Source organism: Hippocampus comes, unplaced genomic scaffold, assembly GCF_001891065.2.
Source record: "Hippocampus comes isolate QL1 unplaced genomic scaffold, H_comes_QL1_v1.1 scaffold155, whole genome shotgun sequence".
In the NCBI taxonomy this organism is placed as follows: Eukaryota; Metazoa; Chordata; class Actinopteri; order Syngnathiformes; family Syngnathidae; genus Hippocampus; species Hippocampus comes.
The window spans coordinates 279,486-347,682 of NW_017804967.1; the positions used below are offsets into that span (position 1 = coordinate 279,486).

The window sequence follows — 68,197 nt, forward strand, 5'->3', positions numbered from 1 at the left end:
ATCTAGTGGACAACATAGGTGACGCAGTAGATTTAATAGCGTTCCAGTGGGGGAAAAACTCAGCTGTAATTAGATATAAACGGATAAATTAATTATATAACCCACAATAAAAAAAAAAAAAACATAAAACATTAATATATATATTTTCTCTACACAAAATTATCGTTGAAAGGTGGGTAATTTAGAAATAATCGATTTATTTGTGTATTTGTAAACTAACTCGATCCAACTGCGTCTTACCACAGAGTATGACCCACAGAACCAAATACATACAAGGTAATTATAATTTACATTTGCACATAAAAGTTAGAGAAAATTTACACAGTAGTTCCGGTTTTATTTTTGGCTAAAAGACACTGGAGCCAAAGCGGAAGTGAGACCTAAGGGACCGTCTTGACCCCCTTCGTCGTTTTCTGCCCCTCCCATTGGCCAGGCCTCTTTTGTCGATAATGGCATAACCACTCGTTCGGAAAAAATATTTCTACAAAGTAATAGTAATTTACTTTCATAAATATATCACAAAATAAAGCACGCTGGACTTCCTTGTGATTCACGCACATCTGATCTTTTCGTCCAATGAGAGGGCTTGCTCACCCTTTATTTGCATAGTAAAGAGCCGCTTGTAGAAATACAGTATACACAGTGATAGCAGTATCTATAAAACATAGCTAGAGATGGATGGATGGATGGATAGATAGATAGATAGATAGATAGATAGATAGATAGATAGATAGATAGATAGATAGATTGATAGATTGATAGATAGATAGAGTACCGTACAGACAGTGCCGGTATTTTCATAGGGCAAGCTAACCACACGGGACTCGTGAGTTCCCGCCCACTCGCTCCTTTAGCCAATCACAGGGCTCAATCGTGCTACAACACAGCTGCTTTAGCGGGAAACCGGTAGTCTTCGGCCTCTCCAAGCTATTTCGTTTCGTTACATAGCCACCATGCTACTAAACTACAACCACATTCTAGCTAGCATACGTCGGCGTTTTTAAAAACGACCTACCGGCGTCGTCTTTCTCGAATCTCAAGACTATTTTGAGCCGGTGCTCTTTACTGTCAGGTCGAGGAGCCAAGAAAAAAAGTTGAGCCGCGCGTGCCGGCGAGCAAAAAATATATATATATCTGTAAGAACCGGAGTCGGACATAAGGCTTCCCGCAACCAGACATGAGATAGCCCGGCCAAGATGAGCCAATACAACCTGGAACGTTTCCGTTTTCAAAAGTCGCCAGCATGCAAAGTGACCCCCGAGTCCGAGAAGGAGAATAAGCCGGGTGAGTAAACTGATGTTCGGGGCTAACTCAAAACCTGAGCTCTTTACCAGATGTGCAAAGAATGATTCCATCAGCGTTAGCGTGATTAGTACTTGAAAGTAGCTAGTGTAGCGATTCACTTGTGACATAGGCGGTGGTACTGTATTTAAACCTTTTTGCTATGCCAATGGCTCACGTGTTGGAAGTTAACACAGTCTCCCTTTGATGTAAATGAGCAATGTTGGCTAAATACATAAGCGCATCCTTCTACGGTTATCAGCCTGTCAGTAAATCATGCACCTGTCAGGACGTCGGAGGTACAGACTTACCGATTGTTTGGGTCGGTGCATACTAGCTACGAGCCAATATTAGCTCCTGACTGTATAACTGAGCAAAAATACCACAGTGTTAAAATTTCAGCTGTAAAATCATTATAATAAAGCATTTCATCTTTCCATTCAACACAGTCAATTTCAGTTGTAAACAAAGTCTTGTGTATTTGTAACAGAAGGAATGTGTACCATTTTATTTTTTAAAACAATACATTATCAACATTCTTCTGTTTTAATTCTTCTCTTCTTAAGTCACAGTGTCCTATCACTGGTGAGCTATTTTTAGAGCAGTGCCATTGGCTGCTTATGTTGTCCTAGGGGCCAACTAGTACCTGATGGTAGCATGTTTTCCTTCTTTTTTTTTTTTGGACAATGAAAATCAAATCAACAGAACAAAAATGCATCCATGTTTGGATCGTGTCTCTTTCCTCTTGCTCCCTCTCTCCCATTTCTGTGTACCATTCTCACCCCACCCGTGTATGCTTGCAGATGAGAAAAAAAAATAATTGGAGGCAATTAACTTACAAGAGGCAACCTTACTAAACTGGTTAAATCGAAAATTAAAAAAACGGCATGTAGTGAGACAACCACAATTTTTATTTAGTTATTCTGTATTTCTTTTTGAATGAAAGAAAAGGATAGGACATGTAAATTGAAGCAGAAAATTGGAACAATAGTTTTGTTTTCGCAAACAGAATGAATTTCACACCGGTGTCGACATCTGTGCTTGGTGGGTGCGCCTTCTCGGCGGCACGCGTGTACCAGCACTGATTTTGATTGGGAGGAATGTCATGACATACAGCACATTAGACAATAAAGTTGTACTTGATACTTGACAAGCAGTCTTGTGACAAGCGCTTCAAAGACTTGTTTTCTCAACAAGATTTTAAAAAAAAAATGAATTTGTGATCATCACTGAAGAACTCTTGATTTGTTTTTGTGATTTCATCTAATCTTGTCCACTAGCTCAAATGAAATCCAATAATTCCCATTCGTCAAAGTCGCATGCCCGAGGAGTGGTTTTTGAAGACGTCTCTGACGATGACCACCCGCTGAGGAAAGTCTCCTTCTCAAGGAAATCAAGGTTGATGACATACACTTATTGATTTTTTTTTTTTTTTTTTTTGGGTTTTTTTAAGTTCCTGTAGCTAATTTACTTAGCCTATGTTGTCTTTGCCATTCCAGGGATCCTATTTTCAAACAGTCTTCAAATGATGAAAACGAAGAGGAAAAAAGTCAAAAAGAGTTAAGACTCTCCGAGATGTTCCCTCATTTGTCAAGGAAAAAGCTCTCAGAGGTGAGTGATGTCTTACTGGAAGTAGGTAGGAACGTGATTAAAAAATATATAAAATAAAAAAATTAAAAAATCAACATTTCAAAACCACAAACGTTCCATAATACGTAGGAGCATTTTTGTTAAGTCGTCAGTGCAAGCAATGTGATATGACCCTGACCTCCACCGTTTTTGATGCCAGCAGTCAATGAGCCCCACAACTTTTTCCCCTTGTCAAAAAAGTTTGCTGTTTTTGAATCATCGTATCTTGACACAGGGAGGATGCAAATTCATGCCCCCAAAACGCGATCACTGTCTAATTGAGAGCTTTTATCGCATTACCGTCATACCATGAACTCGCAATATTTTTACTTAAGGTTATCATACCTTCCAAGTACGAAAGCCGCCCATGCCTAAAGTTGTCTGAATCTGAGCATTATTAACTTTGCAAAGGCAGCATTTTATATATTCACCTCCTGTATCAAGTGAATGTAGGGTCCGTTGTGATGTGTTCACAGGTTGTTGGGAGTACGAGCACACTGGATGGCGCTATTGCCAAGTGTCTTCTTATTTCTGATGATGAAGGTATGAATAGTGTTGTACATCAATCCCGATTTTACTTACATCTATGTGTATTTTGTATATGTGTCGGCAAACACCTTTTTGCAGGAAAATATTTTAAAAAGTGGAGCATGAAACTTAGGGGTTCACTATTATACTGAGAGTTTTCTAAAGTTTAGAGTGAACAGATGCAATGTGTTATTTGCAATGACTATATTGTGGACCCCAACATACTTGCGATTCAGCACCTGCAAATTCACCTACTGTATTCGCGATTGTTTCTTAAATTATTAATATGTTTTGGCTTTTTCTTTTCTTTTTTTGGAGGGGTAACCGCAGTTTTTCGTGGTTTGCTGGTTTATCCTCCTGTTTATTTAAGAATTTACAAAATATATAGTGTTCTGAAAGTGTATTTGCCAAACTAACCTGTCCATACGAATATGGACAGGTTGGTTTGGATTTTTTTATTTATTTATTTATTTATTTATTTTGGTGCCTTTAACAATTAAATTGGCATTTAGAAATTGCATTTTGTATTTCATTGGGTTTTCATTCTGTGTCAATAAACAGCCTGGAGGACAACAAGCTGTTGCTCTCCTGAGCACTCAGAATTTTCAGCTTTAGTCAAGCTGCGTCATTGGTCAACACTGCATCATCTTTTTTTTTTTTTTTTTTTCTCCCCAAGACACCGACTGTGTCGGGATGAGAAAACTCGATGTATCCGACAGCTCACTGGAGAGCGGGGAGACTCAACCCTACCAAAGGAGGAAACAATCAGGGGTGAGTTGACAAATCCTACAGTTCAGATTAATGGCATGTTTGTTTGTTTTTTGTTTTAGTTTTAGTTTTTTGAAAGAACATTGTCAGTGACTAGTTTATCTTTTATAGTAGATCAATGTTATTGTGTGCCCCGATGAGGACAAAAAAAAAAAAAACCTTAAAAGGGCCTGTATAATAGGATACTGTATTGTGTTTGCAGGTAGTTGGAAGTACAAGCACTCAGCATGGAAGTGTTGATGATTGTCTGGTGATTTCTGATGATGACGACGGTATGAATAGAGTAGTAGTCAAGCCCAATTTAAACAACATACGAATGGTATTTTTAAAAGAAAATATGAAAGTAACAGTACTCATGCTTATCTCTTCAATGCCACTATTTCTGGGTAAAAATGACAATAGCAAGGCCACAAATTCACTAAACTTCATCTCCATGAATACACGTAAAGGAGACTTGTACAGACGGTATGTGTCAATATCAAAATATCTCAAGGATCAAGGGGTTTTGTTGTTTGATCTTTGTCCGAAAGTATGGTTTTTAAAAATCACGCCGAACAGTAACACACACACACACACACACACGCACAAAAACCTGACTTAGTAACCTATATTTGGTAAATACTGTATGTTGATTGTTCAGAGTAGGGAAAAAGTACTCTCCTGCAAGATCAGGAGGAGGAGACCCACCCATGTCCTCTAGGCTATTCCTCTCAAGCCTTCGCACGATTCTGACCTCACTGACTTTACAAGGAGTATTATCGCACACAATTCTTATGATACTCGGATACTTGGTTGTACACTATTCACAAAAGGTTTGGGGTATTTGGCTTTCAAGGTGACATTTATGGAAAATGTAAAAAGTTCACCGTCCAGTGATATCATGTCATGAAATTAGGACATTTCAGTTGAATGATGCACTAGTGATTTTCTCATCGCAAACGATTAATTGAAAGAAAAGTTAACAACAACGGTGGGTACACCACAACAAAAATGGCATCCCACTCTTCTTGGAGGGCAGCCCTCAGGTCATTGAGGTTCTGGGGTGCAGAGTTTTGAGACTACACGGCGACCCAGGTGATCCCACAGGTTTTCAATAGGAATCAGGTCTGGAGAAATTGCTGGCCATTCCATTTGAGGTGCACCAGTCTCCAACAGCCATTCCTTGATGATGCAACCTCGGTCAGCAAGTGCATTGTCATCCATAAAATGAAATTAGGCCCGTGTTGTTCATGTAGGGGCACAATCACTGGATTAGAAATGTTCTTCAGGTAGTATGGCCTTGTCATTGTACCATTCACAAAGTATAGATCAGTTCTGTACCGACTGGACACGCCCACGCTGTAACTCCGCCACCACCAAAACCTCGTCTGGTGACAACAGTGGCTAATCCATCACGCTCTCCTTGCCTTTTCCATCATCGTTGGCAGCCATTTCTACTCAACGCGAATCGGCAGAGAACAGCTCTGAGGCCCACTGGTGCCTCGTCCAGTGTAAATGCTCCTTGCCACGTGCAAGACGATGACGTCTTGGAACTTCCCGTTTGAAGCATCACAATGGGAAGGTACTTTTGATCCATTGTTCGGTGTCGTTGTGGTCTCATGATGTCAAAATGTGAACAGCCTGATGAGGATGACGGTTTCAACACCAGCTCTTAATCGAACCAGGACATACTTTGGTCGATTCAAGGATCAAACGCCTTTTTGTGGATTGTGCCGGTAAACCTGTTAAGAGAACAGCAACGTGTGCAAAAACTACTGAAATATTTAAGTTAGACATGTGCGTTCAAAAGCTTAGAGAAGATCACATTAAGTTCACCTGTAAAGGTTTGAAAGCACTTTCGGCTTGTCCTGAAATTTCACCTGAAAGCCAAATATCCATAACTTTTTGTCAGTGTAATTTCAAACTTGGTAGAGCAGTCACTGCATTTTATTTATTTATTTTTAATAGGTAGTTTAAATCATAATTTTCTGTAATATTCAATACTGGTTGAAACACAGCCAACCAATAAAGTCGTGTCATTGGTCAACGCTGCCTGTTTTTCCAGACACAGAATATGTTAGTAAGAGAAAGCAGGATGAATCTGACACGTCATTGGAGAGCGGTGAGACTCAACCCTACAAAAGGAGGAAGCGATCAGAGGTGAGTTATTACAAGTATCGCTTTTTTGAAAGAAATTACACGTTGGTAGGCTTGTGTATCTCTCCAATTAAAGGCGATTCAATGCATATCTCGATAGATTTTCAAGTGGAACAAATATATTGGATTGTATCAAATTGTCTTGTGGAGAGATGCACACTCCTCGTTAAACCCCTTCTAGTTTGTCCTCCGGCCTGACAATTGCCCCCTTTGCCTCACTGGCATTGAAACCAAAAGGTGTCTGAAGATGAAGCGGAATACACTGACGATGATGATCAGGATGGTGGAGACGAACCGAGTTGGGAGAAGCAGGAGGTGATGGTCAAAAGGCTACAGAACAAGTTCCCCAATCAGGACAAGGAGGTAAGAAATAAAAAAAAAGACAGGCCAAAATTGTCAAATACTTTGTTACACGACACATCCATCAGTCCAGAATACGAGTCAACCTCCAATTTGTTTGGTTTTTGAGCCAATTTTTTGTGGCACTAGAACGGTTGTAAAAACCAGTGTGTAACTTGGCCTTTGTTGTTTTGAACGTTGGCTGCAGCAAAAGCTTTTAAGAAATATGTCTTGTCTGTTCTATTTTTTTTTCTCACCAGAGTTATACGGCTTTCAGAATTTGTTGCTGTTGATGAAGAGAAGTTTCGAATGTCAACAAATAAATATGGAGGCATATTTTTTTTTCTTGATGGATGCTTGTTTTTCATGTAAACTTCCCTGATGTCTGTCGTACTGAAGGAGTTGCGGGTGGTGCTTCAGGAACACAATTGGGATTTCACCGAGGCTCTGCAGGCTCTACTAATGTTCTCCGGCTCAGGTCCCAACACAGCTCCTCTCACACGTCCTCATGCATCTGTCACCAGTGCCATATTGTATTAACCTGATGAAGCCTTTGCTTTTTTTTTTTTTTTTTGCTTGTCTCACAGATGACGTCAGCTTAAGCGGTGACGAATACCCACCAAATAAATCCCACCATTCCAAGTGCAAAGAGAAGTCAGTCAAGGAGCAAAGCAAAGTGCACCAGATTGGATCTTGTGACGACAAAATGAATGCCAAGGAATGCGAAACGTTTCATGCGAATGATACTCACGACAGCTCAGAGGATACAGTGGATAGCGACGACTATTCAGCTGAAGAGGAGATCAAACATTCCAATTCCACCCTCTCCACATGGATTTCAAAAGACTTGTCCTCCTCTGTCAAAAGAACTACTTCTTATCAGAAGCCATCCTGCTCCTCCCCGTCCTCTGCCGCACAGATGCTGTCCAAGTTTTCCAGCGGGACCAGTATGGCCAAGAAGCTAGCCGAAGAGCGAAAGCGGATAGCCCGCGCCAATGAAAAGCACTTCAGCTCTGATGACGACGCAGACGATGCGGACAGCAGCGACCGTGACAGTTGCGATGATGAGTTTACAAACATGGGAGGCTTGAAGGAAGAGATCCTCAAGTTCTTTGAGGAGGCCACCATCGACGAGCTGGCGCTCATTTCTGGGTGTTCTGTGAAAAAAGCCAAAAAGATCATCGAGCTTCGACCCTTTAAAAACTGGCTGAGCCTGGTGAGAAATCTTGCGGTTGCGGTGCTTAGCATGCAGCGTGCCTCATAATGCAGGTGCATCACAATAAATGAGAAGAACCTGGAAAACTTCATTTATTTCAGTACAGTAGTTGGAAAAAGTGAAACTTATTTCACAACACACCAAATGATTTCAGTCATTTTGAGGATCTTAGCTTTGAGTTCATGACAACCCCAGATTCAAGGAGTTTTAATGTTACACTCGAAGCAATCAAAATCATTTGTAATTTAATACCCCCCTCCTTTTTTTTTGGTCTGTCTTGAGTTTCACTTTTTGAAAAGAACTACTGAAATAAATGAACCTTTCCAGCAAGTCTATTTATTTCTAGCAATATACAAGTTTATCCTCAGTATAACGGGAAATGAAAACAATACGGTCAAACACAAGCTCTCCTGCGTCTTTCAAGATAAAGTAACCCATTGAGATAAATTATGTTTGGAATAATCGGTTACACACACACACACTTACGCACACAAAAACAATACAGTTAAACCCCGCTATTCGCTGGAGGCGGCGATGGCCCGCTAAGTGTGAGGTCCGCTGATAATTGACACCGCATTGAAATGCATCGGAGAGGGAAAAAAAAATCACTGCTGATTAGCCTTCAATATATGTTTTCCATGAAAGCTGATTTCTCCCAAAAATCTTGCTGATGTTTTGGTTTATATCAGTTGTTTGCTGTTATTGTTGAATTTAAAAAATATTTTACTCAATGTGTCTGCATCCATGAAAACCAAGTTCGGCGACGGGTCCAACTCGGTTTGTATTTCTTCTCTTAACACCATCCCTCCCTTCTTTCACTCTCAAGACCAGCCAAATGCAAAAGAGCAACGGGCTGTCAGAGGACCTAGTGCTGGGCTGCAAAACTGTTCTGAAAGGGCGCAACATTGTTCAGGGCCTCATGTCCAAATGTGAGACCATCTCCTCCAAGATGGTTCAGCAGGTCACAGAAGTGATGCAGGCTGGCACGGGGGAAATGCTACAGCCCAGGCTGCTCAATAGCCAGTGAGTGTCATGCACTTGAGATGTACAAAATCTTGTCACGTTGCTCTGTCATTCAGATCACATTTGTCCTCCAGGCTCCAGCTGAAACCCTATCAGATGATCGGTCTGAAATGGCTGCTGCTCTTGCACGAGCACAACTTGAGCGGTATCCTCGCCGATGAGATGGTGAGATGCAAGCTCTAAAAGAGGCAAATCGTAGAGTAAAAATAAATAAGATGTGCATATGCTGGTGTAAAGTGAATTAAATGACATTACCATGTCAATTCCATACGTTAGTATGAGGTGTTTTAGTCACTGAAATGAGTCAAATGATAAATGTCTTTATAGGTTTATTTAATATGATTAGGTGATTAGGCTGTCTTCACTGTGTTCTTTTATGTACATCAAGGACCATCTGAATCATCCGTTGTTTTTGTAAAACAATCACATGTACAACAAAGTCTGTTTGAAAGACGGTTTGTTGTTTCATCCCCCTTAGAAGTTGGTCAATGTTTTGACGGGTGATATGAAATGATGCCAATCTGCCTCTTTCTCCAATCAGGGTTTGGGGAAAACCATCCAAGCTATTGCCTTCTTGGCCCATTTATTGCAGAATGGAACAGAGGCTCCTCACCTCATCATTGTGCCTGCCTCTACACTTGGTAACATCAACACCCGAAATGTTCACATGTTGTTTTGTCTTAGCCAAATGTCTGACAATTAGAAACATCTAAAGTGATTTGATTCTGATTATATCCATTTTTCATCCAGGCATGTACTGTTATTTTTTTATGTCATCAAAATAAACAGCTGAGTTACATTCAGAATCCATGAAGTGAGCTCCACAACTCATCCTGGAGATTTCTTTTCAGAATTTGCACAAAATTCACAGATTGTCCATCGTGCATTTGTTTTTGTTTGTGTTACAGATAACTGGGTCAGAGAACTACAAATGTGGTGTCCCCGTCTTAAAGTTTTAGTGTATTATGGTAGGATGCTTGACATTTTGAACCTTTTCATATCCACAAACAGTTTGGCGGGTAGCTCACTGATTTGTGTTTGTGCTTAACGGTGAAGTCAGGTGAAAAAGTTTGATGCGGACCCACGAGTCAAAAGATGGAATTCTGATTGATATTGTGTGTGGAATATGAATTCAGCCGTAAAATCCACCTGTTTTTTTCCATCTTGGGGGGTGGCCGCGTTTTCGGGCTCCGCTTGCGGACGTCACATCGGGAAACCCAGAAAACAGATGAGCCGTGATTGGTCATTCGCGGATGCCGAAGCACTGCGATGGCTGCCAACTGAGATGGATAAAAACATGTGGATTTTGCGGCTTAATTCATATTCCAAAAACACAATATTAATCACAATGCCGTGTTTAGACTAGTGGGGTCGGACGATACAGTGCGTGACTATATGAAGAGTTGGGGAATAATTCGGATACAGCCTGAGAGACAAAATGTGCTTTTGGTTTGTGTACAGGTTCTGCGGAGGACCGCCAATACCTCAAGCGCGACATCCTCGATGACGCCATTGAATTCAACGTCCTTGTCACCACGTTAGTGTCTCAGTTTGCAAAAAAAAAAAAATCCCGTTTTATACACATGTCACTCATACACTCTGTTTCCTCCTCCACAGGTACAACTTTGCCATTGGGAACCCCAATGACCGCGGTCTGTTTCGCAAGCTTCATCTTGCGTATGCCATCTTTGACGAGGGTCACATGCTGAAGAACATGAACACGTTGCGCTACCGCCACCTCATGTCGATCAATGTGAGTTCACTGTGTTTGGTGACAGCGCTTCACACAAAATTATTTTCATTCGATTATGACATCTGATTTCACAAGTATCACATAAATGGTGTCAGAAAAGCTATATTTCAAATGCAAGCTACTGCTACAAGTTTCCCCTTCGGAGTTATCTACCTGTAGTGAAGCGCAATTTCCCGGCCTTCCCTTCCCTGCCACACTTTGATGCACTCGTAGGATTCTTCCTGGATCCTCACGGCCATCTTGATGTCACCCATGTTCTCCAAACAGATACCCTACGATGAACCCCATGAGCTCTGCAAAGTGAAAAAAAGAACATTCCACTGAGCCGGGTCGTGTAAGAAAGGAGGTTGCCACGGCACAGCGATGTGCATCTTGGCCGAGAACTGTTGGATGCTCAGGGGAACATGTGTAGTTTGGTTTAGAAATGTATTTTTTTCACACCCATCCTGAAGCATTTCTGACATAGCTCATAAATTTGACAGCCATACGTACACACAGCATCTTTAGTTTTATGGTCTTTACAGTTGACGCAAGGCTAAGCATGTTCAGCTTGGAAGTAAATACCAGTGTCAAAATTGTACATGTCATTAAATCACTGCCTTTGAAACTTGCCAATGACCAGCCTGTCTTTGGCAATTTTCACTGTGATTGACTCAGTGATTCCCTTCCACCGGTCATCATTCTTGTCATACGATATGCAAAAAAAGTGATTTTGCTCGTGCTGTCTGTTTCTTAGCATCAATTAAACGCGTCTGTTTTTGAAAATAAATCTTTTATTGATGTTGGGCTGATGAGGGCGCCCTGCCCGCCTTTTAGGCGCACCTGGACCTGAAGAGTTGAAGAACCGATTTTGCCTCGAAAGCTGCCACCATCGCCGCACATGAGTTCTTGACACGAGTCTCTTCTCCTTTCAGGCGGAGCATCGCTTGCTGCTCACTGGCACACCATTACAAAACAACCTCTTAGAACTGATGTCGCTCCTCAACTTCATCATGCCATCCATGTTTTCGAGCTCCACGACAGAGCTCTCCAAGATGTTTTCTATGGTATTTCTATGACTTTTTTTTTTTTATCCATCTCTATGATGAACATATGACACATGATTTAAACGAGTGATAAAAATATATATATCAACAACCAAGTTCCTTTTCGTCAGAGCTTTGGTGCTACCATGTGTCATCTTCAAGTGCTATTGAAAGAGCACAAAACCAGGAATAGGTGTGTTTTTCTGCAAATAGCGAAGGATATTTTCTTGAGCAGTGTTTTTCAAACTTTTTTGAGCCAAGGCAAACTTCTTTCATTGAAAAAATCTCGCGGCACATCACTAGCTGCAAGTGTGAAAAAAACGCTTATTTTAACAATTAACGTGTTATATTGTTCCTATAACCGTTTTTTACGTTGAAGAATGACGTTCTAACAGCTTGAATTGGAATCAAATGAACACAAAGAAAAAAGTATTTTATAATCTTTCATATTTATTGTTTCACCGTCATTCTGCATTCACGCGTCACAAATTCGCTTGTCTGTAGGCTAAACGCAAGGCAATTGGCTAGCTGTTGCTGCTCTCTAGCGGTATGAGAGGGTACTACATGATTACTTTCTGGGCGATCGTCCGCACAGGCAAACAAATTGAATATTTTCCCGCGGCACACTGGTGTTCCACGGCACAGGGTTTGAAAAACACTGTTCAAGAGAGTATAGCTGAATTTATGAATTGTGAATCACAAATCGGTGGGGCTTCACTGAAAATATTTTTGGGACATAAAGGTGGAACCTTAGTGTTGTAATAGTCTGTATCGTGTGTCTTGGCGAATACAGCATGGAATTCTGCAAATAATTGTATTCATAACATCATACTTTTAAATGACATCAGTGATGTCTATGTCTTCCACCCCTTTTGTTTTCTGTAGAAGTCCCAGGAGGATCGGAGTCAATTCGAGAGAGAGCGCATCTCTCAGGCCAAACGCATTATGAAACCTTTCATCCTTCGAAGAATTAAGAGTGATGTGAGTCGCTCCGTTCTGAATCTACATTGTTTAGCATATTTTCCGGTGGCATCCCATGAAAATGGATCATACTTCATCTGGTGGAAAATACTAACGTTTTTATTCAGTCAGCAGAGTCATAGAAGAAACAGCACAGGGGGTCCTCAGTTTAGGTTTATATTACTTCCGCGCCTTGGGAGCTTCCATGTTCTTGGGTTGGGTACACACCAAAAGACAATCGATTCATATTTTCCACTCATCTCATTTCTAGGTCCTCAAGCAACTACCTGAAAAGGAAGAAAAGGTTGAGTTCTGTTCCATGAGTGAAAAGCAGCAGGTTCTCTACCAGACCCTCTTGAAAAAACTCAAAGCTTCCAAACGCAGCGACAGTAAGCTGTCTTCACTGGGGATGTTCGATACCACTTTTTTTTTTCTGACCAATAATGAGAATAGTGCACCTCTATATATTAAAATGAAACAAATATTTAACATTTTACATTGGGGTCTGTAGTAGTACAGAATTATGAAAGCTCATATGTAGGAACTTTGGATCATTCATATCTGACTTTTTTTTTTTTTTTTTTTTTTGTCCGTGCAGAGCGCGAGTTGTCTAACGTCCTGATGCAGTTAAGAAAGATGGCCAACCACCCTCTGCTACATCGACAGTACTACACGACAGAGAAGCTGACGGCCATGAGCAAACTCATGCTCAAGGTAACTTTATTCAGTTAAAAAAAAAAAATCAAGAAAAGTTAGACATCTGATCTAATTTGTTCTACAGCACTGATTCACGTACATCAAGAATAAGATGCCGGGTTTTTTTTGTCAGGAGCCGACTCACCACGATGCAAATGCTGCGTTGATCCAAGAGGACATGGAGGCGATGTCTGACTTTGAGCTGCATCGTTTGTGTCAGCAATACTCATCCATCGGCTCCTATCAGCTGGACAACAGTCTGCTCCTCGATTCTGGGAAGTTCCACTGGCTGACGGAGAAGCTGGCGTCACTCAAAGACAAGGTTCCAATGCAAAATTCCGAAACATTGCGATTTAACTCTGCTCTGACTTTGAGACTTCCGCACTTCGTGCATTCATGGTCGTGTATCTCATTTGTGCGTGTGAGCCGATCACACATTTGGTGGTTTAAATGCATCCTCACTTTGTTTGTCAAAATGCACAGGGAGACAGAGTTGTTCTATTCAGTCAGTTCGTCATGGTGCTGGACATCGTCGAGGAACTGATGAAACACCTCAAGCATCGTTACATTCGAATGGACGGCTCCACGCCAATAGCAGACAGGTCAGCTCACACGCTTTTCGGAGCCGATTAGTTTGAAATCATGTTCCATCTGATGCGTTTCGTGATTTTGATGCCTTCTCGTCCTCCGCAGAATTGTGCTGATCGACGAGTTCAACGACGACGCCGACATATTTGTATTCCTGCTTTCGACCCGCGCGGGTGGCCTCGGCATCAACCTCACGTCAGCAAACGTCGTCATCCTGCACGACATTGATTGGAACCCCTACAATGATAAGCAGGCTGAGGACCGCTGCCATCGATTGGGTCAGACCAGGTACGGTGGATCACAACATTCAACACACAAGTAATTTTTTTTTTCTTCCTGACGTCACATCCACTCTTCTGTGGTTCATTCCATTGTCTGTTTGTTCAGGTTTGCCTTGTCTTGATGTGACTGACCAGACTCAATTGCTGGTACAGTGTTGAGTCTAAAATTCCAGGCTAACAAAATCCTCCAGCAAGCACTGCAATGCATATTTTTTCCCCTCCCCCATGCACATTTTAGAAAGCGTAACTCTGTTAACACCAATACATTGTCCACAATTATACAGTTTTAAAGTTGTGTGGAATATCTTTGTGAAAGAAATCTAGATCTCTACAACTGTTAAGTCCAATGTCTACCATTAATGATTTCAATACGGCAGCAGTCCACTTGACTCGACACTGTCATGCAGCCGGGACACACAAATCCACAAGTTCTTCATTGAAATGATGACTTTGAAGTCATTAGGACAAGGAATCGTTTTACAGAATTGAACACTTCTGCCATTCTGTTTATAACAATTTAAGGGGTGAAAAACACTCAATGCCACCTTCCTGATTTGTGTGTTAGGACTGTCCAGGTCATCAAGCTGATCAGTAAAGATAGCATTGAGGACGCTATACTGCAGCTGAGCCAGAAGAAACTCAAACTGGAGCAGGACATGACAGCTGCTGAACAGAGTAAGGAAAAGTGCATCCACACACACACACACACACACACACACACACACACACACACACACACACATTTTTGCTTGCATTTCTATGGTGTCACTACAATCAGAAGGATGTCTCAAAATACAAATTTTCCTCAAATAGTGGCCTCCAATAGACGTGAATAAACCTCTAGAGCAGTGTTTTTATTGTATTTTTTTAACCTTATTGGAGGGACTCAACCCCATGAGTTTCATTCACCGAACCCTTCGTTACTTAGGAAAGCAACACCTGTGACTCAGTGACCATGTCAGCTTGTATAGATTTGATCATAAAAATGCACTTGTATCAACAAAGACCTCGAGAAATGCCTTGCCTCTAACAGATGACACTATTTTAGGAAATGGTCTACTCATAACAAACGGTGAAATTGTGAATGAAGTGCTGTAATTGGATTCGTGTTTTGCTCTCGCCATTGAAAGTGGTGCTTTTCGAAACGTGCAGAATTTTGATTTCCACAAGCACCAGTCATCTCTGATTTTCATGGCATGTTGCTGTTCACACGTTATCATTCCAACATGAATTGAAGTGATGAAAACAATGTTGTTTTATTTTAGGTGATGAAGGGACCATACCTGAAGATATGGCATCTTTGCTCAAAGCGTCACTGGGACTGTGATATTCAGTCACATAAAACTTGAAACTTGAGGTGAAATTTTAAAAAAATTGTTACTTAGTTCACTGAGGGCAGGGCTGGGATTTGACTAAAGACGCAGTGAAACTCAAGACAAAAACTGCTGACCACCTTTAAAAAAAAAAAAAAAAGAGAGGATTTTGCTTTCCTCTGTGGACTGATAGCTGTGCCTGAAACACATTTTATGAGTGCTATCAACACATGCAGTGAAGGCTAAACAAGCATTGTGCCTCTGATGTCGTGTACCTCACCGGTGTCATGCAGTCAGACCAAACTGAGCGTCATGCGGCCTTTGTTGGAAGGCACCATCGAATCTTGATATTCTGGAGACCAAACCTTTTTATAACAGCTGTTGGTGACTTTGCAAATTTATGGGAGCTGAACTACATACACTATCATCAAGCAAGATATTCCCAGGACACAGGAGATATTTCTTGAGCAATTAACACAAATTTCAGCAAACCATAATGTTTCTTAGCCCATAAGATTTCCACTGCCGCGCATAGCGATGTTTCTTTGCACTGTCTATAGTCCATTTCTAAAAAGATAGTTTGGGCTGTTGTCAACAAAAATTTTACTCAGTTACATTACCACACTGTTTATAATGGTAGTTTCATTTTAAAGTCACTGAAATATTTGCAAAAAGAAAAACAGGCTTGTTCCTTTTTAGTGCCATTGCTGAATTGAAAAGTGTCAAAGTTGCCCCGATGGGTGATGCGTTGAGAATGAGAGTTCTGCTGAACATATTTCTGAAAATGTGGCCATGCATTGGAGGCTTTGGAAGAGTCTTGGAAGCAGCTGCTACATCCTCGTACTGTATGATTTCCTAATATGATCTAAGCGTTACCTTTACAGCATTTGAAAAGGTGTAGGTTGTGCACATGCATATTTGGATGTACTTTTTATGTGTACTTTGAATTTGTTACCTTTAATAAATGAAACAATGTTCGGGTAAATGACATGACTATTTGTGGAGCTGTACAAAGGAACTTAAACCACGGATTTTTTTTCCCCCCCATACTTGCTCTTTGAGGTAAGGTTGGTGAAATAGGTGATATAAGAGTGACGACATTTTACAAGAATGACCCCGACAAGCCAGTTCGTATGAAGGCTCCGATACCACTGTTCAGCAAGACTTTTCGCCAAAAGTTCTTTTGAACATGTTCAAAATTCCCTTGCGACAAGAAAAATACAGACGAATAATCTGGCAACCGTTTGAACATTTGCGACCTTGAACGAATCCTGACGCGAACGCAACAATCGCCGCCATTGGAAAACACTTCCCAATTGTTCACCCCTCAGTGAGAATTTAAACATTGTCGGCCATTTTTACCCCATTTATGTCACGTCTCGAAAGTAAAACACGCCACGACAAATGTTATTGCATCCACAACACGTTTATTTATTTATCGTCAAAATCATGGTCATCGAGAACATGATATCAAAGCGCTAGATAATAGGATTATAAAATCAAAGTAGGTGTAAAGTACAAGGTATGAAAGGGCATCAATATGGCCTTGGCCTTCACACAATGATCCTGGTAATGTCTGTTTTTCAAAACAAACTCGAATCTCCTTTGGCTGCAATAAGATTTTGCTGAAGTAAATTTTGCAGGGGCGCCTTGCTGACAAAAAAAAATCTGACTAATTCTAAAAGAAGACCTTACCATGAAGTAAACCAGAAGAATTGAATCAGGTCTGAACTATTCCGCAGTGGGAGAGTACCGTCCACACCTGAAGCCCGACAAGTGAGCATCGCACTTGATGCTATATGAAAAGTAAAGGACTCCTTTGCTCAGCTGGCAGCTCAAAGAACGAGTTCCTTGCTCGGGAAAGACGATACAAACGCCGGCCTGGTCGTTGTAAAGAACATCTCTGTCCCAGACTTCAAACCTCAACTCCTGCCCGACCTCCACCGAGCTGAAGTAATAAGTCACATTCCATACCGGGTTGTTGTCGTCCATCACCGTTCCCGTCTCCTCGTACATGCCGTTGTAGAAAATCTTCACGTAGGCGTCCGTTTTGGTGAAGGTGTCGGCCTTGAGGCCAGCGGCTCTGTGGATTTCCAGTTTGAGCGATCCACGGCCGGCCCGCAGGGGGCAGCAGTTGTGGTCCAAATTGGGTGTTGGGGAGCAGTTCTTGAAACCCAGCTGGTCCTCCTGAAGCTTGTTCTCTCGGATATACTCTGAGATGAGTTCCCTTAGGTTTGCGCTGAGCTGAGTGTCCTCGACCAGATGGTGCAGGGGGAAAATCCCGTAGGACACCACATCTGGGTTGTCTTGGAGGCTGTTCATCCAGCTGTGGTAGGCGTCGGAGGGGTCCTGCTGGTAGAGGATGTCCGGAAAGTATTTCTCCCCGCCAATGACCTCGATCTTATGAGTCATGAAGCCTTGATAGAAGCCCATGCTCATGTTGCCCTTCATGAGCCCGTCACACTTGTTGGAGAAGGAAGCGTTGGCAGGGAGGAATCCCAAGGCCATGCGCAGTTCGGCATTCAGGCACTTTTTGATCTCCGTCTCGGTAAAGCCCTTCAAGGTGGCCAGGCAGGTCCGAAAGGCTGTGATTCGCCTCACTTTTCCACCAAGTTGAACCTCGGAGATGGAATCGAACAAAGTTAAGTCGCCGCATGATTCCCGTGAGCAAAGCCACCGACTGTACGCGCTTATCTGCATCTGACCTGGTAAATGTAATGCGTTCCGTAGGTGTCGATGAGCCGTCTGTACAGGGCTCTGTTGTGGCTTGTCACGAGGTCCCGCGGGAGTCTGTTCAGATGCTTGGTGAACTCTGTGCTCAGTTGGGGGTGATCGGCCAGTCTGTAGCTGAAACAAAATGAGCAATAGGAGGTTAACATTCCCGAGAATGGCTGTTTTGGTCCCCGTGGGTAGTCGGGTTCTTTGGGGAATGCTTTCAATCTTGTTGGCTTGTCTTTTTTTTTCCTGTTGTATTAAAATATATATATATATATATATATATATATATATATATATATATATATATATATATATATATATATATATATATATATATATATATATATATATATATATATATATATATATATATATATATATATATATATATATATATATATATATATATATATATATATATATATATATATGCATATAGTGATCCCTCGCTACTTCGCAGTTCATTTATCGCAGTTTCAGTGCATCACGAATTTTTCAGATATTCATCGCAAAAAAAATTGCAAAAATGCCGCAAAAGGTCCACGAGCGGCAGCGAAAGCCAGCAAAACGACAGCGAGTCACATAAAGCAACATATACAGTACTACATGTTTATATTTACTGTATTTTGTTATTTATACACTAACCTCTAACCTAATTTATACATCTTATACATGTATGTATAAATATTAGTATATAACAGTAATGTTAATTACTACAAACATGTACTTATATGTGCATGTATACCATTAAATTTAGCCTTATAAATAATATATATACTGTACTTATACACATGGACATATACCTGTACGGGGGGGGTACCTACTTTGCGGATTTTCCTCTTTCGCGAGGGGTTCTGGTCCCCATTAACCACGAAAAGCGAGAGATCATTGTGTACATATAAGACATTTTTTTCTTGAATCTAGTCTACAGTGCTGTAGTTCAGTAAATTTTGGTCAACACCCAACTGTGTGCTGCTTGTAGTTACACGTCAAATGATAATGTCGCATTGGCTTTTGTCACTCTTGTGTGGAGAAATCCAGCAAAAACTTGCAGCTGAAGCATTGAATCATTTTCGCCCGAAGCTTTGCAGTTCAACGTAACTTCCACCCCGTGATGACGTGGTCGGTGTCCGTTCTTTTACCTGTAGTACGTGCAGCTGATTTCATGTATGGCGAAAGTGGCCTTGTCCACGCTGTGCTGCGAACGAGCGAACTTGGCCAAATCCGAGCGGCTCCCTCCCAGCACGACCTTGCCATATGTATCGAGGCTCAAACCCACGCTCCAGTTGTTGTTCACCAGTGAGTTGGAGCTACGCAACAGTGAATCCACAGAGTGGTGGAGGGCACTCGAAAGCTGCTTGCTGCAACGGCTGAAGGGGCGCCAGTCAAGCACAGCAGCCGGGAGCCTCTGAATCTGAGGATGGGGTGGGGGTGGTGGGGGGGGGGGACAGTTTGAAACAAACCACTTCATGTCGAGCGTAGAATCACCAGTCATCACCTGTCCTTTGTGGAAGCGGTTCGGACACAGTGTGCACGTGTGGTTCTCAGCCAGCTGACCCTTGACGTTAATGACATACGCCCCCGTCCGTCTCAACCGCACCACATCAAAACCCTCCCCAGCCAGGTTATAGCCGGGTACAAAGGGTGCTTTCTCGCACTGGGTCGGCGAGCCAAGGCGACACGCCCGGACCGTGCCCGTCTCCAGGATGACTGGCAATGCCAATAGCAATGAGACAAAGCTACTTCTCGGCAATCCCGGCATGGTGACCTCGTTGTCACAGGAATTGGTATTCAGTGAAGTGTCTGGAAACATGCAACACATTAGCTTTTAGGCATTCCAGATTGAACAGCTGGAGTTTTTAATCTGACCACAGATGTTGTTGAAAACATGTTTTTCAAGACATGGTACTTAAAGGGAAAGTCAGCACTTACCTAGGATTGGGTCTTCACCTTAATGTTGGTTTTTTTTCCCCCCTATGGTCGAAAGGATGCAGAAATTCCCCTTAAAAGGTTTTGCTTTGTCTTCAAAACCTCGATGGCTTCAACCACCAAAGGGACAGCGTCAGCGCTTGGTCCTGCTGCAGACTGGCAGCGAATCTGTTTAGCGGCTCACCTTTTGTCTGCGATTCAGTGTTTGAAAAACACCAAGGACTGAATTCATGGCTCAGGGCTTTTCTTGTCTGTCTGTTTTTTTGCTCTCTCGCTCTTGCTCTCTCGACCGCTTAAGGCTGTTCCAATTTCCTCAGCATGAGCCGGTTTGTTTTCATGTTCAAGATCGCCATCTATTCCCTCCCAACCCGGTGGGGGGATGGTGAGTCTTTTATTCTCACGGGAGCAAGATGCACAACCAGACATTTACTGGAAATGGATGTGTGTGTGCAAGGGGATTGTCTCATGGGTTTTTGTATGTGCTCTTTTGTGCATACAGCGTCTAAGCCTGCCTGTCTGTGTGCTGATAGCCTTACCATAACATTGAGGTTACTTCTGCCAATGTCTATTTTTGCATGAGGATAGAATGTCAGTGTTTTTTGGGTCACCAAACCCACAGGAAGTTAAAAAAATGGCTCTCCACTGCAAGGCGGCGTCGTCTCCGGCAAAATGGTACTTGCGGTGTTCAGCTTGTCATTTCCAGGGTGCAGTCTTCAAAATAGAGTGGCCATTTTTCATTCATGCATACTTGGACAGTGTGAATTACTCCCAAAATATATTATATATGCTTGATCAAACTTTAAACGTGCTGTAGCACGTAACATTTCTTGGATCCTGTCGTGCTGGTTCATTTTTGTCGATCTTTGTTTTTCGGTTGCCCTTCATGATTTTCTTTAGGGAAATTGGACATATGAAACATAAATGCAACCCCATCCCAAATGGCCTTTATTGCATTAAATTATCCTAAATGTATTTTACGAAATGTGTTTACATTTCAGTTGTCTATTTTTTTAAATTACATATTCACACATCGCGTACATTTTTACGTTACAAGTTCAGCTTGTTAGAGGTTTAAAAGTGTACATATTTGTTCCCACAGTAGTGTCAACTATCAGTGTCATATGGTTAACTCACAATTATCGGTCATTGTTTTCTGCCGATCTTGTCACCCTAAAATAATCATAATCTAACCATGGGTACAAATAAAGTGGGTGCTGAGAAGATGAGTGAGATGTGTGACATAGTTCTATGAATGTTCTATACCAGGGGTGTCAGTCATTTTTGTCGTGGTCCACAATTTAGTAACCGTTACCCTTGGAGGGCCGTTGTGACTGAAACCAAAAAAGAAAAAAAAACTCTAACTGTTTATTCAACTATTGTTTGTTACTGTAATGAGAGTTTTGGTTACAAGAAATGCTCACAATATGTCTCTTATGAGAATTTTAAATTTTCGTAGAGATTTCAGCAAGCATCATGGAAGGTGACATGTTTGAGTTGCATTCGCGGGCCACATAAAATCATGTGGCGGGCCAGATCTGGCCCCCGGGCCTTGAGTTTGTCACCTCTGTTCTATATGAAAACAAAAGGGTTCAATGAAGGCTGCCAGGGGCAATGCGGTTTAGAAATTGCGCACCTCTGTCCAAGAAAAAGAAAAGCCACTGAAGGTGAAGAAAGCATGCTTTAATTGGTTTCTCAACTCAACTCAACTGTATTTATAGAGCACTTTCAAACAGTTTGACATTAAGTTGAGTGAAAGTGAAGTACAAAAAAAAAGTTTGATGTCAGGAAAAAGTAAACAGTCATTTTTTATTATGACCGTATTTCTTTATGCGGTACAATACTGGACCATCCTAATTTTCTTCTTCTAAAAACATGTTACTTAAAATGCAAGTGTTTTTTGTTTTTTTTTTTGTTTGTTTTTTTTACTGCTCACAAACAAATAAAACTCGTAAATTAAGGTGCCACTGAACATTCAAATGCAATTTTTACTCTCTTGATTCCTCGTACATAACATTTCAAGCCTACATGCTCCATGATTAAACATTTGAATCATGCTATTACATTATTCGTCAACAAAAAATGAAAGCTGTCAGACCACATTCGTCACTTTTCTGGAGAATTCAATTGTTCTCTTGCAGAATCGCTCGCTCCTCTTCATCACCCGCTCGTCGTATTTCCGTGTAACCTCTCCTTAAGGTCATGCCAGACAGCTTTTGTCTTCTTTTAAGTAAGACCACGACTCCCACGACTACCAGGGCCATCATGGCTAACACGCCAAATGCTACCCCTGCCTTTTCTCCGTCGGACATCTGACTCTGGTTCGGGTTGAACTTTCTTAAAATCTCCTGAATGTCGTCGGGGTCCGCCAGTTTCCATGACTTTGTGTTTCCGACTCGTACCCAGTTGCTTTCACCCTCTGTCATCACCATCACCGTGTTGGTGGCTTTTACGGTAAGCACCGGCGCCCTCGTGAAAGGAGGGAGGTGGATCGGAAGCAGCTGCCCACCTGTGAATAATCCCGACTGGACGCAGTAAAGGATTTCACAGCCATCGCTGACAGCGGCGAGGTGTTGACTGAACTTAGCGGGGCAGCGACGTCGTTGCCCCGCCATGGGGTTGTTTGACTCACAGCTGAAGAGACCCGCGAACGGTACAGCGTATTTGGTGCCACTTTCAAAATCCTTACTTAAACAGATCACTTGACCGTCTGAGAGGAACTTTAGGGGCAAAAAGGTTTCTGGGCAGGTTTTAGAGTTGGTGATGGGGTTCATGAGGGAGGGGCTATACATCCCTCCGAAGAGATACCCGGAGTTTTCCGGCGCATTGCCACTGACGGAACACCAATAGGTGTTTATGCGAGCCGAGCGGACATACGAGTTGTCCCCACACACTTGACGATGGCAGTGGTACCAATGAAAGGCCCCGCATCGGTATGTCTCGTCGTGACATTCGCGCACGGAGTAAGCTTGCTGTCTCACCTCTGATCTCAGTAACGTCGGCGAGTAAGGCGGCCGACAGGAAAAAGCACCTGTGTCTGGGTTTTTCTGGGCCAGGGCTTCACACAGCGGGCCTGTATTTTGGGAGATGGGAATACACTCTTGGTAGACACCGCCGAAACTGAGGTTTGTCGCGGGGCCGTCACACGAAGCGTCGTCGACGTTGGCTTGGAAGTTGAAGTTCTGGGAGTTGACGTCGACGCAGCCGGGGCGAGTGTTGATCATGTAATAGCGCTCGATGGCTTTGGTCAGCAATTTGGCGACTTTGTTAACAGTAGGTTGCGGCAGATCGGGGATGGTGTTGACATTGATGAAGTAGGGCAGGGCTAATCCTGAACGATCAACCGCAACCAGGTTGTTTCTGGTACTTTCCTGCCACTTTTGCAGAGTGATGCCCGGGTAGAAAGGTATCCCGCCGTGACTTTGAATGAGAGAATATTGAATGTTTGCCTGATATGTCTGCAATGACGAGCTCTGCTGGGCGCTTTGGCTGCTTATGTCAAATTTGACTTTGTCAAAAAAGTTTAAGCCGGCCGAGGCTTTGATGGCAGAACCTTGCGATGCATTGTCCAACACGTAAGAGGAACGCAAGTAGTCGTCCTCCAGCAACGTTGCCCCAGCGTCAACACTGGTGATCACATGGGTACCGTAGTCCAACACCATCTTCTCTGAGAGGTAGTTTGCATTCCTTGTTTGGTTGTTTTCTATGGCATCAGCTATCTCCTTGGCTTGCTGAGCAAAACGTGAATCGAGATTGAAGTCCGGATAAGCCTTCACCGTGTAGAGGAGGTTACGAACCTGAGAATGACACATTTAAGTGTTAGCTGTTGAAGCCTTGCAGTTGCAGGGTCATGTTGAGCAATTGTTAGGTGTCCTATTCTCCTTTCAGAACACAAAACGAATGATGGGGAGGACTGATTGAACACCGGTTATAATCAAACATGGAAATGGATCATACACCTGTTGTGAATTGTGCTGTTCAGCTCATTGTTAGAGAATCGCAAATTGTGCAAAAAAAAAAAAAACACTGAAACAGTGAAACAGTTCGAATAGCAGCCCCAACTTTTTTTGGCTAGGGTATAGTCTATTACAGGGGTGTCAAACATACCCGAGGAGGTTCGATCAGGCCCGCGGGATAATTTAAAAATGAAAAAATGCATAAAAGACACGGAATTAATAGTTTTAATAAGGTGCAATTCGTGTATTATCCGCTAGGGGGCACACTGTTTTCTCTTTCGTTTGCAAAGTGTAGGCAGGGATTAAATTTAGATTTTATATGCACATGTGTAAATGGTTCAAAAAAATCCTTTCTTTATAAATCTCGTTTAATCTAAAATGACTATTTTTTTAATACCAATTACAATGCATATATGTGAATGATAAAAGTAAATTGCACATTTGTCTAAGGAAATCGAAGGTGTTTCATGAAATGTTAGGTAAAAGATATGTTCATTAAATTTTAACATTTTCCTCATGTTCTTGTACTTCACTATACCAAAACAAAGGAAAGACATGATATTTTAGTTATTTATAGCAGAGTATGGTATCATTTTAATGGTCCGGCCCACTTGACATCTACCGAGGCCGTATGCGGCCCACAATGTGAAATGAGTTTGACACCCCTGGTCTATTACTTAACAGTATATTCATCGCTCATTGTGTATATTAAATTACTCTTGAGAGTAGCAGTACACCTGATAGTTACGGTGTTGGATTGATGTTCATATTATAATGGAGCCCTTGGGCAACTTTCTCCCCAGTAGGGGGCCCTAGACCCCAAATGTTTGACCACCCCTGAACTAAAAGGCATTTCTCTGCACCATCACAAAATAAAAATCAATATGAGCTAGTCAACTGATTTTACCTTCAGATGTAGCATTTTAGGCAGATATTTGTGATTTTGTTTTTCTTCTCCCGCCTCTCTTTAATAATGTGGCTGTTTTCGCACAAGATTTTCAACTTTCAACATATCCAAAAAAAAAAAAAAACTCACCTGCACTCTGGTTGTGGTTGAAGAGTCTTGGACCTGATGTATTTTCATCCTTTGGTTCTCAGAGGAGAATTTACCATTCAGCACAGAAAAGAATGATGCCTCAACATTTATGCCGAAAGACGTCGAGCTTCGCTGCTCCTGCCAGGAGCTGATGATCTCAGAGTTGGTCTCCAGTCCCGTCTCCTTGTGGGGTATGACAAACACTTCATCTGGGATGAAGTAGAGCCCATCTTCGGTGGTCTGGCAATGCAAATAGCTGAGGTTCATGACCCGACCCATATCTATGTTCCGGAGGTTATCCCAGCCTCCGCCAGGTAGAACTTCTAAAGCTGTGACGGAGAAGTTAGTGGAAGCTCGACATTGTCGTAGCCAGTTGGTCGGACGTCTGACAGGAACTGACAAACAAACGTGAAGGAGAGAGAGAGCCAGGAGGGTCGCAGGTGCCCTCATCTTGAATGTGTCCAGAGTGTCGGTAAAGACTGCTGAATTAAAGGTTCAACAGTTCCTCCCTCTCTCATCATATGACCTTGATCAGGAACTTGTCGGTGGGGAAACGGTGTCTGTGATTTAAGTTTAGCTTTTGCTGAGCTCGTCTGTTACCTCCGAGTATTAACACTGTATCTGACTGATAAAACATATTTCATGAGTCTAGCTTTAAAAGTTGTATTCGACAAACGCTTAGAAACAAAAAAACTATGCCATAAGGTTAAGTATCTAAATCTGTGTTTGATGGTTAATCATTTCTGAAGGTGTGACTCAACATCGGGTAAAATGCAGAAGGACCTATCATATCAGTGCCGATAAATGGATTACTAGGTTGTTAATCCACAGTACATATTTCATGTTGGATAACGTTTATATTATTCACATGCAGGCTTCGTCTTATCAAAAGCCACAAAAAAAGAGAAGTGCTTTCACTTCTCTTTTTCACTTTCACTTCTTTAAAGCCTGAACAAGGGGAAGCACACCTGTCACATGAGCTTATGCTCCCGTACAATTTTCCCCAGTGAGTCACTGGACAAACTAGTCCAGGCCTGAATGTGAAAACCCAAGATACTTACCGGTACACAAGTTGGCCAAAGAAAGTCACCATTATTGTTCCACCCGAACTGATTCTGATGGTTCTTTTCCTGAAAGATGGATGACCAGTTACAATCTGTGTTGCCCTACAAACACAACACGGAAACAGACCTCCTTAAGTCATTCAGTACCAGCCAATTCTGGACCAAGTCTGAAAAGACCTTTAAAAACGTCTTTGGGAGTTACCAATTACCAATAGCCTTTGTCCTCGATCCTCTCTATCCCCATCTCACCTGACTTGAAATCACCTTTATCACCATCACCACCGACAACTGGAGAAAATGTCATCAGTTCATCGATCAAAAACTGCCCTCTTCCCAAGGGTGTCCCCCAAAGTTCCGTTCTCTGACCACTCTTCATCTTGTACTTGTCCTTTGGTCTCAAATTCAACTGCTGCTATCGTTCCTTCAGTCCTAACTGGCTGCGTCTTCTTTTAAAATCCCAACTGTGACAAAACTGCCACCCGGAGCTTCACCCTCCAGTGGACCAACCTCCACCCACATCAGAAACCTTGGTATCACTTCTTTGACCATGACGTGAAACACATGACAGCCTTCTTTCACTTCTAGAACATCTCTCCTCCTTCCTCTCATACTTGTTGCAACAGTCTACCAACAGAAATTATGTCCAATTCTTGACCATGTTATCTATGTTCTACACAATCTCTCCATTCTTCAGAGAAACAATTTCAGAATCTAATCTCCGTCTTGACCTAAAAATCTGGACATATCCTACTTGACTTTGAACTCACACCCACACACAACCTCCTCTCTGCACATGAAGTGTCCGCAATCAATACACAGAAGAAAGTCTGCAAGACCTGTGCAAACTCAAAACTGTAAATTTACTCCACGCAATCGTCTTCAACAGCCCTCAGGTTGGACACACACATGTACAGTATTAGATTCCAAATGAGAGGGTGAGCGAGGAGCTCCTCAGGTGACGTGCAGAGAACTGAAACCTAACGCTTCTCCTCGTTCCCAACCTCGAGAGATTTGGTACCAGAATCCAGTGTCTCCTCTCCTCATTGGGTCTTTATTATAAATGTCTCATTGATAACTCTGACAATCAATTTTCAGTCAGTCCAGTACTGTAGTCCTTTCTGACCCCCAGTAACTTGTTACCAAATGTATCCACTAGATGGCGGTGGCGGTTCAAAAACAACTGCAAAACGTCGGCTTCAATGTCAGTCTGAGGATCACAAGTGCGGGGAAACTGATTTCCACCGCGTTTCCGTGTACTTATTTTTTTCCCCCTAATGGGTTTGACCAGCCTACTTATCAACCACGAAAATGTTGTATGACTGAACCACAAGCCAGCCAAATGTACAGTATTCCAGATACTCCCCGTGCTTGCGTGTATTTTATCGAGGCACTGCAGCTCTCTAACACATTCCAAAAACATTCTGTAATTTAGACTCACTGAAGATTCTAAATTTTCTATTGGTGTGTGATATTGATTGTACGATACCATTTTATTTATTTATTTATTTTTGATCAAGTTACATTTTTGTATTTACGATTATATATAATGTACTGTGTTGGTGCTGGGGTTTGGGAGTAAGTCATTTTGTTCGGGCGGGTTAGGTGGAGGTGCTCAAGGAACGGTTTACCTCGGACGCAAATCTAGCCAGGACACCGATCATCCTAAATTCGGTCTACTTAAGGAAACGGCAGGTCTCAATATCTCGGCTTCATCCCTTTATTAAGAACCGATCACATGCCATTGCATTATTTTGTATTAAAAACAAGATGACAATTTTGACTGCTTTTTGGAGCCTTTAAAATGTCATTACGTCCTTAATTCTTAACATATTGAAAATTTTCACTTCCTTCATTCCAACTCTTTCCAGTGACATTGGTCTTGCTGCGAAAAAAATAGTTATTGTCCCGCAGGCCTATCTACCACAGTGGGGGAGGATTTAAATTACCTCGAAGGGAATATTTCAGAGTTAAATGAGTTTTATTTTTGTTCTCAACATGGACAGTAAGGAAAGAAGTGCTGAGACAGCAGGATTATTAGTTCCTATTACAGAAGGACAGATAGCATAGACACTATAGCTTTATAAATACATAGTCCATGTGGTTCTTCGGATGCCGTGGATCATTTCAACATCCTTCCGCTCATCCTAACCCTCCTCCCGCGGACTTTGGTGGGCTTGGAGCGTTTACGTCGGACCCTCCTGATTCTTTTGGGCGTCTTCCTTCTCGGGGCTCTTCTCCTCCTCCTGGTCGACCTTTTTCTCGCAGGGGTGGCCCTCCTGCGTCTTCTCCTGGAGCGACTCCTCCTGGCCCTTCCCCCTTGGGCCTTTCTCTTCTTCCCCCTTCCCCTCCTCCTCCTCTTCTTGCTCCTCCTCTGCCCCCTCGCGGCTCTCCTTCTGCGACCCCTGGGCGGTTTGGGGTTGAGCTTGAAGGAACCCGAAGCCCCTTTGCCCCGGGTGCGCACAATGACTTTTTTGGCGACCAACCTGCGCAGAGCGAGGCGGATCCTGGCTCGGTTCCGGGTCACGTCGTAGCCGCTCACCTTTAGCACCTTCTTGAGGGCCACCAGGGACACGCCGCGTGAGCCCCCGTAGGAGGAGATGGCGTTCAGGATGAGGATAGACACGGTGGGGGCGGTCCTCTTCCTCGCTCTCCGTGGAGATATGAGCGCAAGTGACACCGACATTGTGGGATGCGCCTGCGTTCTGATAAAGTACGTTCAGATACAAACACTAGCCTTGAGAGTGATGTCTCAATTAAAACTGCGTTTTTTTTGTTTGTTTTTTCGTTTCGTTTTGTTTTGTTTGAAGTCCTGATGAGAACCGTGTCGTGTGACCTCCAACCTGTGTGTCTTCTCCAGCTAAACTCTCCTGTGCTCATGCGCTCGTGGGCTGCTAACTGCATTTGCAAAAGCATTTCATAAGGTTTAGCGGGGTTCATTTGTCTCTGTACGTGAGAGTTTGAGAGAGATTTGACCCTTTAGTACAAAGCCTGATGCACAATTACGCAACTGACACGCGTCAGGTATGAATTGAGGAGTCGTAATGTTCAATATGTGTCATCACCATTATGACATCGTTACACATCTAATTAATCAGTTGTCATTACAGGCGATTCAATTGAATGTGGCGTTAATGTATGCACTGGCATTGTACGTTTGCACAGGAATGCGAAGCGTATTTTAAATAAAATGCTTTTGATCCACGCCTGCTGCGGTCTATATTCATTTGTCAAACGCCAACACTTTTTTAAAATTATCGTGTTTGCGCAAAACTCCTGGTTATTTTAGTTTGATCGAAGCCGAAAACCGTGCAAATTCAGTTTGTGTCAGCAGTGATGTCATCACACTTATCCTGCAGTATAGTTTAATAAATTCTGACGTGGTCAAAGAACTATACCTATTCATGTGGACCACACTGCACCCGTTCTTGAAAAAAAAACGCTCTACAATGAACAATTTGTGTTTCAGTCCATTTGACCTTCAGTTGCACATTATTAAAATGTGGTTAAACTGACGTATATTATTTACGACATGAGAATTATATCAGTTTACCACACTGTGCAACCAACGGAGGCTCAAGTAGAGCATAAGTTAGTAGTTCTTAAACTTTTACACCATGCATGTACCACCGAAAAACAAAATACTATCGTGACCAGCATTAAAATACACTCGCATGATTAAAATATGTTTTTCAATTAGTCTTATTTAAAACGTGATAGAGGTTTTGTGTGGTTGTGTGTATAAGTGTGTGTGTGTGTATATGTGTGTATATACAGGTATGTAGATATATATATTTAGATACAGTACATCTATATACCTGTATATATACACACACGCGCACACACACATTATACATACAACATTTTACACACTGTATTGCGCTTGAATGTAAGAAAATAAAACAGCTTGGATTCAATCAAAATGTAATGCACGGGAATGGAATAAAAAAATAAAAAAGGAGTTCTTCAATATTAAATGCACATGTGTTGAACTTAAGTTAAACTGACCTGAATTGAAATGCACTGATTAAAAAAAAAGGCATTATGCACAGTTCCTTTTATATACCACTAGAGGGAGCTTGCATACTTCTGTATACTACAAGTGGTACTAGTTTGCCTTGCGTGAAAGCAGATATGGAAAATTTTGGAATGACTTTGAAGAGACTTGAAGTGGAAGTCAACCCCAAAATTTTCTTTTCAATATTCTATGCGCCTTCACTCGGCATTCTGATCCGTATTGTGTTTGTGGAATTTGAGTTAAGCAGCAAAATCCACCCGTTTTTGTCCATCTGTAGGGGCGGCCATTTTGCCTCTTTCTGGCTGCTCAAAATGGCAGTTGCTCAGAGCTCAGCCAACGACCAGTCACGGCTCACCTGTTATATGAAACTGAGACATCATGAGTAGTTACCTGAGCATCTGTGATGTTATTTCCAGTTGACAGCAAGTGGAAAGAAGTGAAAGAAGAACACCGAAAGGTGCTTTGTGCATTTTTTGTTGGTAAACATATTTGTGCTTTTTTTACCTACTGGATTTAGTGAGAGTCTACCAGCCTGCTCTACTTCGACATTTTCATCAGTTGGCGTCATTGGTCAAAATAATATTTTAGTCAATGTGCTGCAACCAAACCCAGATCGAGAGTCCAGGCCTGAAGGCATTTTCGTATATACTGCTACCTACTGATAAAAGGAAAAATAAGTTTTAATGTTTTCCTCGAGCCAGTTAACCGGATTTAACTCAAAATTTGTCAGAACAGTGTTAACATTTAAAACATACTCAAACACAATCTTTATTGGTTTTCCCCAAACGCCCTTGTCTTGTCGATGCATTGTTCGCCAAGAAAACACTGCTGTTTTTGCGGGTCTAAAGTAAACATAGCTGAAAACTCATGAAAATTTGCACACAAATCAAAAAAAAAATCTATTTTCCAAAGGAATAAATGGCTCAGTAGCACCCCTACAAATTCTTAATGAAAGGAAACAGACCTGTTTGTACGTTTTATCTCGATGTACGGAAATTGTAAGGCATAAGAAACAGCACCAGAGTTACAAAACATCTTCGAGCAAGAACATAAACCTAACAGGAAGTTAGGTTTTGAATTTTCTTTCAAATGTGGCCAAATATTTAACCTTTGATAGAGGTTATATTTTAATAAACTCCTGCAGATTTCATCTGATTGTCTTCAAATGTTGGGTATTTCATCTAAGGATGTGAAACATGAAAAGCTTGACAAAAGCATTTCATTTTGTCAGACACTTACCGTGTTTGCCCCCCCCCCTAAAAATGACATGAATTTGATGGTCTAAATATATCTGATAACTGGTAAAACTATGCACATACATCAGATCAAGGGATGAAGTCAGTGTTCTAGAGGCTTATTTTACTTTCTTTTTTTTAATGGCTTCGGAGTGCCTCTGACAAATATTTAATGAAGTAGCCCCAATTATGTTTCACCTAGCTCTGTGAAAATTGGGAGACATTAACAGTTTAAGACCCACAAAAAAAGTCTTTGGGAGCCATTTCCTGAACCAGCAGAAAATCCACCTTTTTTTTTTTAATCATTTTTAATTTCCTTTCAAATGTTGCCTTATTTTACCACCTTTTGGAATTCCAAATTTGAGAGATATACTTCAAATGTTGGTTGGTTCATCTAAAGATATTGCAAATTAAATTACCTAAAGCTTTTCATTACATCACGCTTTGTAAAGAAAACAAAGTTGGTTTTGAAGGCCTAAAAATGCACCGAAACTCTTGAGAAGTGTGGTGTTTCATTGCTTGCAGTGGAGGCCAGGCCATTTTGTTTTCAAGCTATACTCATGCAGATCATTTATGTGGCATCAGATACTGTGCATAAGGGATTAATTTCAATTGGGTTTGCAAATGCAGGAGTGGTTAAGTTGATTGATTGATATAGCCCTAACTCACAAAACTGTTTCAAAGACCTTTCACATGCCCCATAATTAAAATCACCAAGCAGGCATGGAAAAACTCAAAATAGCAAATTTTGTGTAAAAAGACGAAACCTTGAGAAATGACCACAGATGAAGTTCTAACTCTAACCATATGTGAAAACTCATTAAGCGTTGCATATACAGTAAGACTTGTTAAAAAAAAAAAATCCACGTTCAATCCAGTATGCCATTGTGCCAGTACACCAACGTGGCCTTGGCGGCATTGTTCAGGGGAAAAAAAAAAAAAAGCAAAAATTGGGTTTTCTCCACATTTTATTGTTCACACGCTACACAATAGAATATAAATGGAAAGGAAATGGTAACAGGTTGCTATAAAATGACAGTCTCAGTAGATTTAAAGAATAAATATGACAAGAAGAGTAAACTGCAGGCACTGCAAGATATACAAAATGTCAGATTGTGAGTCCATCCGAGAGCTTTTTAGTACGCGCTCCTCCTTCTTCTCCTTCTCCTCCTGCGGGTCCTCCTGATGGACCTGGCCCTTCTCCTGCGTCTGTATCTCCTTCTCCTGATTCTCCTCGGCCTTCTCCTCCTTCTACTTCTCCTCCTCCTCCTCCTCCTCCTCCTCACGGAGTACCTCCTTCTCCTCCTCCTCCTCACGGAACTCCTCCTTCTCCTTCTCCTCCTCCTCCTCCTCACAGACAATCTCCTTCTCCTCCTTCTCCTCACAGACAGCAACCTCCTTCTTCTCCTTCTCCTCACAGACATCCTCCTCCTTCTCCTCCTCACGGAGGTCCTCCTCCTCCTCCTTCTCCTCCTCCTCCTCCTCCTCCTGGAGGGGCCCCTCCTTCGTCTCCTCCTGCTTCGGCCCCTCCTCCTCCTTCTCCTCCTTCTCCTTCTCCTCCTCCTTCTCCTCCTCCTCCCCCTGTATCGCCTTCTTCGTCTCCTCCGTCTCCTTCCCACTCTCCGCCTCCTCCTCCTCCTGCTTCTCCTGCGTCTCCTCACTCTGTAGCGATTGATGCGGAAGACTCCGCGTCCCCCGGCGCCCCTGCCGCGCACGACGTACTTTCTGGCCACCAGCCGGCGCAGCGCGAGGCGGATCCGTCCTTTGTTGCGCACCACGTCGTAGCCATTGGCTTTAAGGACCCTCTTGAGGCCGATTAGGGTCATGCCGCCCGGACCCCCGTAAGAGGAGATGGCGTTCAGGATGAGATTGGACACCAGCGGTCCGCCTCTCTTCCTGGATCTCCTCCTCGGGGATTTGCGTGCAAGAGACATGGTGCCCTGTTCGCTCTAGAGTTTTGAGTTGAGGCCGTGAGTCTGACTGATGGCTCGACACTTGTCTCGATGTGTTGAGTCTTCATCAAGTCCTCATGGGTACCTCGGAAGGTGACACCCGAGACCATACCTCAACTCTCAAATTTCTACAGTTCAGCCCTCCTTTAATCTGAACACAATAAACCGTTGAATGGATTTGAAAAAGAGACGATTCATAGTTTTAGCGGGAATTTGGACCCTCTGTACGTTCGGTTTTAGAGACATTCAAGCTTTGGGGTCAAAGTGTGATGCGTAATTACGCACAGGACACCGGGTGACGTGTCATTTGCGCCCACGTCATCATAGTTACGACATAGTTCTGTAATGTGTCTGATATACACCAACAGTCAAGGTCACTTTTGCTCATCCCCGCTTTTTCCGACGGTGACAGGTTGCTGTAGTCCAAAGAAATACGCAAAATTGGACCCTGTGAGGCAGAGTGATTACAAATAAAATGCGTTTATTTTAAATGTAACCTGAGTCCAGTATGTTGTGCAAAGCTTTCAGCACGGATTTACTTTTGGATGTAATAATAAAAAGGTTTTATTATTAGTTTTTTTTAAAAACTAAACAAGCATATATGTATTTGCATGTTTCATTTCTCTATCGAAATAAAATTGGACAAACAATTAAATATTTAACGAATATATTCCAAACGATACAATAGAAACATATTAGCATGTAAAGGGAACATGATACACAATAGAAATACGCTACATAAAAATATATAAATACAATCGGCAATATATGAAACGCCCAATACTGTACAATGGAAATAGAATAAACAATATGATTAATACATTTGAAATATGATGGTAGAAATAGATTCGACAATGTAAATAATAAATTACAAACAATATACAATATAGTGTATAGTGAAGACAACATAATATCATAGAAATAGAATACAATATAAAATTAAATATTACAATTGTAGAATAGACTAAATAAACAAAACAATATGGAATGGACAATAATAAAAAAGATAACCGACTAACAATAGAAATCGAATAGAGAATATAAATAATAAATTCCCATCAATACAATAGAAATAATATAAATGGTAAAGAATAAAATCTAGTGCAATAAAGTACAACTTGACAAAAGTAACGAAGGAGTTTGGAACAATTTAATATGAATAGAATAGACAATAAAACTCCAGTATATATTGATAACTGACATCAGGAATAATATATAACAATACAAGAGAAACAGAATAGACCAGATAAATAACTAAATGTAAATAATATGGGTGAGTGCGATTCATTTCCATTTTCATTTTCTAATCCGTTTATGTCCCCACGAGGGTCGTAGTCGTTCTGGAGCCTATCCCAGCTGTCTTCGGCCACTCAGCCGGGTAAACCCTGAGCTGGATGCCAGCCATTCACAGGACACACGTAGACGGACAAACCCCTCGCGTTCACGATCAAATCGAAGGACAATTTAGTATCGCATTAACATGCCGGATTGTAGGATGAAACCGGAATACCCGGAGGAAACCCACGCAGGCACGAGGAGAACGTGCAAACTCCACACAGGAAGGCCACAGCCGGAATCGAACTCTGCACGTCTGCACCGTGAGGCGGACGTCCTAACCTGTCTTCCACAGGGAGCGCATTTCCTTTAAATGAATTAAAATAAAATTAAAAAAGATCCAACAAATGTTATATACAGTATCATGGTCTCAGTGAGTTGAATATTTTGGCCCTTTTATAACTGTTGTGGGGTTTCAAAGTCATTTTTTAAAAAGTTATTTGTATTATTTCAATGTGTGTCCTGCGATTGGCTGGCAACCATTTCACCAGTTCAGGGTGGACACAGCCTGCTACCCCAAGAAAGCTAGAATAGGCTCCAGCATGCCCGCGACTCGTGGCGATAAAATGGTTCGGATAATGGATGCAATAATCCAACCATTTGCTTTTACAATTCCATGCAGGAAATTTAGATCGTTTGATCCTTCTTGGCCCTTATTTCCTAAACCTTGGATGGGGAGAAAATTGTAAATTTTATCTCAAGAGCTTCATTTTGAGGCACGGGCTCAGTATTTATTTATTTATTATTTATTTATTTATTTATTTATGCGTGCTTATTCATTTATTTTGACATGACGCCAATTCCATGCGGCACCCCTTTGGACAGCTCCATTATTGCATGCGAATATAAAACGGGATCCATTTTGTCATGTAAACCACATCGTGCTGCATGTTCAATGTAAAATGTGTGTCTGGACTCCATGCCTTGACTCTTTGAGTGAAATGTATCTTGCTGCGCATTCATGATAAATTGATGTCATGCAGACAATCGTGATTTTCAATAACCTATTGATTCGAACTTTTCTGCCTACACATTGAGATGAAGTGATCAAATGAATGTTGAAATGGAATACAAGGGGAAGAAATGCACCTCCAAAAGTCAAAAATCTTGATGTGATACTGTCATGCAAACTAAATGAAGTAACGCTATACAGTGAAACTCCTCTACAACGAAATCATGTTTGCATCAAGAAGTTTTTCACAACAGGGGGCTTTTCACTGTAGGAAATTTTATTTCAGATGTAAACGCGCGTGCGTGCACACACACGCACACGCACACGCACAAAACATGTGTGTTGTGTTTATTTTTATTCCAATACGTAGTGCATAAATATGAGCATACACTTATTTCTTATTTGACACTTTATATAGCCAGTGTAGAAAGAAAAAAAAGGGAACGAAATTTACGATCAGCATTCACTTTCACTTTCATCAATTTCTTGCATAATGTCTTTTACTTTGCTTCCTCCATCTTTCATTTATATTACTTTTATCCTGTCTTCAAGATTGAATGCTTTTCTTAATGCAACCTTGCTGCGTCTGAAACAAACAATAATAAATCCTGTACTTCCTGGACTACTGCGCATGTGTAAACCAGTGTGGTGGTTGCTGCTGCCATTTCCGAACAAAGCAGTGGAGGTCGCTGTGGCATGCTGAGGTTGGATTCGACTTTGGCGGAAGGCTTGTTTTCGTTGCAGTGAATCTCGTTGCGAGGCAAGAGCAGAGAAAAAGATTTCGTATAACGGATAGGGGGACTTTTCGTCGTGTGGGGAGCAGAAAAGTGGGAATGGCTTTAATGCATGACATTTTTTTCACACTAGGGAGTATTTTCTCCCATGTAGGTTTCGTTGTAGAGGAGTTTCATTGTATGCCAGCCATTCAAGATATCTGGATGACAGTCATAAGTGTTTTTAGATGATGCTTAATTACGTGCAGTTCATAAATGACGTCTTCATTTAGCCTTTCAACAAAAAAACGAAACTGCGGAGTTGTCCATTTCACTGCTCACTCAGCTGAAGTCTCGTGGAAGAATTTTTCACCATAACACGACTTTTTATAAACTGCAGTCAATGTTTTAAGTATAATTTTATACTTTAACTGTCATTCAGATTCAGAAAACTTTATTTATCCCCATTGGGTAATTTGGACTTAACAAGCACGCTCTGCACAAGAAACTTGAAAAACAATGACGAACATGGGATACAGTGCGAAGATCCTGTTGGTACCGTATGTACAGCGCCCCGAGGTCTTAGTTGAGAAAGTAAACACTAGGGAAGGAGAGGGGAAAAAAAAAACATGCTCGAACTATCCTCTACTGAGGATAATTTAAGTTTAGGAAAAAAAGCAGGAGCAGAGCAAAAAAGCGTCTGCCTTCATTGAGAGCCAAAGCAGCATGCCACTGTAGAGCCCACAGTATGTTAAAAACAAAATAAATTCAAACTACTCACCTTCCAAGATGGCTGACAGACACATGATGGAGAGAACACAAAATCTTTTTTTATAGTGGCTTTTTGAAAATATTTTAAAATATTGCTGAAAGCGATCACGTTGTGTGGGTTCTAAGTGTTGATAAACCAGGATCTGCTCACTATAGGCATCATTTTCCGTGACTTGATTTCAAATTCATTTGTCATTAACAATGAGATGCATGGGGGAAAATTGTATTTGTGGAGATTGTATTTTTTGTCAGACAAACTCCCAAACTGTTTCTGCCCTGAACTTCATCTTTGAAGATTTTGAACTACAAATTAGCAGCCCCTGGGGCAACTTTTGATCTGTAGGCCTAGTTTGGGTTTAAAAAAAATGGTTGTACAGCTTCAATGAGGTCCAAGCAGCTGTCTATGAATGTTTTATTTTCACACAGAAATATTATTTAAACAGAGTGGCATGAAAAGTGGAAAGGTCCATTAGTGATAAATAGAAGTCTATATGAATAGATGGAGAAAATGGAAGCGTATATACAGTCCATGTTCAGCTGCCACTAGTACAGCCTGCTCAGTCTCCTTCTCCTCCTCCTCCTCCTGCGCATCCTGGGTCTCCTCCTGCGTCTGTATCTCCTGACTCTCCTGATCCTCCTCAGCCTGCGGACCCTCCTGACTCTCCTCCTCCTTCTTCTCCTCCTCCTTCTCCTTGGGTACCTTGACCTCCTCCTCCTCCTCACTCTCCTTCTCCTCCTCCTCCTCCTGACGGACCTCCTCCTGCGGGACCTCCTCCTTCTCCTCAGGGACCTCCTCCTCCTGGACCTCCTTCTCCTTCTCCTCCTCCTCACGGACCTCCTCCGAAATGATCTCCTTCTCCTTCTCCTCCTCACGGACCTCCTTCTCCTCCTTCTCCTCCTCCTCCTCCCCCTCCTCCTCCTCCTCCTCCTGCGGCCGGGCGTGGCCCTCCTGCGCCTTCTTCTCCTGGAGCGTCTCCTCCTATATCTCCTGCGTCTCGTCCTCCGCCTTCTCCGCCGCCTCCTCCTTCGCCGCCTCAGCAATCGAACGCCTCTGCGCCTGCGAGGGCCGTAGGGGTTAATCCTGAGACGTCTTCCCCTGGTGCGCACTATGTACTTCCTGGTCACCAGTCTGCGGACGGCCAGTCGGAGCCGGGCTCTGTTGCGCACCACATCGTAGCCGTTGGCCTTCAGGACTCTCCTGAGGCCGGCCAAGGTGACGCCAGACGGGCCGCTGTAGGAGATGGCATTCAGGATGAGGTTGGAGACCGCGCCCCCCCTCTTCCTGGATCGCGTTCGAGGGCTCATTTCCGGTGGGCCAGAGCCGTATTGAACGATATTCTGCGGATCCTCCAGGTGGTCTGGTCATAAGTGGAGTGGCTAAAGTGCCAATTATGCCACAAGTGAAATTTGTCCCGATATTTATCGGTTTTCGGCTCTTAGTAATGTGCGCGCTTTAGAGAGATGAGAGACTTTCAGACAAAGTGGTGATGCGCAATCATTCGCCGTGATGTCATAACACATGTTGTCATCCAGACTCAAACGCTCCTTATTACAAACGGCAGCCACGGTAATAAGACTCCAATAACTGAGGCAAGGCAAGATATATCTGTTATTTAGAGACGTCAGAGTGCAGAGACTCTTCCGTACAGCAAACCATGGATTGTTGTAAAGACCTTATTGTGGAGGAATTTCACATGAGCGGTGAGGTGCTTCATTTTTTTAATATGACCACGGTTGCAGGTGGCATAGTGACCTCTTGGTTAGCTTGTCCATTGGCTGCTGAACATTCGAGTATGTACTGCTTATCTTAAATTAATTCAGTTGGCTAATGCAAATCTGCATGAACACTGGGCACTTTTATGTAAATTGGTGGCTTTGCATCACCACCATCAATTTACAGTTTGGATGTCGAGGGGCTAACATTGGATCGACGTTTTGTTTCTGATAAGCAGCACTCTGATCGCTTGGTAAAATTGTGAAGGTGGTGCTGGGGGTTATTTGTGTTTGGTGATGTGTCCGTGCACCACATACTCGGGTTTGCGTGGTCATGGGTAATTCAGGGGCTTTGTAATAACGTCCGGATTCCATGTGGGCAAATATAATTCATTCTGTATGGCTAACAAAAAGAATAGTTATTGATATTTTTACGCATTGGAAAGTGGCCACATACATGCCATGATAATGTCACAGAAAACCCTCAGGTCAAGTTTATTTATATACTGTAGCCGTTAAAGGGGAAGTCAAGTCAAATATTTCCTTTACAATAAGATGTTATATACGCCCCCGCTAGTCTAAACACAGTTTGCATTCATGGAATTTGAGTGAAGCCATAAAATCCACTCGTTTTTATTCATCTCAGTGGGTGGCCATTTTGCCAGCCATTCACTGTCGATGAAAAATGACGTGCTCAGGTAACAATCATGGCTCAAACTCAGAATACAGGTGAGCCATGATTGGCTGTTGGGGCGTCTGTCGCATCTACGGTTTATCAGACGGTGTTGCATACATAAAAAAAATCGAAATAGGAAAAAATGTTGCTCCTTACGGCTGGCTGTCTTGCTGCCGCGGCCACCTTAGAGTGCACCGTGGCTGGCCACAAAAGACAGTGGCCAAGACGCCGTCAGCAGTCAAAGGAAAGCTGTTTTCCATATCAAATTAAGAAGAAAAGCGATGCAATCGGAGCAAAGTTTATTCACATATCCAAAATATAAAATAGAAAAGTGACCTCTTTTAGACTGCAGCCACTCCTTATGTCTTCTTTAAATTTTGTGAAAGTGGTTCACCCACCCATCCTTTTGATATCGTCCTTATCGTGTTGAGGGTTATAAGAGCTGGTCTCTATCTCAGGTGACTTGAACCAAAAGCGGACAATCATTCAAACGAAAGCTACACAATATAAAAAATATGTAATCACAAAAATGGCACATGCAATATGTGTATGAGACAATTAAACATTTATTCAGACGCAACTCCAAAGTGGCCCGCGACATAAATGAGTTTTACACCTGAGTAAGGGCACTAACACAATTTTTTTTAAAACATTTAATTAGATAATGAAAATGTCATTCTTTAGGTGCATGTTAAATAATAAAATCGATATTTCAATATTCAACACCCACATCACACGCATGTTTTTCCAATATCGTGCAGTCCTAATTCACACCGCATTCAAAAGTGGGATTTGAAGCAACGTGGTGACATGAGTCAGGCGAATGAACCGTTACATCTTCAATGTTTAAGTGTGACTCAAACAGATAAAACAAACATTCTGTTCTCTGTAAAAAAAAAACAAAAAAAAAACAGGAAGCGTAAGCCGCATACTTGCCCCCCAACCGTCTCCCTTCCACTTCCGCACCACGTGACCACGCGACTATACAAGTGACGTCACACTGCCTGGAACCCTCGTGACTAAAGAAGAAAGCGGACCGACGTCAAGACCTGCAGCTGGGCTGACTCCGTTTCAGTCTCCTGACCACCGCCTGAACGACATGGACTGCGGCATCATTACTTCCAAGACGGTCCTCCTCTTCCTCAGTCTGATCTTCTGGGTAAGAGGAACTCTTTTTGGCATTTGTGAAGTCAATCTTTTGTGGTATCAAATGGCGTCGACTGTATTCTCGACCATACGGTAGTTCCTCAAAATCACAGCAGGCCTGTTTAACTTCATTTAATATGCTAGTTGAATGTTAATATGATTCTTATCGCTTGGCAGACTTTACGGAAGTATGTAAAACTCAAAATGTCTTCGTTTTCCTTTGTTGGTATTGAGTAAGTTGAATCGGAAAACTTGTAAATATGAGGAGAGTAGGAATTGAATTTTGACGTCGTTTCGTTTTCGTCACTTTGATGTTTACGTTTCGTTCGAGTGTTGTTGTTCAGGTGGCAACCATCAAAACAAGTCGTCATTCCTCCCCTTGGCCTCCGTTTGCAATGGGCTGTTTTTTTTTTTGCACTCCGAAAACACTCGATTCTGTTTGATGATCTGATACGTGCAACAAGATTTCAACTGAACCTTGTCTCTTGTTACGCAGGAAAACAGTCGTGGTTTTATCTCTTTAATGTAATCACGCTCCTTGTTTTTCCTCCATCTGTTTACGAACGCTTGTTTGTTTTTTTTGGTTTTTTTTTAACCTCATCGTTTCACTTTTGCATCAAAGATCTACAGCGCAGATTTGTCAAATAAGAATACGAACACCTTTATTCGTCTCACAATGGAGAAATTCCCAATTTACAGCAGCAAAGTTATGAAAGGGAGAAGTAGAAGAACAAAAAGTATATAAGTATGTATGTATATGAGAATGTTTATCAGGGATGTGCATCTCCATTAAAATATGGTTTGATATGAATCTCTATCGACAATTCAAGGATTGCTTTCATAACTTTGCTGCTGTGAATTGGGAATTTCTCCATTGCGAGACTAATAAAGGTTTTTCTTATCTTATCTTATCTTTATTTTAAAGTGGAATATCTGGGTTAAATTCAGTGGAATTGTGTTTTGGTGCAACTGAGTTCCAGGGAAGTATGATGCAATGCTTTGTTTCTTCTTGTCATTTTACAAGATGAATGAGCTTTTCATCCATCTATTTTCTTATCCGGTTTATCATCACAAGGATCGCGGGGCGGTGCTGGAGCCTATGCCAGCCGTCATCGGGCAGTAGGCGGGTTACACCCTGAACCGGTTGCCAGCCAATTGCAATAGGCAACTGGAACTGTGGAATTTTCTTCAAAGATATACTGTATCTCTCAAAAGACACTTCTTTGCCTTAAAAAAAAAAATCTTTGGTTGCTTTCGCAGTATCCTTGGGGTCATTGTTCATTTGCATTGTGAAGCATTGGCCGATGAGTTGTGAAGTATTTGGCTGGGAATGAGTGGATAACATTGCCGGAAACACTTAAGAATTCATTCTGCTGGTTTGATCATCACTCATATCATCAATAAATCGAAACGATCCAGTTCCATTGGCAGCCATACATGCCCACCCCATTACACTACCGCCGCGCTTCACTGAACGGGTGGTATGCTTCGGATCCTGAGCAGTTCCTTCCCTTCTCCATACTTTTCTCTTTCCCTCTTTCTCGTAAAGGTGGTCTCTCTTCATAAGATAGTGTTCAGGTTCTTTGAGATGTTTCCTGACGAGGGAAAGGATTTTTTCCGCCATCCACCACACTTGGTTTTCGTGCTCTTTCGGTGTTGCTGAGCTCAGCAGTTCCTATTCTAATTTTAAGAATGGACCATTGTTATCTCTCTGATGGGGTCGGTTTGATTTTTGGACCTAATGATGACTTGCTTTCTGTTAGTGACAGCCTTTGGACTTCATATCGAGAGATACCTACCAGATTCCAAATGAATATACCACATTTGAAATGAACTCCAGGCCTTTTATCTGCTCTTTATAAATAATGAGAGACGAAAAGACTCATTTCAAGCTGAACTTTGACATCTCAACATTGCTTTTCTTGACAGCATAATCAACACCGAGAGGGGCTTTTAATCAGCAACGACTCTTTGACCTTCTTCTGTACAGACGTGTAGCGATAACGATAAACATTTTAAAAATGAACTCTGATCGGTCATGTATGATATTCATTAGATTTTTTTTTTTTTGGCTCTCATTTTTACATCGTTTTATAAGCGTATGGCATAGTCTGAGTTTTGAAAAGCATTTCTGATTTGATTTGATGAACAAAAATATTTCTGTTTTAGATTGTTTTCATGAACTATAATAACCTTGGTAATTAATGACACAATAAACCGAAGTCCAAAAGATTCTCCTCTCCATCCATTCATTATTTAAAGCACTTATCTTCACACTTGGATCCTAACTTAGATGGTGGTGGTTCAAATGCTTGTAAAAGAGAGAACGAAAAAGCAAGTATAACTCAAAAGTTGCACAACATGCCCACCAAGACTCACTGCTCCACAGTAAATTGCAATACACCACACACGCATCACCTTCCCGCCATTGCCGCATAAAATTCTTTTGGATTTGGCCACATTCCACAGAGTTGTCCCTCTTTCTTGAACACACACATGCACACACGCACACACACAAAAAGCCTCTTTGCTGCCTCGTTTCACGGGCATAAGATCAGACTTTCTTGGGGAGATTATGAGGCAATCCTGGGGGTAGGGGGATGGAGGGGGCGAGCAAGCGAGCCCATTGCCATCCCGTGACTGTGGAGTGATTAAAAGACATGAGTCATGCGGCCCAGCCGAAAAAGACAGGTGATCGCCTGCCTCTGCAAAACCCCCTTGGAATACAGGAAAATGATGTTATCCTGTCTTTCTCCCGCCCGTTCACCGATAAAGGCCAGTCAAAGGTGAAAAAGGAATTGAGGTGTGTTGATAATAATGATTTAGTAGGTCACAGCCGTGCCGTCTTTCGCATGGATTAACAGATAGTCTCAACACAATCACAATGTGACAGTCATGTTCAGAGAAGTCACATGCTCGCAAATCAACCCCCCCCCGCCCCCCCCCAAAAAAAAGAGTCACGATAACATGCGCTGAAAGGGTTCATTTCGAGACAAACTCACATGAGGCCACAGGAGATGATATTAAGAACAAACTTCTTTGTGCTGCTGGATCAGCTGATTTGTCATCATTGTGTTGCAGACCAATTGATGGCCACGCTTGACATCCTGTACGTCAAATTAGGACAGATTGACTTGTATACAAATACCTTTCCTATTAGCATGTCATGGGGAGAACATTCTGTTGTTCATAGAGTGAGTAATTGAGCCCCCAAATGTTTATACAAGTAACTATCAAAAGTTTAAATCCTGAATACATCCCGGACTCACCCCATCACACTTACATAAAGCTATTTCGCAACCTGTAATAATGCAATAATGTCATAATAATAATAAAGAAATCCGGCAAATGGCTGGCTACGACACCACCAGAAGGTGCATGTCAAATGTCACTCAGTCTAGTAATGCTTAAATATGCTTTTTTTTTTTCTTTTTCAAATATACATAAGCGCAAAGAACCCTTATCTTTTGTTGGGCACTGCTGTACCTTGCGTCAGTGGTGCCCACCCGTTTTGTACCATGGACCTGTTTCGCATGAAGCAATATTTTGATTGCCCGGAAGAGAAAACAACAAAAAACGATTACAAATAACTCGCCATTACGAAATGTATAAATGTAGTTGTTGTCATGAGTGGGAGCCTTGCATGTGTTTCCTTTATCTTGGATGGGGATTACATATTAATTTGTAAGTCTCAAGAGTCTCAAATCAGAGCAACATTAAAATAAATAAATAAATAAATCATAAATGTGTCGCTGTGCTTTTCAGGCTGCAGGTGCTGGTTTAGCGTACGTCGGCTCCCAGGTGTTGAGCAGCTATGACACCTTTGAGAACTTCATCCAGAACAAGTACGCGCTCATTCCGGCCGTGGTCATCATCGGCATCAGTGTGGTCATGTTCGTCATTGGCCTGCTGGGATGCTGCGCCACCATGCGAGAGTCCAAAGTGGGCCTGAGCTTTGTGAGTGCCCCACCCTGAAACGATATAGATGCCCCTGCACTATGAATTCTCACCTTAAAAGTGTCTTTTTATTTTGTTTCATGTAGTTCTTTCTGATCATCATGGTGATGTTCGCAGCCGAGGTTGCTGTTTTGGTGCTGAGCTTCGTCTACCAAGGCAAAGTGAGTCGTCTTCAACAGTTGCTATCCCGATCATACAGAATTGCCCTCACAAGATGAATGAAGTAGCCATCTTGATGTAGATGGCAGCATGAGTGAAAAATGTGCTTTCATACAATGCAAATATGATAACAGGTTATATGCGAACGTGGAGCAAGATATAAACTTGAGTCGAGGAAGCACCAAGAGAAAATGATAAAGGATTTTACTTGCCTTGTAATCAGGTAGTATTTCAAATAAGGATGAACAAAATGCAGTTAGTATGCTAACGTCAAGCAAAGTAGGGTCAGGATTTTACGTCATGCCCTCTACCTTATTTCATTGAGAATGCAGGCGATATGCTAACATAAGCGATACTGCAACCTGATAACAGAAAGCTCAGGTAAGTCAAGTGAAAAGTCAAAAAATAAAAATGGTCACGACAAATAAACTCAAAATAATCAATGATTAATGCTCAGTTTATTAGATTCTGTTGGTATGTTAACACAGATTTGTGTCCTAAACCACAAGGAACGAATACTGTCTCTTGGGTGAATCATGGACACATTGACAAGTGAGATACAATCTAAAGAGCATCGGAATCCGCAGAATAGCCTTTATAAAAAGGCTGTGTGATTGGGATCACTTTTGCCAGGAAAAATAATGCTGCTAGAAAATCTAAAACATCAATAAGAATGATTGATGATTGAATTGCGTCTCTTCACTTTTTTGGACCACAGTGACATCTGCTGGTGACTGCCGCATTTGCATGTACAGTACGACAACATTTATCCTTTCAAATGTTGAGCATTTTTCAAACGTGTGTGCAGATAAACGGGAATTTGGAGCAGTCCATGAGCGACGTCTTTGCAAAGTATGACGGCGAAGACCCTGAGACCAAAACTGTGGATGACCTGCAGACTAAGGTTGGTACTGGACGATTTGCACTTCCATTTTCCAGATCCTCTTTCATTTGACTTGTGTCGAAAGAGCAATGTGTGTTTACTGTTATTTATTTATTTGTTTGCCATTTGTGAGCTCAATCGTGTTTAAAAAAAATGTTATTCTTTGTGTAGTTGCAGTGCTGCGGCGTGAGGAACTACACGAGCTGGTTCAACACGACCTGGTACCAGAGCCACAACAGCACAGTGCCCGTGTCCTGCTGTAAAAATGTCAGCACACAGTGCACTGGCAGGTTGGACCAGTTAGACCTGCTCAACTTAGAGGTGAACGAAGATTACTGGTCAGTACTGACGGACGAGTCAAATGTGGGAGATGAAGCACGGGGGGGATTGTGTGCTTTCAGGGTTGTGAAGCCAAGCTGGAGCACCTGCTGCAGGACGTGCTGAAGTATGGCATGCTGGTCATTTTGGGCTTCGCCGTCATCAAGGTAACCAAAATGTGACACCGTTAATGACATGGAGCGTAAAATATACTGCAGATGGATTTAGACTGCAGGGCCAAGTGGCTTGAATCCATTTTGTTGTTGTTGTTTTTTTTTAATTATTAATATTGAGACGATGAGAGTAACTAATCCACATTGTCTTGTTACCATCTGCATGTCTTAAATATGCAGCATATTTAGAAGATATTGAATTGTCATTGGATGTTTTTAATGTGTATATTTTTGTTTTTGGGGCAGACAAATTTCTGTCACAAATCAGTCTATTCGATCAGGTCAAGTCAAAATCAAATTGATGTGCCAAATCCAATCTGTTCTTTTATGCTGCACTCGCTTTGGCAGAACTCCCAGAGATGTCATATTTTCTTCCACATTTGGAGGAGGCCTGAATACAATCTGTCATAATTGATTTCATGCATTTTTTTCCCAATTCACACTGCCATGACACATATCCCAACTGTGCCACTTGCGAGCAAACATTTTTTTTGTGAGCCTCACTCAATTTTAGCGACAGTACAATAACATCGAAACCGCAATTTAAAAAAAAAAAAAAGTTCTGAGCACTTGATTTTTTTTTCTGTATGTCTGCAGTTCTTTGGGATGCTGAGCGTGTGCGTGATAGCCTGTAAAAGCAGCAGGCGGAGGAGCGGCTACCAGCCTCTTTACGCCTGACCCAAAAAAAACTTTCACCTCAACACCTTGTATCTGTTAAACATCACTGTTTTGCAATGTCCATCATAAACGACTGTCATATGGATCAAAAGCGAGAATTTCCAGCATGTCACTTTACAGCATTCCCACGAGTTTTCTTCCTCCTTTTTCACTTGTACCACCTTTTTGAACTCACTCATAGTTTTTTTAAATAGCTACACATAGATTCAAGTTGTTTTTCCTTCTGTTACTCCTGACCAAATTCACTGGAATCCACCGCACTCAATTTAATGCTTTATGCCGGACTGCACTATTTATGACCGACTTGATTCAACTAATCTACATAAACTTTGTCTTAATGAGGATATCATTTTTTTAGGTGAGTTCTATGTCATAAATAGTTAAAGGTCTGCACGTTTATATTGCCTTTCTAAGCTAATAAAGTGAATAATTCACAAATTTGGATGTATTTCACTCTTAATGCATTATGGGAGCTTGGGTAGTATATTGGTGCTCTTTTATGACCGTTCCTCGCAGAATTGAATTGTTTTGAGAATTGTGTGGTGGGCCAAATCAAACACATAAATACAACAGTTTCCATTATTGCAGTATGCTGTTTAAGCTTACAAATATCAAGATGGTCAAACATTAATCTAGTTTTTATGTATTTAAGTAACAACAGGATGCAATTTAAGTCATTGTTTTGTGATCACTTTAAATTTCTCAAAAATGGTCTGTAGTGACCAGAAGATCCCTACAAGTGGTGCAATTGTATCAGCAATGAAACGGAGAAAAACTTCTAAACATAAACTGAATGGTGATGTGTGATTTTGTTTTTAAGAAACTGGTGCCAAAAAAGGGAATGGGTGCTGATAGCGATTGAACAAGAAATGTACAGGAACTAATTTTTGACTAAGTGATTGGCTGCGTTTGTATTTGCGTTTAAGGTTACTTGCAATTAGTGTTTCCTGGAAAGTAAGCCCAGGTCAGGCTCTTGAGTCCCTGTGGAAGACAATTTCAACAGTTTAAATGATGGGTTTTGAACCTTGCGTCCGTAACAGTCAAGATGACTGAGCAAATCATGGAAGCTCCTGTTCTACCCAACAGTGATTGGCTGCGTTTGTATTTGTGTTTAAGGTTACTTGCAATTAGTGTTTCCTGGAGTAAAGTAAGCCCAGGTCAGACTCTTGAGTCCCTGTAGAAGACAATTTCAACAGTTTAAATGATGGGTTTTGAACCTTGCGTCCGTAACAGTCAAGATGACTGAGCAAATCATGGAAGCTCCTGTTCTACCCAATCGTGGCACCCACCTGATCTTGGTTAGCTTGTTCAGCTGAGGGATGTTTGAAACAGGTGTTTGATGAGCATTCCAAAACGTTGTCTTTTTTTTTTTTTACCACCCGTCCCAGCTTTTTTGGAATGTGTTGCAGTCATAAAATTCGAAGTTGATGATTATCTGCTAAAAACAATGTTTATCGGGCTGAACATTAAATATCTTTGTGGTGCATTCAATTAAATACAGGTTGAAGATGACTTGTAAACCATTGTTTTCTGTTTTTATTTAGGCTTAACCCATCGTTCCCAACTTCACTGAAGTTGGGTGTACACAAGGAATATCTGCCCTTTTTTTAAAAACATGTCAACTTTGTATTTGAACCAATACTCTGTATTAAATACAATCGTACGTACAGGAACAAAACTAAACAAGTAATATTGTGATTTTGTTCACACGTTTCTTTAAAATGCAATTGTACCATTACTGTTAAATAAAACCCATATTTAAAAAAAAACACTTCAGCTGTCAACTACGACTGAAATCAACTGTATTTTTAGAGTTAAACAACCCACCGCTGTATACAAAGTGTTGTACATGGAGCAAAAATACCCCTCACAACAAACAATAAATTAATAACAAAAGACAGAAAGCACAAAAACAGTAAAACCACAAATCAAGTCTCATATTGTGTCAAAAGCCAAAGAATAAAAATGAGTTTTAAGACGAGTTTTAAAGATGAGCAGCGAGGGGGCTTGCCGAATTTGCCGAAAAGAACTCCAAAATGTATAGGGGGCCAGTAAAGGGACGCTAACGAAGCAGTACTTCCCCTTACGAATACCACACTAAGCACAAAAAACAGTAAAACCACAAATCAAGTCTTATATTGCGTCAAAAGCCAAAGAATAAAAATGAGTTTTAAGACGAGTTTTAAAGATGAGCAGCGAGGGGGCTTGCCGAATTTGCCGAAAAGAACTCCAAAATGTATAGGGGGCCAGTAAAGGGACGCTAACGAAGCAGTACTTCCCCTTACGAATACCACACTCTTAAAAAGAACACTAAAAATGATTCCTTTAAACATAATAGGCCTGTACTGCCGCATTATTCATGATCTTAACCTCAGGAGGGTTGCTGGTGCCAGTCATTTTCTTCGATGCGTTTTCTTTGCACTTGCTAATTCCGCAGTAACAACCTTTTTTCACCACAGCTCCATCTGCCGGATTTGGTGAGTCTTTGCACCACTTATTTTTTGTATTTGAGACGTTTATGTATTTGCGTGTGTGTGTGTGTGTGTGTGTGTGTACTCGATGAACCTTGAGAGGCGTTGTAGGCCTTGGGTTTAAGTGAGGTCATCATGCCGACATGCTTGTTGCTGCTGCCGGCACTCCCAGACTTAAGTAGTTGGAATTGTGGGAAAAGATGAAACGAGAGACGGCACTTCATGAGCTGCAGCGTGTGCGTGCGTGCAAACGTACGCTTTTGTGTGGGTCTATCTTGATATAGATCCCTCCTCTCTCCCTCACTCCCCTCTCTCCATTCTCCGCGGTCCTCCGGCCGGCCACACAGCGGGGCTCTCGGCTCTGGAGCAGTCTGCTGCCTTATCTCATCATCCGCGGATCCCCACTTCGGTGCTGCCGACATGCTGCCAGCTGCCTGCCCTCCATTCTCCCATGGTATCACCTTATAACAAAGAATGATCGAGTTAAAGAGATGCGTTGACTTAATTCACTTTTTTTTTTCTCTGACGAAGGCTCGCATCTGTCTTGATTATCTCGTTCTCCGGATCTTTTGTCTGCAGACGGCGGGCGGGCTGTATGATCCTCCGGTGAGTGTGATGCTGTTGTTTTTCCTCTCTTTTTTTTCCTCTCACCCTTTGTAATGGTATCGCGCACCGACTCAAGCGTGGTGAGGACTTATTGTTTGAGAAAAGGATTAAATAACTGGCTTGAGTACTATTGGTGCACTTTACTCACCTATTCACACAGTGTTTTAGTTGATGTCATTTCAAAGGGGCGGTACACTGCACACGCGCGCACACACACACACACACATACACACACACACACACACGGACACACGCACGCACTCAGCTGGTTCATGAAGCCAGCTGCACACACAAGAATAAGATGCAGAGAAGCTTTAATGCTGGTACCTGAAAATACAGTGGAATGGAGTACAGTACACCTCTCCGGCATCTAATCTTTTCCAGGGTCATCATAAAAAGTATTAAATGCTCAGGCATAAATGTAGTAATGTGTTTCCATGTTTGGCTGTCACACAAGTGTCTAAAAGAAGATAATTACCCTACCGAGTAGGGCTTTGATGTCCGCAATTGATTCAAGCCCAAAGTTCAAAACAAACATGTCGAAGCAGCCTTTAGCTGTTATGCTGCACACAAATAGTTGCCAAAAGAAGTGAAATGCTTTTAAATCCAGGTTACAAACTTTGCTTTTGCCCCTACCTTTCATTAAGGTCTTTTAATCATTCTTCAGTCTTCCATTCATCCATAATCCGAGCCGCTTTATCCTTACAAGGGTCGCGAGCATGCCGGAGCCCATCTCAGCTGTCTTTGGGCAGCAGGTGGGGTACACCCTGAACTGGTTGCCAGCCAATCGCAGCGCTCACATAGACAAACAACCATTCACACTCACAATCACACCTACGGACAACGTGGAGTGATCAATGAACCTAACGTGCATGTTTTTGGGAATGTGGGAGGAAAGCCGAGTACCTGGAGTCAATCCAAGCTCACATGCATGCATAGCCTTCTGTTTTTGGATGGAATTTATGCGGTACAGTTACTGGTGCCCAAAACGGTATGAATCAATTCGATATATTTTACCATTAAACTACTGTTCTTTATTCGGTAAGAATCACGACATATATAGAATGAAAACCTGCATTGCAATGCAAAGTCTGAAAAGGTCAAGACATTTTCAAAAAGATTTTATTTATGCACATGAAGTCTGATAACACTTGATTGTAATCCTAAACGTGCACGCCTAGGAGGCGAGTGTCTTCACATACACGCTAACCGCAGATGACTGCCGTGTAAATTCAAAGTAATGGTCACCACACTGTCGTGAGCAGGCCGGACAAGATGCACGTAGCGCTTTCTTATCGCAGTCTATGGCTAGAATCAGATTTAACCCACCCACCATCCCACCCCCCAACCTGTCTTTCATCACTGGTACCCCTTTTGAAGTGACAAAAAAAAAAAAAAAAAACAGCAACCCTTTTTGAAGTCATTTGGTGGAGATATTTTCTTTGTTGTTGCATAAGCTGCAAAAGTCACATGCGCACGCGCCCGCGCAAAGCGCCATCTCCAGCGGTGATGAATTATTTATAAAGTTAGTCTGAAGCTGCGCCTCCCACCAAGCGCCAGTATATGCAGCCTCTCTCTCTTTCTCTCTCGCTCCGTCTAACACACACATACTTTGCGGATTCTGAGGTGAGCGCACACGTGAAGTGTCATTTCGTGGCGGCCTCTTTGTTACTTCTGTGAACCTTTTATACGGAGAGCCGAGAGGAAAGTGAGTCAAGTGATGCTTTGGTCATTTGTATAGACGGATTGTTTGGCTCCTTGCAGGGATCAAGGACTGTTGTAAAGTAAGTGCTTTATAACAGCTGCACAATCGAACGTGATCCAATAGGAGAGTTGGCAAAATAGTCTAGTGTTAACCTTTTGAGGGACAGCGGTTTGTTGGGGGGAGAGAGTCGGCCTTTCTCTTCCTCCGCGTGTTCGTTAATTTCGGATGATGAGGATGTTGGTTATCCAAATACAGGCTGGAGACGATGAACAGTACCTTCGAAGGTTTTATTTTCTGCAGTTTACGAATCAATTCGGGCTCCTGAGACTTTTAGATTTCGTCAGGAAGCAAAAGAAAAATACAGTCTCACGTTTATACAGGGATAATATGTTAACGAGAGGCGGGCAGTTCTGCCCCTTATGTAAAATTCAGAAACAAAGCAAGGTTGATGCAATTCGATCTTGGCATGATGGGAAAGTCCGGACCTCTCCTGCTGTGCATAAATCTTGAGATAAGAGTTCTTCCTCAGGGGGACTTGACGGCCTTCGGGGTCTCGCCAGAGGTGGGGGATGCAAAAGAAGACACTTGGGCGCTGTTAATCACTCAAGGGAGAAGAAGATACAAACTTCACACTACATCCTTTGTTTTAAGAGTTTAAATGGATGTTCAGGTGAGAGACTGCTACCAATAATACTCAAAAGTAAGGCTAAATCCCTCAACAGTGGACAGTTTCTCATGTTATCTGGTTACAGGGTGCATGAGAGGGTTAATGTTGGTCTTTTGTAGTTTGCAGTAAAATAAAACTGTGCCGCATAAGAATGAGAAAGTCTTCCTGGTAATTTGATGACCTTGTTCGCTTGTCGGTAATGATAAAATAGGAGAAGCCAACTGTCAGTGTGATGCAGTGCAGTTCTACACCACTGCAAACTATTATCTGAACCACTTACCTCCCAAGGCGGCACGGTGGTTGATTGTTGAGTACGTCTGCCTCAAAGTGCAGAGGTTGAGACATCGAATCCCGGTCTTCCTGTGTGATGTTTGCATGTTCTCCCCCGTGCCCGCGAGGTTTTTTTTCTGGCTACTCTGGTTTTCTCCTACATCCGAAAAACATGCATGGTAGGTTAGTGTAAATTGTCCCGAGGTGTGATTATGAGTGTGAAAGTTTTTTTTTGTTTAGGCACCTTGCCTGCTGCCTACAGACAGGTGGGATAGGCTCCACATTTGTATTTTCTTCATTTTCTTTTACTGTTAAATTTTGATCTTGTTTTCATTTTATGTTAGACTTTATTCTTTTTTTTAATATTGTTTAGTTCCATTCTCTGTTAATGACTTTTTCAAATGTTGTTGTTTTTTTTTGTAATATTTAACCTGCTTTTGGGAGCATTACTTGGCTGCAAATGGCACCTAATGGCTCTCGTTTTGCACACCGCTCCAAACCACAACTACAATCGCAAGCTCTTTTCTAAATTAGTACTTCTCTGACAGTGACAATCAAAAATGACCATTGCTCCGCTTAAAAGGGCAAAATGTTTAATGTTAAATATATATATATATATATATATATATATATTTTTTTTTTTTTTTTAAATTTTACAGCTCTCAAACTGGCTCGAATAAATGTGATAGTTACTCTGCTGAATCCTCTGCTGTGTGACTTTCACATATCTTCTCTCTTTTCCTTCCTCCCTCCCGCAGCCGTGGTAACAGATGCGCTGGCCGACTGATGTTCCTAGTGGGGCGCTGAAATCCCCCCCACCCCTCCCTCCGGTTCAGAGTATAGGCATCAGGTAGCTAAAACACTGGGAGAGACACCACTGATTCGCTTATGGTGCTAACTTGCGACAGACTTGTGTGAAATGAACCACTGATGTCATCATGGAAGATGAGGAAGAGAATCTTATTCTTTTTCGCTGTCCATGATGCGGCTGTTTTTACCTGAGGGGAATTGATGAGTGTTGGAATAAGTCACATACGGGCAAGTCATAAGTCACGAGTCTTCACCTTCTGGTTTCGAGCAAATCCCAAGGTACAGCGGCAAAAATCAAGCGAGTTAAGTCCGCATGAATAAAGTGAAATCATATGTTTGGTTCGGGGAGGTGAAGACAATCTTGCTCAGTCACAATATATATTTGCATATTAGCCACTTTTGCGCTCAAGTGTTTAGACTTGTGGTATAGTTAGCTGCTCTAGCTTGTTTTACAATCACAGTTTTTGAATGGTTCCAAAATTGTTCTCTGTATTTTTTTGTTTCTTTCTTGTCTTCTCAATTCAATGTGTAACCAACATGTAGCAAAGTTAACGTATGACCAGCTGAACTGCCACGTCAATTGAGCTTAGCTCTTAAACTCTGAGTAGCAAATCTTGCATGTTGCCATTCTGTTTTTCCCTGATTTGATCAAAAACACACCGCTTCAAATTTACCGTCCTAATCTTAAGCACGACAATGGCACACTACCTTAAAAATACGGATTTCTAATCATAAACCTTCAAGACTTGTGAAGTCATGGAGTTCAAGTTTTGACTTGGTTCATGAATAGCAAGTCAAGTTAATTTTTAGCCAAGCAAGTCCTAAAATTGGTCACTCACACCGCTCACAAAACGTGAGGGATATTTTGGGCTTTCGGATGAAATTTCAAGCTGAACCTAAATTGCACTTTGCTACTTTAGAGGTGAACCTGATTTAACTGAAACCAAATTTTAAAAAGTCAATTACAGTTTATTCAACTTTTGTTTGTTACTCTAATGAGGGGTTGGTGACAAGAAAATGCTTAGAATATTTCTCTTATTTATTACATATGAGAATTTTAGATTTTGGTCGAGATTTTAGCAAACATCATGGAAAATGACACGTTTGATTTGCTTTCGCGGGCCACATAAAACGATCTGGCGGGCCAGATTTGGCCCACGGGCCTTGAGTTTGACACCTGTGCTCTAAACGTTTAAATGCACATGTCCAAATGTGAAATATGTTTGATCGCAATAAAACAACACCTTTCCAATCAGGCCAAGTCATCAATCATGGCCAGACAAGACACCTCGCACTTCCACCACGGCTTCGACCTCAGCGCCCACTTTGTCGACATCAGGCCCCTCGGCGCCGGTGGTACCGGGCTGGTTCTGTCGGCCGTGGACCAGCGCACCGGACGTCGCGTGGCCATCAAGAAGTTGGCCATGCGTGACGCCGTCACGGTGAAGCACGCGCTAAGGGAGGTGAAGATCACCCGCCGGCTGCATCACGAAAATGTGGTCCGGGTACATGAGGTCCTGGCACCCCATGGACGACCGCCTGTAAGGGACCCAGCCCAGCTTGGCGCCCTATACGTCATCCAGGAGTGCATGGAGACAGATTTGGCTCGGCTGCTGGAGCAAGGAGCGCTGTCGACAGGTACGGATAAAGCAAATGCATCATAGGCCGGGTTCACACTTGACAGCTTTGGTTTCGTAAAAACAGACTGTGGTGCACTGACTCCATTGGTTTGGTTTTACATTTGTATCTAAACAGCTCAGTCCAAATTTGACCGGTTCCAACTTTAGGCCACTTTAGTGCTTATATTTACAAAAGTCAACCCACTGATTTTGGTGCATTTCCAAATTACATGGTGTCCTGCGCCACCTTTTATTCACCTGACCACCTCGACTTGTATGCTTAATCGAAGGGTCCCAATTGCCAAACGGGGTATGCTTATCCATTTTTGACGGTGAATACAACAAAATATTCCCATCCTGCACCACACTGTACTTCTTGGATGTGGAAAATGGCTTGAAATCCAAATCTCCACAGGTCACGCCACACTGCTCTTCTACCAGCTGCTGCGGGGCCTCAAGTTCATCCACTCATCCAACGTGCTGCACAGAGACCTGAAGCCTGCCAACATCTTCATCAACACTGACCAACTGCTGCTCAAAATCGGAGACTTTGGCCTGGCCCGGATAGTTGACCCCCACTATTCTCATAAGGTCAGCTTGAACAGTCAAATACAATTTCTGTTCTTTGTTCATGTTGCAAAGCACCCCCCCCAAAAAATAAATAAATAAATAAATAAATATGTTTTAAATTGTTGAATAAATCCTTAAAATTTAATAAAGACAGTAACATTTGAATACTAATCTTCGTAATTGTATAATGATAGCAGCAGGGTTGTAAATCCATACTAATGTTTAGAGTTTTTTTGCATCATACGTGCTAGCCGTGCTAACCGTGTCTAAGCTAACCGCTCCAGGACAAACTTGTTATCTAATAATAATAAGAAGTAAAATATTTATCATAGATGTATACACCTATATATTTGATATTGTTGTCGTTCATGTGTGTGTGTGTGTTTGTGTGTGTGTGTGTGTGTGTGTGTGTGTGTGTGTGTGTGTGTGTGTGTGTGTGTGTGATGAAAGGTGATCTCTTGTCAGCTAAGATCACGGGGCAGCGGATCAGCCGGGTGCCACACAAAGGGGGGGTGGGTGTTTACATAAAGAGGAGTAGAGGACAAATAAAGGGGAAGGGGCGAAAAATGAGCAGGGAGGGTGAGAGAATGTAGCCAAAATGTTGACACTTTCAAAGACTTTAGTGCGTGTCTACCATATTAGCTTTGCCCCATAAGTTATTTAACAGGAAGGAAGAAAGGGTGAAAAAAGAGAGTGTTCGAAGAGTAGTCAGCGCTCACTTTATTAGGCACCCGGTGCTGTCTCTTGGTGTCATAAAGCTGAGGTTGAGCGGCATGGACAGCGAATTGAATTTAATTTTGTACCGTTCTGTGTGACTATCAGATGTCTTCTTTTGTATTATTCTGTTTTATTCATACGTCATTTCATTTTAGTTTGTCATGGTCAGTAAAAGTTTTTATCGGAGCCATTTCAATGTAGATCTTATATATCAATTTTAAATTATTATATTCTACATTATTTTAGTACATTTCATTCATTTTTGTTGCCAATTTTTTTATTTGTTAGAGCGGAAATACAACTCTATTCAGCTAATGTGGTTATTTTAGAACATCACAACAGAACATGAAAAAAACATTTTCAAATAATTTTTTTATTACTCAGAGTCACTGCAGAAAGTGAATTCAATTACAACCACAAAAATAAATGTTCACGAATACCTCATCAAAGCGAAACATTCTTAGCTAAAAAGCGCATTCTTCTTTGTTCGACTGAACCCCTGTGCAGTTTTCCCTAACGTTGTGATGTTGTGTTTTTTTGTAAAGTTAAAAATAAATTTGTTGGAAAAGCCCCCACTGAGGCTTCTTTGTTGTTCAAACAAAAATAACCACTGCACCGGATTTATATGCACGAAACGTACCGAAGAGCTGACTATGCTTCACATACTTTGAACAGTAGCTACAGTATACTTTGTTGGAAGGGCCTCACTTATTGTTTTCCCACAGGGCTACCTGTCCGAGGGTCTGGTCACCAAGTGGTATTGTTCTCCTCGTCTGCTGCTGTCCCCGAACAACTACACAAAGGCGATAGACATGTGGGCTGCGGGCTGTATCCTGGCTGAGATGCTCACTGGACGCATGCTCTTTGCAGGTAACATCTGAATTCTATGCTAGGTAGACAGCTGTGGAAAACAAGTGAGACCAAAAAAGACGTGACCTTTTGGGGTATTTTAAATACCATTTATTTTCTGCAAATAAATGATGAGACTAAGAGTAAAATTATTGTACAGGAAAACATATATTGTAAATGTAAAAAGTAAAAAGTACATTTCTTTTGGAAAAAAAATCTAATGTATATGTTATGTAGAATATAGATTTCATTTGAATCAATTTGTAAGGAAAAAAATATTGTATTGTATTATATTATATATTCTGAGAATGTGGGAGGAATCTGGAGTGTCCACGCAGTCACAAGAAGAATAAGAATGCTGGACCCCAGAGTCGAATCCCCAACTGCAGAACTGCAATGCATACGTGCTAACCGCTTGTCTATCATGCAGCCTTTTTTACAACTTAACTGAATTTTATTCAGGCTCTTTCAATTCGGAATATTGGAAGTAGAATTTTAAAAAGCAGTTTTCCCTTTATGATGAATCACACTTCCGTAATTCAACATGACATTACACAAAGTGGCATCTGTTGAGTCTCTCTGCAGTCTCCACGATTGTGTGAGCAGAATGCCAATGATTCCAGACTAAGTCTGCATGTTGCTCCTCCTCTCGCAGTTTATTTGACCTCTACCGGCCTGCAACACACCAGAGGGTGGGACGCACATAAGGCAGGAGGCGCTTAACTGCTCCAGTCACACATCCATCTTTTATTTTCACCAAACACCGCAAATCCGCAAAGCAGCTGAGCAATCACTTTTTATTGCTGCGCTGTATTCCTATTTACCGCAGGGTACCTGTGGTATTTATGAAAGAAAAACAGTACCTGGTGGCTCATGTTTTGCTGCAGCGCTCTCTGCTGGCGTGTTGACGTCACTACAATAAACTTGCTTTGAAAAGCCATCTTTTCATCCACGTTGCTCGTTATCGAGCATATAGTCTACTGACTAAAAATCTAATTCACAAGCGATGGGAAGATTGCAATAGATTATTCCAAGAAAAAAGATTAAATATGACCAGAACAAAAAGCTTTGATCTTATGAGTCAAAATTTGCAGCGGTACAAGAATAACGTAATTTTACGTGATGAGTTAACGTTGGAATGTTATATGAATTAAGTCGTGAATACAGTATTTGGAGAAAATACTTCAAAAATATTTTGTCAAAAGTAATTAAGTCATGATACATTCAAAAAATGGCTTTTTTTAAAGTGCAAAATTTGCAAATAGCGGTGGGAGAAAAAATAGAGCATACTCATTTAATGTCACCAGAAAAAGCTGAAATAACTCCATGAGACACGTTTTTTTCCCCCTAAAAAATGAAATGGTGATATACGGACAAAATAAGGCATGTTGCAAGAGTAAAGTGTATTTTGAGAAGAGGTCATATCTAACATTAGGACGTTATAAGAAGGGCGGTCCAGTGGTTCGTTCGTCGACCTCACAGTGCAGAGGTCGTGGGTTCCTGTGTGGAGTTTGCATATTCTCCCCGTGCCTGTGTGGGTTTTCTCCGGGTACTCCGGTGTCCTCCTGCATTCTAAAAACATGCATGGCAGGCTGATTGAACACTCTATATTGTCCCTAGGAGTGAGTGTGAGCACGGATGGTTGTTCGTGCATGTGTGCCTTGCGATTGGCTGGCAACCGGTTCAGGGTGTCTCCCCCCTACTGCCTGAAGACGGCTGGCATAGGCTCCAGCGACCCTTGTGAGGATAAAGTGGATCGGAAAATGGATTGATAGACGTTATAAGAACATTATGACCTCAATTTGCCTTCCCAATTTTTTTACTTTAGTCTCTTCTCATTGCACTCGATGGCTGCCTTTCAAATTGTTATTTAGAGAACTGGTCTGACCTTTGCAGTGCTTTGATTAGTGTGACTGTTTCATTCACAGGAGCTCATGCACTGGAACAGATGCAGCTGATTCTTGACACCGTGCCGGTAATCAGAGACGAGGACAGACAGGACCTGCTGCAGGTGGTTGTTCATATTCTTGAAAACTCAACATACGGTATATACAAAAACATAATAATCATCATACAGAGATGACCTTATTGTAAATGTTGTCCCGTTTGCCTGTCCAGGTGATGCCTTCATGTATTAATCATGGCTGGAAAGTCAGGAAGCCGTTTTCCGTGCTGCTGCCTGAAGTGAATGCAGAAGGTCAGCGCACGCGTTTGAGCGACCAGTTCCCTTAAACGTAACGGAAGTGAGCGTAGCTCGTGTCTTCCCTGAAACTCCAATAGCCTCAATGAAATTCTTTGAAAATATGTCAAAAAGAAATGTGGATGTTCATGCATCCCCTGGTTGCCCAACCCCACAATCCCCGCCCCCCCCCCTTCTGTCCCCCACGTTTTTGTAATGCAACAGAATGTTGTGCGTTGGCACTATACGAATAAAACTAACTTGATATTTGTCACGCTTTTCTCTCAGCTGTGGACTTCCTGGAGCAAATCCTAACCTTCAACCCCATGGACCGACTGACGGCCGAGGCGGCGCTCTCCCACCCCTTCCTGCGCCAGTACTCGTGTCCCGAAGATGAGCCCACCTCGGTGCAGCCCTTCCGCATTGAAGACGAACTGGAAGACAGCCTGGTCACGGGACACAGTCTCAGCAATAGTCTGAGCCAGGCCTCCAGTAACCAATGGGACAGGTGAACCCCACCCCGCGGCCCATATTAATCCGTTAACTTGGGGAAAAAAAAACAACATCTTTTTTTGTTCCATTCTTTCCAGCTTGTCAAACGATATGTGCTGGCCGCAGTTTGGTAGGAGCTGTGGATGCATGCCTTCCGGTCACATGACTTCAGATATGGAAGACACGACGGAAGAAGAGGAGGTGCAGAGGGACCCCCGAGCCAGCTGCACCTCACTTCTCGAGGAGGCCCAGGTAGAATACGCCTCAGCCATCCACATTTGTTTTAAAAATGTTTGTATGTACTGTTCATGAGATTTTTAAGCACCTTAACCAGCGTTGAGCAGATCCATCCATGAAATATTGATACAGTGATACCACTGTTATCGAAACATGAATGGTTTTTCGGACAAAACATAAATCATTTTGACAGCTGGTGGAATTTTTTTTTAATGACTTTATTGAAATACATACAAATACAATACATACAATAAAATCAATACACTGGAAAATGGCTGTATGAATGGATGGATGGAAACAGAAGAACTCCCGGAAGGACAAATGTGCAGTTTAACGTTATTTTGGACCATTTGAAATATCAAGGCATGGTGGACAAGTGCTTAGTACGTACATCCACCTCACAATTCTGTTTGGAATCTCTGCCAGCGTGGCTTTACTTCAGGTGATCTGGCTTCCTTCCACATCCCAAAAATATGCATGTTCGGTTCATTCAAGACACCTGTGAAGGTGTACCTCAACTCTTGCTCAAAGTCAGCAAAGGGAAAAGCTCCAGCTCACCTGCAACCCTGTTGATAAGTGTATTAGATAACATATCGATAGAAACAACAATGTCATCATTACCGACACTGGAAATGATTCCAGAACAAAATATCAATCACTGTGTGAAGTTACAATAAGTCGTAGAAGAGTACTGTATATTAACCCTTTCAGGGACAGCGGTTACTACAGTGGACAGCTTATCAGTTTAGGGGGTGCATGAAAGGCTTAAAACACACAAGATATTGATATGACCTTGATCACCCTTATCAATTCAGGAATTATTTGTCATTTCAAAATATCAATATTTCTTGTTTCCTGTGGTGACCGCAAACAAGAGGCAGTTCTTCTAAGAAAATTTCTGTAATGAAATCAGTTGTAACCATACTGATAACCCATTTCTTAAACACATTTGGTATGGGTAGTTTTTGGCACTTGTTGGATCAGAATCTTGACCCAAAGGTCAAATCTTTGGCGCAATGGGCTGGATATAAATCACCCAGTGTTGGCTCGGACCCTTTTGGACCCAACACTGGGTGAGCCATTGCACCCAATTTGAGATCCTTTTGACCTCGTAGTTTTAAAGGTGTACAAAACGTCTTCAGTACATGTAAACAAAACTGGACAGGTGAGCCATCGTCATTAAGTAATTCATTCATTAATCTGCTTTTGGAAATCCCAAATAAATCTCAACAATGTGGTTTTCGGAGTCTCATCCGGCAAGGAATCCTATTTTGAGAAGGGACCATATTTGGTAAACAAAATGACACAATCAAATGCAAGTCGGACAAAAAGGACTCACTCACTTCGCCACCTTTATTGTCATTCCGTCAAGGTGGACCCGCGTAAATATTCCCACAGCAGCTCCGCCGAACGCTTCCTGGAGCACTCCCACTCCTCTCTAGACCGGGCCTGCGGTTTCGGGTTCGGCGACCTCGACTGCGGCCGCTCGTGCGACTACAAGGTGGGCTCGCCGTCCTATCTGGACCGGATTGCGTGGCGGGATGGCAAACCTCAGCACTACTCGGAACCCCGCCTCATTCTGGATCTGTCTCACTGGAAGCGTAACACAAGCACGCCTCCGGTGCCCATCCAGCCACTTGGGGGAAGCTTGGAGGACGAGAGGGAGATGAACGTGGATGACGAGGTTGCAGGAACGGGAACTGGGACAGGAGATTTATTCCAGGAGATCTCCCGCTGGGTGGAGAGCACCCAGTCCCATCTGGACTCCCCCAGTCCAACTCCATCTCTGGAGCCGCACCCCTGCTTCACCTCCTCCCCGCCTCTCCCGCTGTCCCCTACGGACCTCCCGACTCCCGTCTTCCACTACCCGGACGTGGAGCCGCATCACTTAACCGACGAGGACAGAATCAGCCCCTTTCCGCCCATCACCCCTCCATCTCTTTGCTCCCTCATTCCATCCACTCCCGTCTCTCCTCTTCTTCCTCCCCCACATCTCTCCACTACCAGCGCCTCAAAATCATCGGACGTCCACTGCGACGAGTTGCTTCCCATCAAGCAGAAAGAACGCCTCTTCGACTTGGATGCCTTCATCTCCCGAGCATTGAGGCTGTGTCGACAGAATAAGGAAAAAAGTGATGGGAAAGGGCGGCGGGAGGAGAGCAAACAAGTGAACATCAATTGCAGATTGTCCAGACCTCCCGAGCACAGGACACCGCCACCCCCGCGGACTTAAAACCACTCCAGGATTTTACACCGCAAAAGTTTTTTTTAAATCTTACTTTTAACTCTCTTTTCTAGTATTACAATGTTCCTGCGCACGTCACCACAAAGCTCCCGCTAAATTGTGTTTTTTATGAAATTGTCATGGCCTGAAGTATACAGTGGTACTTTGACTTACCAGTTGGCTCTCGAGGAACCAGAATTCCCTACGCCTGCTTGATATGGAAAGGCATAGCTCAGCTCAAGGTGTTGCTTAAGGGAACTCGACAGAAATGTATTTGACATGTTTTTGATTGGGGGCAGCATGGTGATTAGTCCTCAGCAGCACGTCTGCCTTACGATCTCAGCTTCTGGGTTTGAATCTTGGCTCTGGCCCATCTGTGTGGAGTTAGTTTGACCTCTTTAGTTCTATCTTGTATTCGCCACAGTAACATTTCAGTTAATTAGGCAACGTTGTGGAATGGTGCTTAGCATGTCTGCCTCACAGCTGAGAGATTTGGGGGTTTGACTCTTGCATCGTCACCCTAATATGCGGGAACTTAAAACACCCGACAACCACACAAAATAACTTCTGTTTTGTTCATGTTTTCATATTTTATGTCTTCCACACACAGGAAGGTCCTCTGAATGTATTCAACGAGGAATACCGTAGGACTAGAAAAATGACGCTCAGTTGTATAAAATGTCCAACTCCTCACATGTTCATTATTTATGGGACATTTTTGGGTGCTGTGTGGTCTTTACAGATTTTCAGACTGGTTTGACTTGATTTTGGTTTTGATGTGCAATGCATTTTTTGAATGCAAATATTTATCTATTTTGCAATAGAGAGCACAAAATAAACTTTAACGTTAACCCCCCCCGCCCCCAAAGTCTAATACAAGCATCATTGTAGTATGAACCAAATTTATGGGTTGCCTACGCTTGCAATTGTAAAAGACAGTATGTTCCGATAAGGTTATTAATCACATGTGCCTAACCCCGCAAAATGAGCTGCATTCAATGTCGCTTTAGCTTTTTTACAAGGATGCAATAAGGCTATTATTATAAAATGGGTCCACAGAACACACACATTCAATGGAAAATGGGATAAAGAGGGAACATTTGCAAAGCAAAACAAAAACAAACTCAACTTCTATTCACAGTAGCACATTTAGGAATGTTTTTCTTCTACTGTCTGTTGCAGCGGTGTTTCATATACAGTAAGGTGATGCAAAACCAACTAATTTCAATGATAATTCCAATTCAATAAGCACATTTCTTTCTTTTTTTCAGTACACTTTCCACGAAACCAGCAATAACTTTTCTCACGCAAATTAAACACGGTTACTGAGCTAATTTTCTATTGAATGAATGTACATGCCTCTGTACACCTCAATGCTTCCCAGCTTACTGAATGTAAAAACACCCTCCAAATCGGAATCTGCATGCTTTGCGAGTAATGTAAATATAGCCACATACTTAACGTGTCTTTCCCCGCAGGCTTTTTCTACTCCATTTTGGTAACGAGAGCGGTTTGAATGTTAAGTAATGATTGTTTTTTTCACCTTTTGGGGGGGAACATAATAAAATAAATCCAAAATGGTTGCTCTGCATTGGTTTTTTTTTTCAATATTTAAAACTACACTGTGCAAAATAAATATTTGTGCTGTGTTGTCGGGGTAAACTTGATTTTACACCAAGTGCTCAAGGGTCACTTTTTAAAATTAAAAAGTATGTGTTCAAAACACATACATTGAGTTTAATAGTGGAGTTTGGATGTTCTCCCCGTGCCTGTGTGGCTTTTGTCCGGGTACTCCGGCTTCCTCACGCATTCCAAAAACAAACATGGCAGGTTAATGGAACACTCGAAATTGTCCCTCGGTGTGAGTGCGAGTGCAGATGGTTGTTCATCTATGTCTGCCCTGCGATTAACTGCGAAGCAGTTCAGGGTGTACCCTGCCTACTGCCAGCTGGGATTGGCTCCAGCATGTCCGCAACCCTCGTGAAGAGAAGCAGATTACAAAATGGATGGATGGGTGCATACTAATACGAAATACAAACTTATTGTCATTTTTTTTTTTGTTTTTATTTCTACGTTTATTTTCATTTTTAAAATATTACCATTCTTAATTATATTATTTATTCATATTACGTTTTTATTTATACGTTTATTTTCATTTTTAAAATAATTACCATTCTTAATTCTATTATTTATTCATATTACTGTATATATGAGTAATAATACCAAATATTTAATAAAAATGCACGAAAGGTCGAATTCTTACTTAACTTTTTTTTTTATTACTAACAATAAATCCATTCAGCAGTTTTCGACTGATATGTTGCCCACCACTACGCTCTAGATATTACGGTAAAGTGACGTCATACTGTGGGTGATTTAAAAAAAAAAAGGCGTTGCGCATATTGCCAGTTACGGTAAACGTCGGGATGGAATCTCATCTTCTGATTGGCTGAACGCGCAAGTTCCTCACGAAAAACCAGTGGAGTGCTCGTCGTGTCTCTCAGAGCATCTGTAGTTTCTGCTATCACCGGAGCGCTCAACCAAGCCGCCGTTTGAGTTGCTGGAAACATGCCCCTGGGAGATTCAGTTTAAAGGAACCTCGGTGGCATTCGTCTCCTTAAAACCAGGTAAGGCGTCATTAAAAAACGTACGCCATTGAGAAACGTGTTCAGTGTTGTAGGTTCCTGTCTGTGACGTCCGCTTAGATCAGTTCTACACGCTTTTTTTTTTTCGGTACAATTTCTAAACACGCAACGGTGTATGTCATTCATTTTTTAAAATAGCTCCTTTCAAAGATCCACCGTCTGACATGTGAAGCCAAATCCGACACTTCGCTGTTATTAGCGGCGCGTGACAGGCGGCGAAGCTAGCCACTTACCTTGCTTGTGCAGCTCCATTCATTCTAAATGGCCGCGTGAGCTTCAGGTATTTCTGCTGTACTGTACTGTACTGTACTAGCGGCGAAGCTAGCCACTTACCTTGCTTGTGCAGCTCCATTCATTCTGACTGGCCGCGTGAGCTTCAAGTCCTTAGACTGTACTGTACTGTATACTGCACTCTACTTCAGCTTCAAACATGAGGCTTGACCTCCCCGCCCCCGCCACCTGTTTTATGAGTGACGCATTACGGCACCATAGTCAAAAGTCGCCACCCCTGTCATTTCAAAGCATTATGACAAGTACTGTATTGGCGGAATGAAGGTGACCCAGGCAGCCCTCCCCCGTGACATCATAAAACTTCACACATGAAAGCCTGCCACTTGTATGTTTCTGTGGACACAACAACTCGAGATGATGGTCTGGACTGGAGTGTACGAACTCCGTGATACATTTTCTCAGTTCATTACCTCAGTATCAATCAACCTAGGAGCCTGAAATGTTGAGTAGAGGACGCGCATATGGGAACCACATTTTCCCAGTGGAGTTTGCATAGTATATATTAGACATATAAAAACGGTGAATTACGGCACCTACTTGTCTTTTGAACAGTTTTCCTGTGGAACTTATCCTCAGCTGTTCATTCCAAAGCGCTTTTTGTGCTCTTTTCGGAACATATTAAGATGTCCAAGGTGGCATCAAAGTGAATAACAAAGAACCAATTGGTGTCAAGGAAGTAGGCTGAATTGTTGCATCTGGAATAAGAGCTAACTTTAGCAGTAGCTTTGATAAGATGTTTGCTCCCTTGCTTGTTCAATCCCTTAGCCACACTCTGGTCATGAACTCCAACTTCACTTGACATTAGGTGTACAGTAATACACTGGTAAATCCTGTTGGTTGATATGAAAGAAAAAAATGCAGAAATAAAAGCCTCCAGCTGTGCCCCGCCTGCGGTTGAGTAAATAAACAGAGAGCGGAAATACAGTAACTGCTTTGCATATTAAGACGTTTTATGCCCTTACCTCCTCATAAAATATATAGTGTGTGTGTGTGTGTGTGTGTGTGTGTGTGTGTGTGTGTGTGCGCGCGTTCATGTTCAACGTGTGGGAGGATTCTCACAGTTTCGAAGTGGGTTAAGATGTTCACAATCCGTAAAAGTGTACCAAGCTTAAGTGGAGTCTTGTTGGATAATGTGAATGAGAGGAAGTGAAATACAAATCAGTCACGTTGCCCCAGACTTGAAAATTGCTAACATATTTCCTTTAGGTTGGCTGATGATCTGTGGACAAAGTTCAAGTCACATGCTTAGCAGCCACTTCAAATGACAATTCTATCCCCCACCCAACTCTCATTGCTGAATCAAGGTCACCAAAATATTAGAAAGCACCCTCGCTTCCTGCTTGTCATGTGATCTTTTTTCCTTCTTTCTTCTTGTGGAGCAGCAGCGAGATCAGCATAATGCTCTTAAATCTTCATTTTCACGCACACCAAATCGCTGACGTCAACATGCGGATTAAAAACCTCTGTGCTTGTAATCCTTGACTTTGTGTGTTGTCTCGTTTTACTGTTTTCATGGAACCCCCCCATATTCCTTTTCAGAAATAATGTATATAAAATCAAAATGAGTATTCAATCACTAATTCTGATGTTGAAAACATGACCATATTTAAATGGGAATAATGGCAAAAGAAACATTTTGTCCATGCATCCATCCTGTATTTTCTATTCAAAACCGCATGTATTGAGTTCTTCTGCCACCATTTTAGGCAGTCGACGACTTGGCCGTGAATTACGTGCGCCTCAATTCGCAGAGCACGATGACACTTTTATTTCCTGATTCCTTTTCCGCAGCCCCTTTAGACGGTTGCCTCATCTCCAAGGTAACACCCTCCACCCCCTCTCCCACCCTGCCTCTCTCACACTCTTTTCCTGTGTTTTCACTCAGCTTTTCGGCGCCCCGACTGTCGACGCTCCATCATGTTGTCCCGGCTGAGGAGCAGCTTTTCCTTGAGGCCTGCCTTCGTGCCTGCCTGCAGATGGGCACACACCAAAGAGAAGGGCAAGCCGTTAATGCTCAACCCCCGCACCAACAAAGTAAGCGGGCGTTAAACGTGTACAGTATGCTAACGCGGAATGAGCGTATGATTCATGTGCGCCAGAGTGGAAAACAATTACTGTACATGTACTGTATGGTGTCATTCTATAATGAAGACATGGGTTGAGTAAAATGTCTCCTTTAGATCAGATTGATGCCTCCTTTTGCTTTCCTCATAGTGTCCAGGAGTATTTACTTACAATAATGAAAAAGACGAGACATTTAATTTGTGTACTAATTCATCTTGATAATATTTTGGTTTTTAGGGGATAAAAACTAACATATATCATACAGTCAAAATAATACCCTACAACCTGAAAAGCTGGACTCACCCCCCACTCACCCATTTTTTAAATTCATTTATTTATATACTTTTTGTTCTTCTACTTTCTCCCTTTCATAATTTTGCTGCTGTAAATTGGGAATTTCTCCATTGTGAGACAAATAAAGGTTGTAATCAAATATAAAAGGGGAACTACAGAGTTGACTGCCACACATGGGGCCGCAAAATTTAAAAGCCGATAAAAAGCTGATTTTTCCCACTTTCTCATGTTGTGTTCAATAGACATACTTCGACTCCTTGCTCCTCACTTCGCGTTGAAATTTGTAAAAGTGGAGACGTTCTTGCGACGCAGCTAATCAAATCTGGCGAGTCGGGACATCAGTCACACGGTCTTGCTGAAGCCACACAGTGTCATCATGATTTGTAAGCATTGTTGCAAGTCACAATTTCAAGTCGAAGTTTTGTTGGCGTTTACTCATGCGGTGAATTTTCATTTCTGACTGCCCGTTTTTTTTTTTTTTTTGTGAAGGGGCCACAGAAGGGGCTCTGTCATATACAGGAGCAGGAACATCGTGAATGAGGATTGGTCTTCCCTCTTGTGTTGGTTAATGCCCT

General features: G+C 42.1%; 9 protein-coding genes and 3 long non-coding RNA genes across 14 annotated transcripts in view; 5 read left to right on the plus strand and 7 right to left on the minus strand.

Annotated features, from left to right (window-relative positions):
* The first annotated feature begins 884 nt into the window (after window positions 1–884).
* smarcad1a (SNF2 related chromatin remodeling ATPase with DExD box 1a) lies at window positions 885–15,680 on the plus strand. Its single transcript, XM_019888504.1, has 25 exons — window positions 885–1,284; window positions 2,562–2,679; window positions 2,781–2,892; window positions 3,387–3,453; window positions 4,115–4,209; window positions 4,409–4,478; window positions 6,251–6,345; window positions 6,580–6,705; window positions 7,081–7,159; window positions 7,269–7,897; window positions 8,724–8,920; window positions 8,995–9,085; window positions 9,462–9,561; window positions 9,829–9,888; window positions 10,382–10,457; window positions 10,538–10,673; window positions 11,588–11,719; window positions 12,584–12,679; window positions 12,930–13,047; window positions 13,257–13,372; window positions 13,488–13,676; window positions 13,838–13,956; window positions 14,048–14,230; window positions 14,789–14,898; window positions 15,489–15,680. The coding sequence occupies exons 1-25, from the start codon at window positions 1,197–1,199 to the stop codon at window positions 15,548–15,550; spliced, it is 3,264 nt and encodes a 1,087-aa protein (XP_019744063.1). The 5' UTR covers window positions 885–1,196; the 3' UTR covers window positions 15,551–15,680.
* Window positions 15,681–16,610: 930 nt separating this feature from the next.
* Window positions 16,611–21,569, minus strand: prf1.5 (perforin 1.5). 2 transcript variants are annotated; one of them, XM_019888524.1, is made up of 5 exons: window positions 20,187–21,569; window positions 19,753–20,022; window positions 19,397–19,668; window positions 18,242–18,383; window positions 16,611–18,155 (listed from the first exon to the last, which is right to left on the minus strand). In XM_019888524.1, the coding sequence occupies exons 2-5, from the start codon at window positions 20,014–20,016 to the stop codon at window positions 17,268–17,270; spliced, it is 1,566 nt and encodes a 521-aa protein (XP_019744083.1). In that variant the 5' UTR covers window positions 20,017–20,022; window positions 20,187–21,569; the 3' UTR covers window positions 16,611–17,267. The 2 variants fall into 2 exon arrangements, with proteins under 2 accessions (XP_019744083.1, XP_019744075.1); XM_019888516.1 differs by having other exon boundaries at window positions 19,753–20,057.
* A 128-nt stretch (window positions 21,570–21,697) lies between these two features.
* LOC109526701 (uncharacterized) lies at window positions 21,698–22,018 on the plus strand. Its single transcript, XR_002170397.1, has 2 exons — window positions 21,698–21,870; window positions 21,917–22,018. It is a non-coding gene; the product is annotated as an uncharacterized LOC109526701 (long non-coding RNA).
* Window positions 22,019–22,099: 81 nt separating this feature from the next.
* Window positions 22,100–25,723, minus strand: LOC109526683 (macrophage-expressed gene 1 protein). The gene is made up of 2 exons (XM_019888122.1): window positions 25,173–25,723; window positions 22,100–23,977 (listed from the first exon to the last, which is right to left on the minus strand). The coding sequence occupies exons 1-2, from the start codon at window positions 25,620–25,622 to the stop codon at window positions 22,304–22,306; spliced, it is 2,124 nt and encodes a 707-aa protein (XP_019743681.1). The 5' UTR covers window positions 25,623–25,723; the 3' UTR covers window positions 22,100–22,303.
* Window positions 25,724–28,283: 2,560 nt separating this feature from the next.
* Window positions 28,284–29,156, minus strand: LOC109526695 (protamine-like protein). The gene has a single exon (XM_019888147.1). The coding sequence runs from the start codon at window positions 28,917–28,919 to the stop codon at window positions 28,356–28,358; it is 564 nt and encodes a 187-aa protein (XP_019743706.1). The 5' UTR covers window positions 28,920–29,156; the 3' UTR covers window positions 28,284–28,355.
* A 2,256-nt stretch (window positions 29,157–31,412) lies between these two features.
* On the minus strand, window positions 31,413–33,612 carry LOC109525778 (protamine-like). Its single transcript, XM_019886552.1, has 2 exons — window positions 32,985–33,612; window positions 31,413–31,432 (listed from the first exon to the last, which is right to left on the minus strand). The coding sequence occupies exons 1-2, from the start codon at window positions 33,418–33,420 to the stop codon at window positions 31,413–31,415; spliced, it is 456 nt and encodes a 151-aa protein (XP_019742111.1). The 5' UTR covers window positions 33,421–33,612.
* A 3,408-nt stretch (window positions 33,613–37,020) lies between these two features.
* On the minus strand, window positions 37,021–38,614 carry LOC109525788 (protamine-like). Its single transcript, XM_019886562.1, has 2 exons — window positions 38,045–38,614; window positions 37,021–37,039 (listed from the first exon to the last, which is right to left on the minus strand). Exons 1-2 carry the CDS (start codon window positions 38,512–38,514, stop codon window positions 37,021–37,023), a joined length of 489 nt encoding a protein of 162 aa, XP_019742121.1. The 5' UTR covers window positions 38,515–38,614.
* A 1,987-nt stretch (window positions 38,615–40,601) lies between these two features.
* tspan36 (tetraspanin 36) lies at window positions 40,602–47,350 on the plus strand. The gene is made up of 7 exons (XM_019888135.1): window positions 40,602–40,757; window positions 44,510–44,701; window positions 44,788–44,862; window positions 45,669–45,764; window positions 45,915–46,064; window positions 46,145–46,228; window positions 46,832–47,350. The coding sequence occupies exons 1-7, from the start codon at window positions 40,698–40,700 to the stop codon at window positions 46,910–46,912; spliced, it is 738 nt and encodes a 245-aa protein (XP_019743694.1). The 5' UTR covers window positions 40,602–40,697; the 3' UTR covers window positions 46,913–47,350.
* A 1,821-nt stretch (window positions 47,351–49,171) lies between these two features.
* On the plus strand, window positions 49,172–63,911 carry mapk4 (mitogen-activated protein kinase 4). The gene is made up of 11 exons (XM_019887411.1): window positions 49,172–49,837; window positions 49,963–49,989; window positions 53,390–53,481; window positions 54,698–55,079; window positions 55,476–55,651; window positions 57,073–57,217; window positions 59,125–59,207; window positions 59,315–59,393; window positions 59,664–59,883; window positions 59,966–60,119; window positions 61,477–63,911. Exons 4-11 carry the CDS (start codon window positions 54,713–54,715, stop codon window positions 62,335–62,337), a joined length of 2,085 nt encoding a protein of 694 aa, XP_019742970.1. The 5' UTR covers window positions 49,172–49,837; window positions 49,963–49,989; window positions 53,390–53,481; window positions 54,698–54,712; the 3' UTR covers window positions 62,338–63,911.
* Window positions 57,581–59,729, minus strand: LOC109526287 (uncharacterized). 2 transcript variants are annotated; one of them, XR_002170304.1, is made up of 4 exons: window positions 59,637–59,729; window positions 59,281–59,375; window positions 59,085–59,201; window positions 57,581–57,871 (listed from the first exon to the last, which is right to left on the minus strand). It is a non-coding gene; the product is annotated as an uncharacterized LOC109526287 (long non-coding RNA). The 2 variants fall into 2 exon arrangements; XR_002170303.1 differs by lacking the exon at window positions 57,581–57,871 and having other exon boundaries at window positions 58,894–59,201.
* LOC109526297 (uncharacterized) lies at window positions 60,302–61,553 on the minus strand. Its single transcript, XR_002170307.1, has 2 exons — window positions 61,448–61,553; window positions 60,302–60,670 (listed from the first exon to the last, which is right to left on the minus strand). It is a non-coding gene; the product is annotated as an uncharacterized LOC109526297 (long non-coding RNA).
* An 889-nt stretch (window positions 63,912–64,800) lies between the features above and the next one.
* The window catches only part of me2 (malic enzyme 2, NAD(+)-dependent, mitochondrial), an 11,048-nt gene continuing 7,651 nt past the window's right edge, over window positions 64,801–68,197 (plus strand). The window contains exons 1-2 of the mRNA XM_019887425.1: window positions 64,801–64,955; window positions 67,150–67,298. Of these exons, the coding sequence (XP_019742984.1) occupies window positions 67,182–67,298 (117 nt within the window). The 5' untranslated portion in view covers window positions 64,801–64,955; window positions 67,150–67,181. The remainder of the gene's footprint in view (window positions 64,956–67,149; window positions 67,299–68,197) is intronic.

What these genes read in the sequence shown, in the direction of transcription:
- prf1.5 (XM_019888524.1), bottom strand. Translation starts at nt 20,016, where the DNA reads ATGCCGGGATTGCCGAGAAGTAGCTTTGTCTCATTGCTATTGGCATTG. An exon ending in ACCGCTTCCACAAAGGACAG is followed by an intron (nt 19,669 to 19,752) that starts GTGATGACTGGT and finishes CCCCATCCTCAG; the next exon opens with ATTCAGAGGCTCCCGGCTGC. An exon ending in ATCAGCTGCACGTACTACAG is followed by an intron (nt 18,384 to 19,396) that starts GTAAAAGAACGG and finishes ATTTTGTTTCAG; the next exon opens with CTACAGACTGGCCGATCACC.
- LOC109526695 (XM_019888147.1), bottom strand. Translation starts at nt 28,919, where the DNA reads ATGTCGGTGTCACTTGCGCTCATATCTCCACGGAGAGCGAGGAAGAGG.
- LOC109526683 (XM_019888122.1), bottom strand. Translation starts at nt 25,622, where the DNA reads ATGAGGGCACCTGCGACCCTCCTGGCTCTCTCTCTCCTTCACGTTTGT. An exon ending in CAACCACAACCAGAGTGCAG is followed by an intron (nt 23,978 to 25,172) that starts GTGAGTTTTTTT and finishes TGTCATTCTCAG; the next exon opens with GTTCGTAACCTCCTCTACAC.
- mapk4 (XM_019887411.1), top strand. Translation starts at nt 54,713, where the DNA reads ATGGCCAGACAAGACACCTCGCACTTCCACCACGGCTTCGACCTCAGC. An exon ending in TGGACGCATGCTCTTTGCAG is followed by an intron (nt 57,218 to 59,124) that starts GTAACATCTGAA and finishes TTTCATTCACAG; the next exon opens with GAGCTCATGCACTGGAACAG. An exon ending in GCCTGAAGTGAATGCAGAAG is followed by an intron (nt 59,394 to 59,663) that starts GTCAGCGCACGC and finishes CTTTTCTCTCAG; the next exon opens with CTGTGGACTTCCTGGAGCAA.
- tspan36 (XM_019888135.1), top strand. Translation starts at nt 40,698, where the DNA reads ATGGACTGCGGCATCATTACTTCCAAGACGGTCCTCCTCTTCCTCAGT. An exon ending in CCAAAGTGGGCCTGAGCTTT is followed by an intron (nt 44,702 to 44,787) that starts GTGAGTGCCCCA and finishes TGTTTCATGTAG; the next exon opens with TTCTTTCTGATCATCATGGT. An exon ending in GCTTCGTCTACCAAGGCAAA is followed by an intron (nt 44,863 to 45,668) that starts GTGAGTCGTCTT and finishes ACGTGTGTGCAG; the next exon opens with ATAAACGGGAATTTGGAGCA.
- smarcad1a (XM_019888504.1), top strand. Translation starts at nt 1,197, where the DNA reads ATGAGCCAATACAACCTGGAACGTTTCCGTTTTCAAAAGTCGCCAGCA. An exon ending in CCCAGGCTGCTCAATAGCCA is followed by an intron (nt 8,921 to 8,994) that starts GTGAGTGTCATG and finishes TTTGTCCTCCAG; the next exon opens with GCTCCAGCTGAAACCCTATC. An exon ending in AGCTTCCAAACGCAGCGACA is followed by an intron (nt 13,048 to 13,256) that starts GTAAGCTGTCTT and finishes TTGTCCGTGCAG; the next exon opens with AGCGCGAGTTGTCTAACGTC.
- LOC109525778 (XM_019886552.1), bottom strand. Translation starts at nt 33,420, where the DNA reads ATGTCTCTTGCACGCAAATCCCCGAGGAGGAGATCCAGGAAGAGAGGC. An exon ending in CAGGAGGAGACGAAGGAGGG is followed by an intron (nt 31,433 to 32,984) that starts GCCCCTCCAGGA and finishes TCACATCCTTAG; the next exon opens with ATGAAATACCCAACATTTGA.
- LOC109525788 (XM_019886562.1), bottom strand. Translation starts at nt 38,514, where the DNA reads ATGAGCCCTCGAACGCGATCCAGGAAGAGGGGGGGCGCGGTCTCCAAC.